This window comes from Tursiops truncatus, chromosome 5 (assembly GCF_011762595.2).
Source record: "Tursiops truncatus isolate mTurTru1 chromosome 5, mTurTru1.mat.Y, whole genome shotgun sequence".
Classification (NCBI taxonomy): domain Eukaryota; kingdom Metazoa; phylum Chordata; class Mammalia; order Artiodactyla; family Delphinidae; genus Tursiops; species Tursiops truncatus.
Genome location: NC_047038.1, coordinates 34,812,513 through 34,884,601, shown reverse-complemented (window position 1 = coordinate 34,884,601; position 72,089 = coordinate 34,812,513). Strand labels below are relative to the sequence as shown.

The window sequence follows — 72,089 nt, the reverse complement described above, 5'->3', positions numbered from 1 at the left end:
GCATCTCTCCAGTCTCCAAAATGCCTGTTTGACTCTCCTCTGACACCTTTATCTGATACAGTCACAACACTTCTTTGCATAATGAGCAGGCATTCCCTACCCATCAGAAAGGTAATTAAAAAAATGTTTAGATTTTTGTTTTCATAGACATAACAGTATAAATGCAACTTTTGCTCAATGAGCCCTAGCATCAAAGGTGGGGGAGGGGAGGAATGGTTCTTTCAATAAGAGCAGGTTTTAGACTTAGACCTTAAAACTGGAGATACAGATTTGTGATTTTCCCTCCCCCACAGAAAGAAATCTTTAAATAAAGATGTCTTCATCTGAATTGACCACGTTTATAAAAGCAAATCTGGTCAGGGCTCTGCTGCTTATGCTAGAAGAACATTCCTCCCCATTACAACGGCGTTTGCACATTTATAGGAGGAATAAAGAAAAAGATGCATGATACATGTGAAGGAGCCTTCTCTCTGCCATCCAGAGAAAGAAGAACTAAAAGGATTATAAAAGTTCAGATTAAAATGATATAAAATCTAGCATTTGGCTCCAACACTAGTGCCTTGGTCCTCTGAAGCTAATCTGTATGCACTCTGTGACCTCCTCGCAGCGAACCCTGCTAAATATATTATTCCCACGGGGGCTTTCACTGCTGCTTGGTGTCAGAAATCAATATGTATGAGGCGCGTGGATGGGAATTTCTAATAGATCTGCCTGGCCCTGTGCTGCTTTTCAATATCTGCCTTGGACTATTAGTGCCGGCTCGGTGCCTGTGAAATAACCGAGATAATCTTTTAAGGTGCACTGTTAAGGTGGAACCTAAATGTTGCTGTTTCAATTAAAACAAAAATTATATTCATAAATCAGTCAGGTCCGTGTAACCTTGTATAGTCACTCCAGATGGCTGATTAGAAACAAGATGGAATTTAAAGCTTTAAAGAGTAAAATGCTACTTTTAACTTCTGTTTAGAGTCACAGGAACTTATTGTATTTTAAGGCTCATGATGTGTTATTTGGGGGAAGGGGATCCAATTAGAAATTAGCAACCTCAGAGTTCTATAACCAAATCGTGTTTATTTTATTTGATTTTTATACGTAAAAGAGGGAAAAAACTCATAGTAAACGGAAAGCAAAGTCATTTTTCCCATGGTAGATGAGAACACCTTTGCGTATGGTCTTTTTTCATATTCACACTAAAATTATTGAATGAGTGATTTTCTTTTCTTTGTTTGATAACATAAATTAATTTTATCACCATCATGTCATTATGTCATGATTTGTTCTTATATCTGTATAGATATTTGGAGATATACATGGGCAAGAAAGTGGTTCATTAAAGTTCCGCCTTACCCGCCCTTGTTGATGAGTATGCCCCTTCTTGGGCAGCCTGGGGACGGAGCTCAGTGCAAAGAGGCTTAGGTTCAAGCTGTGTGCAGGGAGCAAGGAGCCAGTCTCCTGACTCTGTGTTGTTTCCTCTTTGTTTTCAGGTTAGTGCTCAGAGACAGCTGTTCCAGCTCAGTGCACAGAGGTGCAGGGCCCAGAAACAACTGGCTAAGGTGCTCCATCAGTATTAGTGGTGGGATTATCATGATTAGCATGAATGGGGAAGAGGGAAGTGGGCTGAAACCCACACATACATTCATCTGGCTTTTCATACAGCCAGGCTGGGTTCAAATCCCTGGGAGGTGTGACACCAAGAGACGCCTTACCTGAGGCAATCATTTGGGGCCACCTTCAGCTCTTGGGAGGTTGTCAACCTACCAAAGGTTGAGGAACTGGCTTATGACTCAGGTTTTTTGTTCGTCTGGTTCTTTTTTCATTTCTTCTTTTCCTGCATACTTCACTTAGCACAGCACAATCCACCTGGCAACTCTCTGAAACTGCTCTGACTGCTTATCGGGCCTTCTCTGGATGGTGTGTGAGGCCATAGCATACAATCAGGGAGATGGGGCCGGATGCTGGAAACATCAAAAAGGAAGCATACAGCTGGTAGCCTTCAGGTCATTAGGGAACTGCCTTTAAAACTACCCCACAGTCTTCTCAGGATTTATTTAGAGTGATATCGACTCAATTGTTAGAAAAAAAAAAAAAGAGAGAGAGAGAGAGATACCCTTTTTAAGAAAACTCTTTTTTTCCTGCTTACTTACTGAATTTTAAAATAATTTTAATAGGAATTGAACTAATTATACTTATTATACTCCTCAGCACAAGTTTCCCAGACAACATAGAAGAAAACTCCCTTTTGAGTCACTTTCTCTTGCATGCTTATTTCGTTTTAGAGATGTTAACCCATAGGTATATTTTTAAGTGATCTGTAACTGCACTTCAGAGTTATTAGAAGAGAAAAAGCTAAAAGCACAAGAAACCAAACTGTTTTTCGACTTCTTTGTTGAGGAAATGGAATTCCATGTACTAACTTTATTTAAAGTATCATCAAGAACTCATAAATAAAATGTAAATGTTTATAAAATGTTGTACCACTAGAGCCATTTCTTTTTTCTCAGTCCTCCAGTGTGGAGAAAACAAGCCAGCCAGCTCAACTTTCAACTGGGCATATAACACAAACAGTTATGATCTAACATGAGAAATCCCCAGCAGTCTAATCTGTCTACAAGTTCCTCCCCCGCCAAATCCCTCCCTCTCTCAACCCTTCAATTAGTGATTTGTAAAAACAAACAATCTGTGTTTTCTGCATCTCCCAGGGAGGTGTAATGTTGTGAAGCAGTGGCTATAAGCTTTTAGCAATAGTAAGGGGAATTATGATGGAGTTTTATTTAATGATGACTTGTAACAATTTTTTTTTCCAGAAAGGGGGAGAGGAGGAAAGAAACATCTAGGCAGGAGTGTTAAACCGTGTGCTTCTAAACTGGCTGAATAAAAGTAATTATTGTTAAGAAAATTTAGTAAAAGCCAGGGTAAAAAGGATAATTTTTGAAGGTGACTTCTTATCAATATATTGGCTTCTAAGTCTAAACCAAGCAAAACACAAATAAACAACAGCAGTAACAAAGTGTGTGGTAAAAATGAGCATAGGCATACGAATGTCGATGACAGGAAGAAAAAAGGATAATATTTTGTTTAATATTCTTATCCCCATAGTTGGAAAAAATACCCTGTTGTTAAATTTCATCATCTTTTTGGTATATCTTTTTTGATAGTGTCACTACAATTATATCTAACATGGAATAACTGAAGAATTATACTTTATAACATCCTTATATTCATTAAATATCAACTGCTTCTACATTAGCTAGAACTGTATGAGAAGTAACTATTAAAATTTCTCATGGATATGTCCATCTAGCCAAGAAAACTGAGACTTTTTCCTTTGTTAATAGATTCTCCAACATAGTAGTTAAAATAATCAAATCTTTGTTTTTCAATCAACGACAGTGATGTAAATTTCACCACCCAGCAGAATAAGTTTAATATGCATTCAACAATTTCTGCTCCTACCTGGGATTAGAGATAATTCAAAACCTAGCATCAAACCATTATGTAGGAAAAGTCTGAGCTTGCATCATAAAAGGGCAGCTTCATATCTTGACATTTTGTGCAAAACTAAAAGAAAAAGGCTTTGTTCCACAAGTTCTGTACCCTTTCTTCCTATGAGATAGGAATATCCTATATAGAGATTTAAAATGCAATGTCATTTATTCCTGTTTGAAGTAGTTCTCTTCTTTGCTGTTCATTTATTTTCCTTTTATCTCAATATTTTGGTCCATAAGAATACAGTGTTTGACTAAATAGATCACAAATACAAGGAAGAAGGAAAGAGTAGAAGAAAGGGAAGTATAAGTGAGTTTCTTCTCCCTGTAAAATTATAAACTTGACATTGAACCCATGGCCTTCCTTTATATTTCCATGGATCCAACTGGAGAGCAGCTTTTATTGGGTATCTTTTAGTCTCAGCCAACGTGACAGGCTCTACAAATAAAAGGACTAATAGGATTCAGTGCCCACAAAGCGTGTATATTCTAATAGAGGAGAATGACCTGCAAACAATATTTAAAGTATTATATAGGAAGTTCAATGTATTTGCTAGTTCTATGAAGTCTGGTTTTCTGTCTGTTTGACTCACCAGTAGCCCCAAAGCACAGTCTTGCCCTGACACATCAAATCAGTCAATGTCCAATCAGAAAAACAAAAGAAGCCACTCAAGGTATTTCCAGGAAGGGGGAATTTAACGCCAGGAAATCCTTACAAGGGAGTTAGAAGATCTGTAGGAACTAAAAGAAGAAAGTTGGCGCTGGTGATACACTACAGAGAACAGCACTACCCAGAGACCAAGGACTTGCTCCTGCCCCCAGGCTGAAGCCAGGAGCCTGTACTCACTACTGCTCTGACACTATTGGAACTGCACCACGTCTGAAGAAGGAGACTCAGGAGCATATGCTTGTGCTGATCTCTCTGGAGGTACTGCTGCTTCTGCTGTTAGAAAGGCATTACCTAAGCAGAACTTGTCCTCCCTGCTGCTGGCCACTGTGGGAGGCATCCCCTGCAGCTGGGACTGGCTAGGGGTAGGCTTCTTTCCTCCTTTTGTCTTCCAAACTCCTACTAATTCCTCCCATTGGCAGAACCTAACGAAAAGCCAGCTGATGAGGGAGTCCAGAAAAGTAGTTTGCAGGCTTTCAGCCTGCTGGGATACAAAGGAGAACAATGAAGGGTGGAAACGGAGCTGAGAGACAATAGGCAAACAAGCATCACAGTGGCTTTTCAAATAGCATTTGTTGAATGAACAATGGGGGTATATAAAATGTACAAACGTAATAGAGAAAGGACTGGTAACTCAGCCTAGAATCATGTTCAACTCCAGCGATCTCCTAATGTTTTTGGCAGCAAAACCAATATTTTTTCAAATGAAATTTTAAGAAGAAGCAATAATACACAGTAAATGACCAAAGCAGGCATGTAAATTATACGTTCACATGTATTATAATACAAATTACAAGTTACTAAAAAGTCGTTGAGAATAAATAAAGCTGCTTTGGTAAATGAAAGCTTTTCGTTCTAGGGATTCTAGGTGATACTTGCAAGTCAGGATCCATAAAATTCCAAATGAATTTTAGGAGATTTCCTGAAGTACTTATGCAGAAACCTAGAGTTTCAAGAAACATTTAAAAATTTCTGTTCTAATCAAAATACATTTGATAGATATTCCCAAATTATAACAGTCATTATAAAGTCCATAACAAGAGCCCCTTTGCCCAGAAGTGAGATTTCCTTCAGTACATTCTTATATTTAAATAAGACTCAGAACAAACAAGCAGTCTCTTAATTTACCAGTTATTGTTTACTTGAAAATATTATGTCAGAAAAGTGAAAAGAACTCTAAAATGTACATTAAAGAGAAGTTAAGAGACTAAGCTAGCTTCCTTAGTAAAAGCAAAACTTGGAAGCATTTCACTTCTCTGAGATTATTGCAAGATCTGGAGCCACTGTTGTCCAACTGAGTCAAGATGCTTTTTTCACATTTTTTAAAGGGCTAGTATGTTCTAGAATAGGCAAGTAAATTTAGTCTTTAAAGTCACATGAAGGGTTAACTGGTCCTTGAGGGTTATTAGTAGTATTTAAAGTTTGATTCTAGTCATTTGGACTGCAAAGTGGTGATGGGATTAAAGGAATACATAATTAGAATGCTTTGGGATTGAACTTTTTTTTAAATAGACAAGTAGAAGATTTTGTAATTAGCTGTGCTTTAGATATCAGGTAACAAATATTAATTTTTCCATGAAGATATCACCTATTAGAACTATTCACAGATATAGTCCAATAATTATTGACTTATTAGGTCTGACAGAGTAGCTGATAATAAGTCACCAGCCTCTCAAGGGTTTCTCTACCTTGATTATTGACAAATCCGTTGTTTTACAGCTGACTGAAGTATGTATGTGTGGGGAGGGGGTGGGGAACTCATTCACAGTGTAATCTAAAGGAGTTAAGAGCATCTGTAGGGATAAATATCCAATGATGATACTATACAGGAGAACACAAGCCATTTTTATTCTCCTTCATCCCCTTTAACTTGAGGTTCTAAAGATGAAGTATTTGTTTGCACTATGACCTCCTGGAGTGACGTGCAGCTTGGTTCCTCTCTCACTTTTTGTTTCTGTTTAATGTGCAAATGAGAATGTGGATCTTCAGTGTGTTTGCATAAGCTAACTTAAAATGAATTTAAGTACAGTTTTCTGAAATATTTCTATTGGAATAAATTACTTAAAATTAAAAAATAACAGTATTTAACTATAGCAAATCTTAATTTTATATTTATATAAAAATATATATTATGTTTTATATTTTATATATATATACACACACACATACCCAGGCGGTATTTAGTTGATCAAAACTTAATGACTCGGCTTCCCTGGTGGTGCAGTGGTTGAGAGTCCGCCGCAGAGGACACGGGTTCGTGCCCTGGTCCGGGAGGGTCCCACATGCCGCGGAGCGGCTCGACCCGTGAGCCATGGCCGCTGAGCCTGCGCGTCTGGAGCCTGTGCTCCGCAACGGGAGAGGCCACAACAGTGAGAGGTCCGCGTACCGAAAAAAATAAAAAAAAAAATAGGTGCCCTGTTCCTCTTACCACACACGCAGCATTGGGCATGTCATTTGATTCCATCTGTGTACAGAAAACCTGTCCAGATCTCCTTGTCTAACTGTGAACTTGCCCTCTCCACCCAACTTGGAGAGAGTTTTCTGTACAAGGCATTTCAAACTGTATGTACTGTCACTAGGAGAAATGAAATGTGGAGAAGACAACTCAGCTTATCATCTTGCAGTGACAGAGCTCGATGCCTGGCTTCTTTGTCACACTGGGTAATGCCACTGTATCAGCCATGCAGGAAATCTTGGAATAATTGTCAACTCATCACTGTCCTTTGTTCTATAGATCCATTTTCTTCAACTCTTGCTGTAATTATACTGATACTTCCCCAATATGGCCCTTTTTCACTATGTTTTCACTTTATCCGCTTCTTAAATGTTTCCTATTAAAATGCTCTCATCATCAGACTCTGTGTGTCCAGTTACAGTGTAACATAGAAAAATGAATGTGTTCTGGGGCCAGAAAAACCTGCATTGAAATTTCACTTTGTGGGGACCTATAGGGCAGATGATTCAACCTTGTCAGAATCACTATTTTCTCACATGCAAAATGGGAAGAGTAACGCTTATTGTGCACAATTGTTATGAAATTTGAACGACTACATATAAAATACATATGTCAAAAACTCTGAATAATCAGATGAAAACAAACAAATGGACAAATATTTGCCCCCAAATTTAAAGGATTAATATTATATTTAAAAACGTTCTACAAACTGTTAAGAAATGAACTGAAAGTTCAGTAGAAAAATAGACAAAAGATGTCAATTGATACCTAACAAACTAAATATGAGACTAAAATGAGGGAAAAATTTTAATCATGCTAGTAACCAGACAAATGCCAATTAAAATATCTATGAGATATTATTTTATCATAAATTTAGTGAATGATACAATAATAAAACCCAGTACTGAGCTGAAGATGTATTGAACAGAGCCACTGACTGTTAGCAGTGTAATTGGTACACACTCTCTTGAAATCATTTTCCCAAATTTATCAGAGCCTTTGTTTTCCTAAAATTTTGACTTAGTAAATACCTTTCCAGAAAGCTCATACCATTGGCATTTTCAGAATTCTCCTTTCTCAGGAGAAAAAATAAAATATAGGACAATCTTGTCAAGAAATTATGATATATGAGATCATATGGCTAAAATAATTTCTTAGCTAGAGCCTTTTGAAAAGAGAACTTTTTTTTCTTTTCGGTACATGGGCCTCTCACTGTTGTGGCCTCTCCCGCTGTGGAGCACAGGCTCCGGACGCGCCGGCTCAGCGGCCATGGCTCACAGGCCCAGCCGCTCCGCGGCATGTGGGTTCTTCCCAGACCGGGGCACGAACCCATGTCTCCTGCATCAGCAGGAAGACTCTCAACCACTGCGCCACCAGGGAAGTGCGAAAAGAGAACATTTTAAACACTTATTATACCTTGATCCCACTTTATGTGATAGGTTTACTATGTACAAATCAATTAGTATCTAACTGTGAGATGTTCATACATTTATATGCAAGAAACAAACTCACTTTGTTTAGCAGATAATCAAGAGAATACTGTTCAAATATGTACTTTAAGCTAGGTAACCAGATGTCTAGCAAAAGGAAAAAATGTCCCTGATGTCTGTCCTCACACCTTTTTGCTGCAATATTCTCAAACTTTTAAGATCTAGAGTATTTACTATTCTTTTACATTTTTAAAAAAACTCTCATTCAGTAATTTTAAAAATTTAAGATAATTATTTTTGAATCCATCTCATTCCCTAGGGTAGCCCCATTCTGACATTCACCAGTTTAATCGATTGAATGTCCTCATTTTTACTACCCACAATCCCCTCATATTCTCCTTCCCCTTAACTATCTTAGATTCCGTGTTATGTCATTATAATCACCACATTACCTAAACGTAGCTCCCTTGTCCCTTCTATCTCTTCAGAGTTCTTTGTTGCTAAATCTAACTCTCTATTTACATTAGATTACATTCCTCTGGTGACCATAGATGGAGGAAAACTCACAGCCATGTTGACAGGTTTTACTTTTAGTCAATGACCACAAACTCCAAGTGAGCCTTCACCCCAGCCTGATAAGCCTACTACTTTTCCCCAGTCAACTGATACTCCTGTTCTCCCAAACTTATCTGCATTTCCTCTCCTTTTTCTTCTTATCACCAACACCTTCTCACTCACTGACTCTCAGATTGACTTTGTTTCCTGTTTCACTGAGGAAACAGAAGCAATTAGCAATTTGTAAAAGTGGTTCCTTATCCTCCTCCTACCAAATAAATCTGCACCTAATTTGATGATGGAGGCATTCCGCCAGATTTATTTATTCTCAGCTGAAGAATGAAGCAGGCCCATATGATGAGTCTCCTTTGATTCAATCTGTTTCTTTAAAGCTAACTTGTAAGACTTCAGCAAAATACCCAGAAATTGGCATTAGGATATGTATAAAGACTTTTCCGATGAACTTTTTTCCTTTAGTAAATCATGACTCCATCCCGTGCAAGTCAGATGTAAATGATTGCACCACGGAATAAGAATATTCCGGTTTATGGGTCATGTTGCATAATGCAGAGCATTAACATTAATCTAAGGGCTCTTATCTTTGCATTTTCTTCACAAGGCATTTCCAATTCATAGCCTTAGATTATGATTCAGGAAACTAATATGGAAGTAAATGTGAAGCACGAACCTGGTATTAATGGCTTTTTCTGTTTCCAAATTAGTTTCAAGATCTATACCCCCTGTAATACTGAACTATAAGTGAAAATTGTGGCAGTTCTGAAAGAAGGCTATGCCAGTCTTTAGAGCCCTGGATTTTTTAACAAGGTTACAATGTGCCACACATGTGAGCTAGCAAGCAAATGCTATAGGGGCAGTCAGGGTGAGCAGAGAAAGGGTAAAGTGGGTTTAGGTTAAGAAAACTGGAGCATAAAAAAAGTTAAACAAATGAAATTCGAAGTGCACTTTCCAAAATGTAAAATAAAAAAGGTTGCGTTCCTCAAAATGATACGTTTTAAACAATGGCACGTTATAGAGTAAAGGCAGACGTTTCTATCACTAGAGCTATTTTTGGTGGATCCCAAGAGTCCTTTGTCTATATTTTTTCCTATTCTTTATTCCTTGCCTTTTGTTCATAAATACAGCTAAAACAAAGCAGTAAGAAGACAATATGGTGTGCTGGAAAAGAGGTAAAAGGTTTGAATTCTAGCCTCATTTCTAGCCTCAGTGTGTTGTGACTTTAGCTGAACTGTCTAAGCCAGAGTTTCTTCATTTGTGAAATTAGGAAAATAAGATGTCTACAACCTAGCTATACGGTACATCTTGAATAAGATACAGAAGAAAGTGACTATTGAAATGTTTAGCATACTCTGTTTCTTTTTTTAATCATTACATAAATTTGGCTGGTACTATCCTTGTCCCTCTCTTACTAAGAGAAACACCCTTCCCAGGCAATCTCAACCATTTCCACAGCGGCAGCTACATCTATTTTTTGGTGATGCTCAAATCGATATCATTGGTCCAGAGCTCTCTTCTACACTCCAGTTTCTACATGTGAGTGTCCCACAGAAAAACTCAACTCCAAAGTGAACTGTCTTTTCTTATTATTTTATCCCCAAACATATCCTTCCTGTGAACTACAAGTCTCCTGAATTGGTACTACCAACCACCAAGCCAGAAACCTGGGATCATCTTAGCGCTTCCTTTTTCCTTCACCTCCATTTCCAATAGATGGACAAGTTTTATTGATTCTACCTTTCTAATATCACTTTATATTATGATTGCTTTATTCAGTCTCTTGCCTCTTCCACTGCTTCTTTGTTCTTCTCCATGTCTCCAGTCTTGTTCTCCTTCAAATGAGCTTCACTGTCACCAAAGTACTCTGTCTAGAGACACAACTTATTTTTCTACTTTATAGGATACTTTATAGGGTACAAACTTCTGGGGCTCCCCTATGACATACAGAATTAAATCCAAATTCCTCAGGATGATATATTAAACCCTCTCAGATCTCCAGACTTGTCTGGACTTACATGCCCCTTCTCCCACTATAATTTCTGGCTATCATGAGTTTGAAGTTGTCTACACACAGAATGACGTCCCAGGCTTTCTTGTTTGACCAGGTCTGTTCCCTCATCTGAGAATGGCCTTCCTGTCCCAGTCCCAGCCCAATCCTTTCATCAAACCTTGATAACCAGTTTATTATTCCAGGCATCACTCAAGCATTACTCCAAGAAGCCCTCTCTGATACCCTCTTCCTAGATGGAACAAATCACCTTCTCTTGTGTGACTTCTCTGTACGTTATATCTGCTTCTATCACATGTTCTATAATTCATAATTCACTTATGTGTTTACATGATTGACTCTTTTTCTGCAGTTCAACTTCCTTAAAGGTAACAGCTATACATAACTTCTCATGGTGTACTCCCAAGTCTGTGTCAGTCAGTTCAGAAGACAGATGCCACACTCAGAGTTTGTAATTTGGGGGGTCTTTAATAATGAGACTCATTTCAAGGGGTGTGGTGGGAATTTGGGGGACCAATAATGGATAACTCAGGACTTGGAAGCTAACATAGAGGAAAGCCATACTGAAGGATAAGGGGAGGGAGTAATTACAGAACCCGGAGAGGGTCGTTATATGGAAAGGGCCTCCTGTGACCCAAAGCTGTGGCCTTTTCTCCAGAGATGGCATCAGCCTGAAGACCCCAAAGGGAGAGAACTAAGGTAATCAATATTCCTGCTTCAGCGTCCTCCGTCTCTGCTAGTGTTTCCCATATTCTGAACCCAACCCACAAGCCAGAGGGAAGTGAACGTAGCCCACATGGTTAGCTTTTCGGGGTGGCGGTTGAGGGAAGAGCACCCTGGAACAACAAAGGAAAATGATATACTGTGCAGGGTCTAAATGGGCTGACAGATCCTAATTGCTTAAAAGGTGTATGTTGAGTGAAAATTCGCTGAAGGATTATTCATGTGCCTTGCAACTTGTACAAAATGGACAATAAAGCGTTAAACACAAATGCTCTGAAATAGCATTTCTGCCAGCTTTATACAGGATTATGTTGTGCAGCCACTTAGCTGCTTCAGCAGAGAAATGCTTTAAAGGGAAAGAACGGGAAGCATCGGAGAGAACGGTTTTTGTCATATTTCCTGGGGGAGAGATGTATTCCTGGTGGTGTTACCCAGAAGGTGGTCCCTTCTAACACAATGGTTATGTTTATGGAGGACAGATGCAAAAAAAAAAAAAAAAAAAAATTAGGAAGGCCTGCATACCACCACAAATAAGCAAGTAGATATAACAAGACTGATGTCTAAGTGAGAATGCCAACAGCACAGGGATAAAGAGAAGTGAGCGGAGAGAAGTAACAGCAGCATGGCTAGAAAGGAAGGAGAAAATGGAGAAATAAAGTGAGATAACAAGGATTTACTGCAAGGAAATCAAGCAGTAGTATCAGCAGGAAAAATGAGATGTCTGCGGAAGGAATTTGTAAATCTCCCATGAAACTTATAACAACTGTGAGAGCCTTGGAATAGCATGTCTGCCAGCTTGGAAAGATTGTCCAAGAAATGACAGACTGCTCAGCCAGCAGGATCTGCAAGGACAATGTAGGCTCTTACGAAACACAAGGAAATAAGACCAAAAGAGGAGAAGATCTGGACCCAGGCCACCCGGATAGAAACAAATGCATTCCCAACAATTAGTTAGAGATTTCTTTCCTTAACTGTACATGCACAAATTAATTCTTTGCTAAGCTGATTATCATTTTTACACTCTGTTATAAGGAACTAGTTTCAAATGAATCATATAGTTGATTAAGGTTCTAATCATGTGGTGTCAAAATATCCTAACCAGGTACTGTTTTTGAAAGAAATGGGTGACCTCATCGATGACAACAAGGAAAAGTTATAGGAGGCAGTGTGACGTCATGCTTAAGAATGTGAACTCCGCATCAGACATATCTTTATGTCAATTCTTGCTCTACTAGCAAGCAGTTATGTTAACTTGGTTTCCATCTTAGGTTCTTCTTCTGTAAAATGAGGTTAATGCCAGTTCCTCCTTCAGAGGTTTCTTATGAGGATTAGAAGAGTTAAGCCATTTTAAATTATACATAGTCAATGCATGTTAACACAATGTCTGACTGTGTCTGACTGTGTCTGACAATGTCTGACTGTCTACTGTTACTTCTAATGGAGGCTACTTTTTTACTTGATGTGCATGAGATTGAAAGGAACCTTTAAAAACTTATATTTTGAAGGTTGTGAAATATTGCACAAATTTATGATATCATCATTATTACATATAATTATTTATGATGTATCTGGCATGGAATTGATCTAAAAAGTAGTTTGAAAGTAGCAATTTGTAGCACATCAAAATGCCACACCTATATTGGATTGTTGGATCATCACATTGCATTATAGCGTCCCTCGGTATCCACAGAGGACTGGACCCAGGACTTGCTGTAGATACCAAAATCCAAGGATGCTCAAGTTCATAGTTGGTCCTCAGTATCCACAGTTCAGCACCCACAGATTTAACCAACCACAGATTGTGTAATACTGTAGTATTTATTGGGAAAAAAACCCACATGTTAAGTGGACCCGTGAAGTTCAAACTCGTGTTGTTCAAGGCTTAACTGTAATTATAGTGATGGATGAATGCAGAATATTATTTTATGAATTAACTATATGTTAGTCACTAAACTACAATGTCTTAAAGTGTCCCAGTTTTTTAAATTACATTTTTATTGAGTTACATGGTTTTAACAAATAAAATAGAGCAGAGCATACTGTATTTGTAACATCTGAATCTTAGTTTCAAGAGTTATTTCACTTTACAAATAAAGCAACTACTTGTGCTTAACACATAGTGGGTTTTTCTGACCAAATAGGTAAGACTTGTTTTGATTAAAATTGTGGTATAAGTCGGGAATAAAACACATGGAAATAAAAGCTTAATGATTAAGCACTTTTAGCTAAATGAAAGTCTTTGTGAACATAATTGATGCATCTAACTGAAAACTGAACAGGCATTAAATACTGAATTAATACATTTGAGCCAAGAAAAACATTGAAACATGTTCCACATTCTCACACCACACTTCCCAACTACTTCCTCCAACAAATGAAAATTGCAGGTAAGCCAAAATCCATTCTTGTATAAAGTAATATTTATCGTGTGGAATTTCTCTGCCATAACTTAAAATTTATGATTTTTGAGTCAAAACACTGATATTTTTTCTGTTCATTTCTAGTTTATCTTGACTCATTGGAGAAGAATGTTCCAAACATATCTTTTCATCAGAAGAAAACAAATAAATGGGTTGGTTATGGCACACTTACTAGAAGTCATTGAGGCTGCAGTATACCCGGAACAACTGTGCCGCCTTGGTATTTTCCTAGTTCTGGCAACAACGCAAACTGGTAAGAGAAGAGACTTGAGGTTAGATATTTCAGCTATTTTAATCTAGAACTGACTGTCTCTATTATGTATCTAGAATGCCTATAAAATAAAATTCAAAGTCGTTCTTTGGCCCCAACATCCCTGAATAAAACGTCACAGTGCACTCCCCCCCTCCACTAACAGTGATTCACTAAAGCAGTGACAGTACTTCCAAAATTGGGGTGTAGAAGGGAAGCTAAATGGATCTGTGACTTTATATGACCCCTAAATGATTCTACTGAGTTTTCTAAGAGAGTGGACCATTCTTCCTACTGTGTCCCTACTGAGAATCTATGGGCAGAAAACAAGGATCTGAATAATGTTAAATGGGAACTACTTCTTACGAAAAGTTGAAAAGAAAAAGAAAATGATATTTAATCTTCATAAGCTAAAATTTATCTAGCATTTTTTAGACACTTTTTAAAATATCTTTATTGGACTATAACTGCTTTACAATGTTGTGTTCGTTTCTACTGTATAGCAAAGTGAATCAGCTCTACGTATACATATATCCCCATATCTCCTCCCTCTTGCGTCTCCCTCCCACCCTCCCTATCCCACCCCTCTAGGTGGTCACAAAGCACCGAGCTGATCTCCGTGTGCTATGCCCTGCTTCCCACTAGCTATCTATTTTACATTTGGTAGTGTATATATGTCCATGCCACTCTCTCACTTTGTCCCAGCTTACCCTTCTCCCTCCCCATGTCCTCAAGTCTATTCTCTACAGCTGCGACTTTATTCCTGTCCTGCCCCTAGGTTCTTCAGAACCTTTTTTTTTTTTTTTTAGATTCCATATATATGTGTTAGCATACGGTATTTGTTTTTCTCTTTCTGACTTACTTCACTCTGTATGACAGACTTTAGGTTCACCCACTTCACTACAAATAACTCAATTTCGTTTCATTTTATGGCTGAGTAATATTCAATTGTATATATGTGCCACACCTTCTTTATCCATTCATCTGTTGATAGACACTTAGGTTGCTTCCATGTCCTGGCTATTGTAAATAGAGCTGCAATGAACATTGTTGTACATGACTCTTTTTGAATTATGGTTTTCTCGGGGTACATGCCCAGTAGTGGGATTGCTGGGTCATATGGCAGTTCTATTTTCAGTTTTTTAAGGAAACTCCATACTGTTCTCCATCGTGGCTGTATCAATTTACATTCCCACCAACAGTGGGAAACAGCATTTATTGTTTGTAGATTTTTTGATGATGGCCATTCTGACCAGTGTGAGGTGATATCTCATTGTAGTTTTTTTTTTTAATAAATTTATTTATTTTTGGCTGTGTTGGGTCTTCATTGCTGCACGCAGGCTTTCTCTAGTTGCAGAGAGCGGGGGCTATTCTTCGTTGCAGTGCACGGGCTTCGCATTGCGGTGGCTTCTCTTGCTGTGGAGCACAGGCTCTAGGTGCATGGGCTTCAGTAGTTGTAGCACGTGGGCTCAGTAGTTGTGGCTCGCGGGCTCTAGAGCACAGGCTCAGTAGCTGTGGTGCATGGGCTTAGCTGCTCCGCGGCACGTGGGATCTTCCCAGACCAGGGATCGAACTCGTGTTCCCTGCATTGGCAGGTGGATTCTTAACCACTGCACCACCAGGGGAGTCCCATCTCATTGTAGTTTTGATCTGCATTTCTCTAATGATTAGTGATGTTGTGACGGCAGAGGCTGGTGTGATGTTGTAACAGCCTGAGGCGTGCTGTGTGTTCTCCTGGGGAAGTTGTTCCTGGATCTCAGGACCTTGGCAGTGGCGGGCTGCACAGGCTGAGGGGTGTGGATAGTGACCTGTGCTTGCACACAGGATTCTTGGTGGCAGCAACAGCACTTCATGCCCGTCTCTGGGGTTCGAGGTGATAGCTACGACTCGTGCCCATCTCTGGAGCTCGCTTAGGCAGTATTCTGCCTTCTGTGTTCATGCAGGGAAGGAATCCCCTCTCCTCGCACACCTCGTAACTATCATCTCTTGCCTCTCCGGCAGGTCCAGACTTGTTCACGGACTCCCTCCCGGCTAGTCGTGGCGCACTAGCCGCTTCAGGCTGTGTTCATGCAGCCAACCCCAGTCCTCTCCCTGGGATCTGACCTCCGAAGCCCGAGCCTCAGCTCCCAGCACACACTCCCCGCCCCGGCGGGTGAGCAGACAAGCCTCTCGGGCTGGTGAGTGCCGGTCGGCACCCATCCTCTGTGCGGGAATCTCTCCGCTTTGCCCTCCACACCCCTGTTGCTGTGCTCTCCTCCGTGGCTCCAAAGCTTCCCCCCTCCGCCACCCGCAGTCTCCCCCCGCGAAGGGGCTTCTAGTGTGTGGAAACATTTCCTCCTTCACAGCTCCCTCCCACTGGTGCAGGTCCCGTCCCTATTCTTTTGTCTCTATTTTTTCTTTTTTCTTTTGCCCTACCCAGGTACTTGGGGAGTTTCTTGTCTTTTGGGAAGTCTGAGGTCTTCTGCCAGTGTTCAGTAGGTGTTCTGTAGTTGTTGTTACACATGTAGATGTATTTCTGATGTACTTATGGGGAGGAAGGTGATCTCCACGTCTTACTCCTCTGACATCTTGAAGGTCCCCCCTCTTTTGACACTTTTGAAGGTTTTAAATATACTGTTTCATGTGAAGTTTATAACAACATTAAGAGGTCCGATTTCCAGTTTCACAGGTGGAGTGCCTAGGCACGGAGTGGATAAAATACTTAACTAAGAGTATAGAGCAAATTATAAGTGATAGAACCAAGATTTACACCTAGGCTCTCTAGCTCCAGAGTCCACACTGTAAACCATAATCTCACATTGCACAGAAAATGTATTTTTGCTAAAATATAAACCAATCTGATTTTTTTTTTTTTTTACATAAAAATACATAATCTTGTTGCTTTTCACCACCATGTTCTTGCTTATGCTGCCAAGTCTGTCCCTCTACTTTTTCTTTCCTTGCCTGATTGTTCTTCATCCTCTGAGACTCAGCTTGGTCACAGCCTCCTTCAAGACTTCCTTGGGAGTCTCCTCCGCAGCTCTGGACCCCATCCTCCCGCACCAGCCAAGTCCGGGGAGGCCACCAGCACGTCGCCCACATTCCTGGTGTCCTCGCGTCCGTCGGGCACCCCGAGTCATTCTCCCCATCACTGAAACGTGACCGCGCCGGGGCTCTCAGTCCCGGACCACCCTCGCGGGGACAGGTGCGTTTCTCCCGGGCGCCGGGGTCCGGGCCCGGCCCTACGTGGACTCCCACCGCCCGAGGCCGAGCCGCGAGGCTGGTCGGGTGCCGTCCTCAGGGCTGCCCACGGCATCCGGCCACCCAGCTCGCGCTTGGGCCGGCCCCGCAGCTGTCCGCCCGGGCGCGGCCTCCTCCCCTCAGGCCCGCAGATGGCCGGACGGTCTCCGCACCCCGAGGCCAGGCGCCGGCGCGGGCCTCACCTTGATCCTCTCCACGCCGGCCTCCAGCTTGAGCTGCTCCACCTGGCGCTGCAGGGCACTTAACGCTGGCCCCGGAAGACATGGCGGCGGCCTGGGCTCTGAGCGAGTGAGCCGGTGGGCGGGCGGAGACGCGAGGCCCCGAGGCCCTGCGCTGCCCCGGGGTGGGGAAGCCGCTGCGCCTGCCCCACCGCCCGCCGACCACTCCCGGCCTCGCCCGGCAGCCGCTCCCTTCAGTGGCAGACGCAACAGATACTCCAGAAATACATCTACACATGGAGCAACTCCTACAGAACACCTACTGAATGCTGGCAGAAGACCTCAGACCTCCCAAAAGCAGCCTCAGAAGCAGCAGATTAAAGCTCCACAATCAACTTGATGTACCCTGCATCTGTGGAATACATGAATAGACAAGGAATCATCCCAAATTGAGGAGACAACGAATCATCCCAAATTGAGGAGGTGGACTTTGAGAGCAAGATTTATGATTTTTTCTCCTTTTCCTCGTTTTGTGAGGGTGTATGCATATGCTTCTGTGTGAGATTTTGTCTGTATAGCTTTGCTTCCACCATTTGTCCTAAGGTTCTATCCATCCCTTTTTTTTCTAAATAATTATTTTTAATTTAATAACTTTATTATATTTTACTTTATTTTATTTTACTGTATCTTTCTTTCTTTCTTTTTTCCTTCCTTCCCTCCTTCCTTCCTCTCTCCCTCCCTCCCTCCTTTCTCTCTTTCTTTCCTTCTTTTCTTCTTTCTTTCTTCCTTTCATCCTTCCTTCCTTCCCTCCTTTCTTCCCTCCTTTCTTCCTTCCTTCCTTCCTTCCTTCCTTCCTTCCTTTCTTTCTTTCTTTCTTTCTTTCTTTCTTTCCTTCTTTCTTTCTTTCTTCCTACTTCTACTAATTCTTTCTCTCTACTTTTTCTCCCTTTTATTCTGAGCCGTGTGGATAAAAGGCTCTTGGTGCTCCAGCCAGGAGTCAGTCTGTGCCTCTGAGGTGGGAGAGCCAACTTCAGGACACTGGTCAACAAGAGACCTCCCAGCTCCACATAATATCAAATGGCGAAAATCTCCCAGAGATCTCCATCTCAACACCAGCACCCAGCTTCACTCAACGACTAGCAAGCTACAGTGCTGGACACCCTATGCCAAACAACTAGCAAAACAGGAACACAACCCCACCCATTACCAGAGAGGCTGCCTAAAATCGTAATAAGTCCACAGACACCCCAAAACACACCACCAGATGTGGACCTACCCACCAGAAAGACAAGATCCAGCCTCATCCACCAGAACACAGGCACTAGTCCCCTCCACCAGGAAGCCTACACAACCCACTGAACCAACCTGAGCCACTGGGGACAGACACCAAAAACAACGGGAACTACGAACCTGCAGCCTGCAGAAAGGAGACCCCAAACACAATAAGATAAGCAAAATGAGAAGACAGAAAAACACAGAGCAGATGAAGGAGCAAGATAAAAATCCCACCATACCTAACAAATGAAGAGGAAATAGGCAGTCTACCTGAAAAAGAATTCAGAATAATGATAGTAAAGATGATCCAAAATCTTGGAAATAGAATAGACAAAATGCAAGAAACATTTAACAAGGACCTAGAAGAACTAAAGATGAAACAAACAATGATGAACAACACAATAAATGAAATGAAAAATACTCTAGATGGGATCAATAGTAGAATAACTGAGGCAGAAGAATGGATAGGTGACCTGGAAGATAAAATAGTGGAAATAACTACTGCAGAGCAGAATAAAGAAAAAAGAATGAAAAGAACTGAGGACAGTCTCAGAGACCTCTGGGACAACATTAAATGCACCAACATTCGAATTATAGGGGTTCCAGAAGAAGAAGAGAAAGGGACTGAGAAAATATTTGAAGAGATTATAGTTGAAAACTTCCCTAATATGGGAAATGAAACAGTTATTCAAGTCCAGGAAGCACAGAGAGTCCCATACAGGATAGATCCAAGGAGAAATACGCCAAGACACATATTAATCAAACTGTCAAAAATTAAATACAAAGAAAGCATACTAAAAGCAGCAAGGGAAAAACAACAAATAACACACAAGGGAATCCCCATAAGGTTAACAGCTGATCTCTCAGCCGAAACTCTGCAAGCCAGAAGGGGGTGGCAGGACATACTGAAAGTGATGAAGGAGAAAAACCTGCAACCAAGATTACTCTACCCAGCAAGGATCTCATTCAGATTGGATGGAGAAATTAAAACCTTTACAGACAAGCAAAAGCTGAGAGAGTTCAGCACCACCAAACCAGCTTTACAACAAATGCTAAAGGAACTTCTCTAGCCAAGAAACACAAGAGAAGGAAAAGACCTATAATAACGAACCCAAAACAATTTAGAAAATGGGAATAGGAACATACATATCAATAATTACCTTAAATGTAAATGGACTAAATGCTCCCACCAAAAGACACAGATTGGCTGAATGGATACAAAAACAAGACCCATATATATGCTGTCTACAAGAGACCCACTTCAGACCTAGAGACACATACAGACTGAAAGTAAGGGGATGGAAAAAGATATTCCACGCAAATGGAAACCAAAAGAAAGCTGGAGTAGCACTTCTCATATCAGACAAAATAGACTTTAAAATAAAGACTATTAGAAGAGACAAAGAAGGTCACTACATAATGATCAAGGGATCGATCCAAGAAGAACATATAACAATTGTAAATATTTATGCACCCAATATAGGAACACCTCAATACATAAGGCAAATACTAACAGCCATGAAAGGGGAAATCGACAGTAACACATTCATAGTAGGGGACTTGAACACCCCACTTTCACCACTGGACAGATCATCCAAAATGAAAATAAATAAGGAAACACAAGCTTTAAATGACACATTAAACAAGATGGACTTAATTGATATTTATAGGACACTCCATGCAAAAACAACAGAATACACATTTTTCTCAAGTGCTCATGGAACATTCTCCAGGATAGATCATATCTTGGGTCACAAATCAAGCCTTGATAAATTTAAGAAAATTGAAATTGTATCAAGTATCTTCCGACCACAGTGCCATGAGACTAGATATCAATTACAGGAAAAGATCTGTGAAAAATACAAACACATGGAGGCTAAACAATACAATACTTAATAACGAAGTGATCACTGAAGAAATCAAAGAGAAAATTTAAAAAAATACCTAGAAACAAATGACAATGGAGACACGATGACCCAAAACCTATGGGATGCAGCAAAAACAGTTCTAAGAGGGAAGTTTATAGCAATACAAGTCCACCTTAAGAAACAGGAAACATCTCAAATAAACAACCTAACCTTGCACCTAAAGCAATTAGATAAAGAAGAACAAAAAAACCCCAAAGTTAGCAGAAGGAAAGAAATCATAAAAATCAGATCAGAAATAAATGAAAAAGAAATGAAGGAAACAATAGCAGAGATCAATAAAACTAAAAGCTGGTTCTTTGAGAAGATAAACAAAATTGATAAACCATTAGCCAGACTCATCAAGAAAAAAAGGGAGAAGATTCAAATCAATAGAATTAGAAATGAAAAAGGAGAAGTAACAACTGCCACTGCAGAGATACAAAAGATCATGAGAGATTACTACAAGCAACTCTATGCCAATAAAATGGACAACCTGGAAGAAATGGACAAATTCTTAGAAATGCACAATATGCCAAGACTGAATCAGGTAGAAATAGAAAATATGAACAGACCAATCACAAGCACTGACATTGAAACTGTGATTAAAAATCTTCCAACAAACAAAAGCCCAGGACCAGATGGCTTCACAGGCGAATTCTATCAAACATTTAGAGAATAGCTAACACCTATCCTTCTCAAACTCTTCCAAAATATAGCAGAGGGAGGAACACTCCCAAATTCCTGCTACGAGGCCACCATCACCTTGATTCCAAAACCAGACAAGGATGTCACAAAGAAAGAAAACTACAGGCCAATATCACTGATGAACATAGATGCAAAAATCCTCAACAAAATACTAGCAAACAGAATCCAACAGCACATTAAAAGGATCATACACCATGATCAAGTGGGGTTTATTCCAGGAATGCAAGGATTCTTCAATATATGCAAATCTATCAATGTGATAAACCATATTAACAAATTGAAGGGGAAAGACCATATGATTATCTCAATAGATGCAGAGAAAGCTTTTGACAAAATTCAACACCGATTTATGATAAAAACCCTGCAGAAAGTAGGCATAGAGGGAACTTTCCTCAACATAATAAAGGCCATATATGACAAACCCACAGCCAACATCATCCTCAATGATGAAAAACTGAAAGCATTTCCACTAAGATCAGGAACAAGACAAGGTTGCCCACTCTCACCACTTTTATTCAATATAGTTTTGGAAGTTGCAGCCACAGCAATCAGAGAAGAAAAGGAAATAAAAGGAATCCAAATCAGAAAAGAAGAAGTAAAGCTGTCACTGTTTGCAGATGACATGATACTATACATACAGAATCCTAAAGATGCTACCAGAAAACTACTAGAGCTAATCAATGAATTTGGTAAAGTTTCAGGATACAAAATTAATGCACAGAAATCTCTTGCATTCCTATACACTAATGATGAAAAATCTGAAAGTGAAATCCAGAAAACACTTCCATTTACCATTGCAACAAAAAGAATAAAATATCTAGGAATAAACCTACCTAAGGAGACAAAAGACCTGTATGCAGAAAATTATAAGACACTGATGAAAGAAATTAAAGATGATACAAATAGATGGAGATTTTACCATGTTTTTGGATTGGAAGAATTGACATTGTGCAAATGACTCTACTACCCAAAGCAATCTACAGATTCAATGCAATCCCTATCAAACTACCACTGGCATTTTTCACAGAACTAGAACAAAAAATTTCACAATTTGTATGGAAACACAAAAGACCCCGAATAGCCAAAGCAATCTTGAGAACGAAAAATGGAGCTGGAGGAATCAGGCTCCCTGACTTCAGACTATACTACAAAGCTACAGTAATCAAGACAGTATGGTACTGGCACAAAAACAGAAATATAGATAAATGGAACAGGATAGAAAGCCCAGAGATAACCCCCCACACATATGGTCACCTTATCTTTGATAAAGGAGGCAGGAATGTACAGTGGAGAAAGGACAGCCTCTTCAATAAGTGGTGCTGGGAAAACTGGACAGGTACATGTAAATGTATGAGATTAGATCACTCCCTAACATCATACACAAAATAATCTCAAAATGGATTAAAGACCTAAATTAAGGCCAGAAGCTATCAAACTCTTAGAGGAAAACATAGGTAGAACACTCCATGACATAAATCACAGCAAGATCCTTTATGACCCACCTCCTAGAGAAATGGAAATAAAAACAAAAATAAACAAATGGGACCTAATGAAACTTCAAAGCTTTTGCACAGCAAAGGAAACCATAAACAAGACAAAAAGACAACCCTCAGAATGGGAGAAAATATTTGCAAATGAAGCAACTGACAAAAGATTAATTTCCAAAATTTACAAGCAGCTCATACAGCTCAATAACAAAAAAAAAAAAACAACCCAATCCAAAAATGGGCAGAAGACCTAAATAGACATTTCTTCAAAGAAGATATACAGACTGCCAACAAGCACATGAAAGAATGCTCAACATCATTAATCATTAGAGAAATGCAAATCAAACTACAATGAGATATCATCTCATACCAGTCAGAATGGCCATCATCAAAAAATCTAGAAACAATAAATGCTGGAGAGGGTGTGGAGAAAAGGGAACACTCTTGCACTGCTTGTGGGCATGTGAATTGGTTCAGCCACTATGGAGAACAGTATGGAGGTTCCTTAAAAAACTACAAATAGAACTCCCATATGACCCAACAATCCCACGACTGGGCATGTACCCTGAGAAAACCATAATTCAAAAAGAGACATGTACCAAAATATTCATTGAAGCTCTATTTACAATAGCCCGGAGATGGAAACAACCTAAGTGCCCATCATTGGATGAATGGATAAAGAAGATGTGGCACATATATACAATGGAATATTACTCAGCCATAAAAGGAAACGAAATTGAGCTATTTGTAATGAAGTGGATGGACCTAGAGTCTGTCATACAGAGTGAAGTAAGTCAGAAAGAGAAAGACAAATACCGTATGCTAACACATATATATGGAATTTAAGAAAAAAAAAATAAATGTCATGAAGAACCTAGGGGTAAGACAGGAATAAAGACACAAACCTACTGGAGAACGGACTTGAGGATATGGGGAGGGGGAAGGGTGAGTTGTGACAAAGCGTGAGATAGGCATGGACATATATACACTACCAAACGTAAGGTAGATAGCTAGTGGGAAGCAGCCACATAGCACAGGGATATCAACTCGGTGCTTTGTGACTGCCTGGAGGGGTGGGATAGGGAGGGTGGGAGGGAGGGAGATGCAAGAGGGAAGAGATATGGGAACATATGTATATGTATAACTGATTCACTTTGTTATAAAGCAGAAACTAACACACCATTGTAAAGCAATTATACCCCAATAAAGATGTTAAAAAAAAAAAAAGACTTCCTTGGGATGAACAAAAGTTATCTACTGTGTGCTCCCAAGTAAACCCATGCGTAACTCCATCAGTTTTGTATTCATTCCCTCTCCAATAACGTTCTCAGAGCTACCATGTGTCAGGTTCTGTGCTAGGTATATGTGTCATTTAAATGTCTTGTTTTGAGAACCTCTATCTTTGATGGCAAGCCTTATTTAATTTTTCATCTCCTGAGTCTGGTAAAATGGCTGGCACATAGTGCACTTAATATTTTTTTTAACTGAAATACAGATGAATACGTTATATCTAGTTTTGTTAGGGAACCTCTGACAAAAACCTCCTGCCTTGGCCAATCACGATAACAACCACTTGCCTGAGTTGTCTAAGAACAGGAGATCCTGAGCACGGTGCTGCTGAGAAAAACTAACAGGGAGAATTCCGGAGGGGCCAAAAGGAGGGAGGAGACGCCAGCCCATAATATGGCTTGTAAGCTAACCCGGAAGACTTTGGGAGGGGCCAAAAGGTGGGAGGAGACGCCAGCCCATAATATGTCTTCTAAGCTAATGGAGAAGAATTTGGGAGGGGCCAATAAGAGGAGGGAGGAGACACCGGCCCACCTGTCCTGCCGACCTCCCAGAAACGCTCACACTGGAATCGATCTTGGCTGAGAGATGGGCCTGCCAGCAGGAAGGATCCTGAGGTCAGACCAAATATGGGCCGAGCAAGATGATTGGCCAGAGACAACCCAGAAAGCTAACCCCATTACCATAAACCCTGCCACTGCGAGTCAAGTGGCAGAGCAGTTCTCCTGGGTTCTTTCTCCCCGGTTCGCTCTCTGGGCGCCCCTTTCCAATGAAGTCTTTTGCTTCGTCAGCACGTGTCTCCTCGGACAATTCGTTTCCCTGTGTTAGACGAGACTCCACTCTGGGGCCCTGAAAGGGGTCCCCCTTCCTGCAACAGTTATATAGGTATCAATGATCCGTAGCACGTAGGCCTGTTCAAAAGACCAAGAAAACATAGGTAGAGATTCAGGCAGGAATGTAAGCCCTTGCTATAAAAGCTTCTTATAATTTGTTTAATTGTATTAACATTTTTAAGTAGTTCTATGTGTTAGGTACTAAAGAGAGTATAGGTATAAAAAATGAATAGGGTTTATTCCCAGATCACAAGTAGCACGTAGTATAGTGGGGAAAATAGAGTATGTACCACACCATTTCAAATGTATGTGACAACGACTGCATTAATAAAATTATAAAAAGAAACACTTTGGACTGGAGTGATTAAAGAGTGCTTCTAAGAAGAGAAGGCATCCAAATTGCAACTTGAATATATAGGATTCTAATCGGTAACAAAAAGGAATTTCAAGAACAGAGAGGAGCCTAAATAGAAACATTGTAGAGGAATAATATTTTGAGATATTAACTGAGATTTGCCACTTGTAATGTATTTCCTTTTACTCTTTGCCCTGTATTCCTTCTCTCACATTAGGGGAAAGACAGAATATCACTATATACAAAGAAAAAGCTTTTGATTTTCAAAAACTAAAGCTTTTAAATCTCAAAAGGCAAGGCTTTTGCAGTGAAAGAAACTAAGCCCTGAACCATTCAAGGTATAAAGTTTATGCCATAAACAAGGAATAAAGAACCGTACCTCCCCATTCAGATTACATAAATATTCCACAGACTGAAAAAAATGGAAGATAACCCAGGAGGAAGCTAGGGCTTAGATATTGTTAGATTCCTGAAAAGGACCCTGCACTCTGCCCTACCTTAACTTTGGAAGGTATAATTAAACCTTTAGGCTTGAGATACCAAAAAACAGGATGGGACTAATTCAAACCCAAAAATAAGAACAATAAGGGCCAGCCTTGTTTATGCAGTTAATAGGGCCAGGCACTATTCTCACCAAATTTTGAGTCATAACTAGATTTTGAGGGACTGACCATTATAGTATTCCCATGTTATAGATGATACAAGTAGTTTACAGAGAGGTTAAGTAATTTATCCAAAGTCATTCCATTAGAAATGGCAGAGTTGGTATTTGAATCTGTAGTCTGATTCTAAATAGGGCCCATAATCATTTTGTGCTATCTAAAGAAGACACACTGTGCTACCTAAGACTTAGATTCTAACCCCAGCTAGGTTGAGGGATCAACATGAAAACAAGTGCAGTTGTAGAAAAAGAAAATTACATTTTTTTGCATGACTGAATTGTGGACATAATCTCCCTAATAATGAGAGCTTTTATGTGAATGATCTCCTTCAAATCTTCCAATGGCTCTATGAGCACAATTATAATTATAAATTTAAATATGAAAACCTGGAAGATCATATACATTAACTTGGCCAAGCTACCAAAGTGAGTAGGTGGCCCAGTTGTCTTTGAACTCAGGCAATCTGACTCCCAAATCCATGTTCCCAGTCACTATGCCATCTTTTTACAGGAAATGGCAACTGTGGTATCCATGCTAATGCACTGCTTACATCTCCTGTGGGCAACGTGATTGACTGATGCCCCAACATGACTACTGTCCTGTTAGGTCCACCTCTGCATTCATTTTAATGCTACACTTCTTACTAGTTGCTCCCATGAAATGACTGAGCATGGCAAAGCTACATATGGAGCTCCTCCAGTGGGGATTTTGGGTCAAGGATTCCCACTGGCCTAACCAAATCTTCATGCGAACTGTGTTACAGTCTGAGACTCTACCTAATTCCCCTTCCTTGCCTCTACCACAGCTGTCAAACCTATATCATGATCTGAACCTTGACCTCACCTTCTGTTGCTTCTTCCCCCAATAAACCTCTTCCATGTCTAACCCTCTTTTGGCATTTGCTTTTCTGTGAGCCCCAACTAAGGCACGTGGTACAAAGTGCGGTCTGAGAAAACAAGTGGTAATATGGGAATTTGGTTATGTCTCACTAACCACCCATTCTGAGTGGAAGGAGTGTTGCAGAAAGTCCCTGGCACAAGGCCCAAGTGCTAAAGATTTCACTGTGGTTGATGATTTGCCTTTCAACTCTAATGGTTCAGACATTTAAAATAGGGTGGAGTTGGCTGATTACTGCTAAATTGTACTGATATTGACACCCTACAGAGAGTGAGACACTAAGAGCCATTATAAGTAGTTAATAAGTATAAGAACTAGAGGGACTCTTAGTAACCTACAAAAAGCCTCTGTCTCCTAGAATGGAAGAGCAGATCAGCTAAGTAGCAGACCAAAGATCTGTTAAGTCACACAGTTCCACAGACTGTAGTATGCTCGGAAGAGGAAGAGCTGTTACACTAAACTCAGGACTCTATTTGGGAAACCTGGGATCTTGAAATATGGGATGCGGACATGCAGACAGTTGCCGCTGAGGATGTTTGCTCTGCACTGACCCCTCAGAACTTGCAAAGGTGGCCTACAGCTTCACTCCCTCCACCCCATGTTAGAAGATGCTTCAGAGACCACAATTCTGCATGGTAATGGGTATCCCCTAAAGGACCTACCCCTACCTCCTCTCCTGGCTTCCAGGACCTTAACTAAAGTTCAATCCCAGAATTATCCAGCTGGGTGTTTCTGGGCTTGATAAGGGAGCACAGAGATTATATTTCAATGTATTTGTAAGAATTAGCTAGCCTGTACCAGCAAGAGCCTGGAAAGTAGCCCTGGGGTTGCATCTAGAAAGTGCTTAATCAAGAGGGCCAGAATGTAAGACTGGATAAGGAAGAATTCATTGACTTGGAGGGAAGGGGCACTTTCTCCAGATTCAACCTTCTCCAGGTTTAGCATCCTGACACAGGCCCTCAGGGAATGGGCAAATTCACTGCTTGCATGCATCAGCTTAAGCAGATCTTTCTTGAAACTGTGCTACATGCCAATACTCATGCTACCCAGTTTTTAATCCTGCACTTTCCTTATACAAGTCACACATCCCTTGTGTTCTAAAGGTTCTCCCCACCTTCTCCTGATCCTTCCCGGAATAAATTTCTTGTGCTTCTCATCCTGTATTATTGTGTGCTTCTAGGTGAACCTATACTAACACAAAAAGTAAACACAGTCAGCCAAAGGTTTTATAGGAGCAAAAATAGGAAATGAGGCTGGAAACTAAGGTCCAGATCTGGTCATTCACCTTAAAAGCATGTCTTCACCCCTCAGTGATGTGTTTTAGTGAGAACTGGTGATTTATAGCAAGTATTTAACATAAAGGTTGCTGGGAATATAATAATTGAGGAGTCGGGGTGAGAAAAGAAAAAGGGATTAGGGATCAGACATTTGAAAATCATGTAAACTTTTTCAAAACTTGAGGTAGTAATGCATATACCTTGGCATAGATAAGTAATATAGTTATGTTTAAATGATTGACTAACCAATGGGAAATAATAGGAGGTCAGTAATCCCCTTTTTCAATTTGCCTTGGAGCAGTCGCCAAACCCCAAGGCCCAGTTAGGAGGCCCTTTCATTCACCCTTAGCAGAGCTCTGGTGAAGTAAGAGATGGGGCAGCATCCATTTGAGAAAGTGTACCTAATTGTATATGAAAGGTTAATACATTTAAGAATGAATTATTTCATTTAAAAATTAATCACCACACATGTGTTGATGTCTGATAGAAAAAAAATCATTAAGTAGTAATTAAGACGGGACTATTTGTCATTGGATGAAAGAGGGTTTTCAGGGCTGAAGGTGGGGTAGGAGGGAGACCTCAACAGAGGCAGTTTCTTTTAAAGTTGCTAAAGTTTGTTTAGTGATTTTTTTCAGTACTTTCCATTTCTTGAAATATGTTCTTGCTTACAAAATAGAAAATGATATAGAAGGATATCAATCATTCCTTTAAAAAAGCAAAATAAACTAAAATTAATGTCATGCTGATATGGACATCAAATGTAGATGAGGCTTATTAAAATGTATGTCTGTTTGGTATCTAGTTTTAACTGTATACTTGTTTTAGTGGAAGCTTTTGAGAAATATAATATTCATGTAATTATATAAGTTCGTGAGCTATTTGTGACATTAACTCTAAGAAGCTACCTTTTTAGGACTGAACAGAGCACTGGATCCACTTAGTTGACTTCCTCATCCTGAAGAAGAGACATGCAAATAAGTAATTGAACAATAACTTGTGTGAAACATTACAGAAAAATAAAAGTAGCAGTAATTATATACGAATTGTCTAATATCAAATTATATAAGAATTCTTTATGTCAACTATCATTTAGGCTTTTATATATGTGAATTTATCAATGTTATCAATGTTGTAAGCATAAATGTCTTGTTTTTAGAATGACTACCATCTGCTTTTTAAAAATCACTGTTAATACGTATGTGTATACATTCTACTAATGACTCAGGAATGACAAATAAATTGAAAATTCATAAATATGGATAGAGAGTCACTATGAAGTCTAACCATTTATTTTAAATAAGGTATTCCAATTCGATTGAAAGCATTCATTGTCATAAATAAAAGCCAGCATTTTCTTATGAGCATAATTAAATTTCCTATAAGCATACTTAAATGTCATACTTCTTAGGTTTCACAGCAGTGTCCCTGGATCCGACTTTTCATGTTGATATCTGTAATAAAGGTCTATTTCAATCAAAAAGTTGTCTCTTACTATTCAAATATAAAGAGACTCTTAACTCAGGATTTTACAAATTATTCTTTCTTAGCATTACCTATTTTAGGTGTTTTACTTTTATACATATGTATTTTAATCTGGTTTGACTTGTACTCATCCCTGAATCACTGGTCCACACATTTATTGATCTAAATGGGCTCGTGGGCTCCCTCCTCCCCCTTAATGTTAAGGGTATGAAATCAGTCTACCTGAACCACAGGGACAGAGAGGAGAGAAGGATCTCTCTCATGTTGGCCCCAAATTGAGTACAGATTCAAACACTTGGGAATACCACCATGTCTCTCCAACAATGTCCCAGACCCCACTTACTTCTTTCTTCTCTAGCTAAGAGATTTAAATGCTGACAATGATGAGGGTGTCCATATCCCTATGCAGTGGACAGTTACTGCGTTTGCCTGCACTGCATCTACTTCCCCTTACCGTGGTTTTTGACTCCTCTTTTCCTCCTACACTGATCCGCCACTCCCCTCAGTACAGTTGAGAGTGATACATTTTCTAGCTCTCTATATTTCTAAGTGGAAGTCCGGTGTACAGGAATTAGACTTTCCTTTTCAACAAACATACTAAGCATCACTACCACCCATGGTTCAGCTTCTTCAATTGTGCCATCTTTGTCTTCAGAGTAATGTTGTTATAATCATTTAAGTATTTTATTACATGTAGTTTTATTATTTGATAAGATAATACCATAAAGTGGGAAATATGACTTTGCTGGTCCTAAGAATAACAAATAAGAATTTTCTCATAAGCATAAAGTAATTGAGTCCAAGATGAAAACATTAAGTGTGCTGAAACTAGTAAACCTTTGGCTTCAATCCTTCTCATTGGGTCCAATCCAGTGAAATGAAGGTTCAACAATGAGGCAGCAAATACAACTTGAAGAATCTGTGCAAAATGCACATTAGAGTTGGTGGCAAAAATCTGGATCGTATTTTGAAATTTTGTGATCTTGTCTTAGTTCCCTGAAACAAATCCTCTCATGTATAATCCTATAGCTAATCTTCTGCACAATCAACATTTGTACCCATTTCTATAAAGTAATGGGGTAATTATAAGGAATGGAATTTTGCTGGTAAGTCTATCAAACTCATTGTAAAGTGTCTTCTTTACTTCAGCAGTGTTGTGCTCACGTAGATCCAATCAGAGACATAATGGTATTGTGTGCACTTGTGTGTTGTGTGTGTGTTTACGCATCTACATGACTAATTAATAAAAATGGACCTTTCAAGTTAACCAAATAGAGCTATCATACAATTACACAGAAATTAATTATGCTATTGGAATTCCAGTGAAGATGTTTCTGTCTCCTCCCTCCTGCTGCTTCCTAGCTCATTAACCCTTCAATAAAACATAGTGTAGTAGGTATTTATCATCAGATCCCCTTCCTTCTTTCTTCCCTCTTCCCTCCTTCTCTCTCTCTCTCCCTCCCTTCTTCCCTCTCTTCCTTCCTTCCTTCTCTTATCCCTCCTTTCTCTCTCTTACTTTCTCTCCTTCTTCTCTTTTCCCTTCTTCAATCTTTTCTTGCTTCTTTTCCTTCCTGTCATTCTTTTTTTTCCTGCCCAGTATCAATTTCCTTTTTTGATTCTATCATACCCTGATTTTCCCTGGATTACTATTCTTTCATTCTCAGTAAATGTGGTAGGGAGAGGCTCATCTCCACCCCGATCTTAAGGGTAGGTTAAGATTAAACAAAATTTTGCATTTTGCATTTGTGTAAGATAAACCAAAGCTTCCCTCTTTACAGTGACTAGTTAATGTGTTGGGCACATAATCCAATATAGGCCAAGGATTTGTTCTGTGATTTTTGCTGAACTTGTCAGGAAAGAAAAATTTTCCCTATAAAAGCATTCCTAGCAACGGAAAATAAATATTTAGAGGTGCTAGTGGCCACAACATAAACAAATAAGGCCTCAGAATAAAGCCAACTGAGAGTACTATAGAGACAGAGAGAATAACATAAAATAGTGTGATCCTTGCTTTAGTCTTTCCTCAGGACTTTTCAGTTATCTGAAATAATAAATTCCTTTCATTGTTTACACCATTGTGAGTAGTTACACTTTTTACCTTCTTTAAGGTGTGAATGACTTACTGACATAAAAAGTTCTGACTAGAGCCATTTTTATAGAAACCAGCACTTCATTTACTCTTCTAGAAAACAGGAATACTAATGATATTGAATCTAACCATCTGATCTGTGTTTCCAACTTAGCAACTCAGAAAAAGCCTGAGAAAGTTGGGACTACGGTTATGAGGATATGGATACACTAGATTTTTTATATTATCTGATTTTTATTTTTTCATCCTTTCTCTATACAACTCTGCTGTAAGTCCTAATTTGACTACAAGCATAAAGTAAGGAGTGACACACTTTACTTCCTTTTAAATGCTTTAGGACTTCTAGTGAAATGTCTCTTTCAAACTATAACCCATCATTTAAAAACCTGTTTACCCACTAGTCTCTGAATAAACCAGTAAGTAGTCTGTTAAATGAGGCTCACCTAGAAGTCGTTGTTTACTTAATTCTCTTTTCAAAAGTAAGTAGATGAGAGAGTCACCTACAATATAAGGATCAAAATGATCAAAAGAGCTATTCAGAGATACTCCAGAGGCAGTGAATAGCCTCACTGTTTCAAAGTTCACAAAGTAAGACATATTAACTTTATGTCATGAATGAAATGCAAATTTATCTTCCAATTACAATTGATATTTTAGAGTTTACTATTGGTGGCAGCTGTAGGGACAATTAAAGAAGTCTAATTAAAGCTACTTAAAGTGGATAAACCCTATGCCAGATTCCTCCATCTAATGCAGTTTCTGTCTTTTAAAGACAGAAAAGGATCCACAGAGATTTTTAATCTAAATCTAGAACAGGTTTATTTACCTATTACATGTTACTTCCACTAATAACATAAGGAATGCATACATACATTATGTAATAGAGGATATAAACGTTCAACATTGGCAGCGTGTGTGATGATTACCGACAAGAATTAACCAGCATTCCTCAGGCCATACACAATGCAGTTAGAATAGAAACAGCAAATCTGTTCAAGTAATGCAAACATGCTGCATAAAAGGCTAAACAAGTAAAAGTATATCATCAGCCGTGACTCAAATTACATCTTTAAATTGTGTGCCAGCTTCCTTTAAATTAGCCATTTAAGAAAGTCTCTGCCAGAATTTATAAAACTGGAAAGTACTACATCTTCTCAGGTTCACAATTCTGTCATGGTGTGAGAATGCATTTAATAATTCAGTGTGTAAATTAACCCTTCCTTGATGCAGCAGATAGAGGATGGTGGATACTTATGTGATGTTTTTCTTAGTGATTAATCTGTTGATAAACTTCAGAAGTTCTACAGCCATCCATGGGGACAATGTGCCCAAGTTCCCAAAGAACGTGTAGATTGTAGTTTTATTGCTAAATTCTTTTCAACTCAATTTTTTTATTCTTGACATTTCGTAAGAGTCTCAACATTTTCTATCAAACTGTGAAATCAAGCATTTCAGTTTTTGTTGTAGTCATTGCTTGTTTTCTTGTTCTGGATATATTGCGGGTCCTTGGGATTTTAATGGACTGAAATAATTATCATTCGTTTCTTTCAGATTTGGAACTGCTCATTGTTTAGTCCTCAGAACTCTGGTGGTAAGGATTCAATGGGGGAACTTGTGGTATGTAGAGATTTCTGTCAAACGGTAGGTTTGAAACTGAAACTCGGGTCTCAGGAAATTCTTGTACAAAATGCTTTCTCTTGTATACAATAATACAATAAAGAAGAAACACTTCTAACCATGCTCTCTGGAATGCATTTAGGCTATTAATGAAAATGGGCATGGCTATCTCTGTAAAGAATCAAGTGTAAAGAAGAAAAACAATAAATATTAAGAAATTTGTACTCTCATATTTTTATAGTCATGAGTCAACTTGTTCCTCATGAAGGAAAGTTTAGACAAGTCTGAAAACCTTATTATTCCTTTTGTGACTGGGAGTCAACTAAACAATCTCAATTCTCGATTTGTAATTTTAACATCTATCCATTTTCTGCTCAAACATTTCGGTTCCCAGAGATGTTAAAAAAGAGAGAATGATTTTATCTCCTTTGATGAAATTGCTCACAAAGAATATAAAAATGGACAGATACGTTGTGTTATAGCAGGTACAGAATTATGCTTAATATTTTTAGTGCACTAATTCTGGTCAGCATCAAACTTTGAACTTGATGTGTTTATATTTGTGTTAGGAGAAAAGATTGCCATATGTAATTGCTGCATTAGAATGTTTATGATAAACATAAATAATAAGTGTAAGTTTTTGCATGCAGTGAAGATGGGATAAATTGAGGGGGATGAATAGTCAGTCACCTGTGGATGAAAGGTAGGGGCTGGGGTAACTAAAGGCCAAAAAAAATATGGGTCACTGGGAAGAGGGGAAAATGGAAGAATTCACCTGTAAAAGTTTTGCTTGGGTTTCCATTTCTTCTTTACCCTGGTCAGTGTGGGAGATGGGTACTAATCAAATAATGCTTAGAATGAAGGTGAAAATACAACTGCTGTAGGTGAGTCCCAGATCTCAGTCCTTGCCCTTCTTCTCCTTTATCTATCCACACTCACTCTTTTGGTAATCTCATCTAGGCTCATTTTAAAAAAATACAATGTATATCCCCAGCCTATAAATCTCCCTTGAACTCCAAGTCCATATACCCAATTGTGTGCTTGACATCTTTACTTGAATGTCTGAGAAGCAGCTTAAACTTAGTACATCTAAACCCAAAATTCAGTCTTCCCTTTCTCAGTTAAGGAAAGGACAACTTCACTTCTCCAGTTATTCACATCAAAGGCCCTGGGGTTATTATTAATTTCTCTTTCTTACATACCTAAAGCCCTACCTATCCATGCAAATTGTTTCCTTTATTTCCAACTATGTGCTGAATTCAACCTCTTTTTTTTTTTTAACATCTTTATTGGAGTATAATTGCTTTACAATGGTGTGTTAGTTTCTGCTTTATAACAAAGTGAATCAGTTATACATATACATATGTTCCCATATCTCTTCCCTCTTGCGTCTCCCTCCCTCCCACCCTCCCTATCCCACCCCTCCAGGCGGTCACAAAGCACCGAGCTGACCTCCCTGTGCTATGCGCCGCTTCCCACTAGCTATCTACCTTACGTCTGGTAGTGTATATATGTCCATGCCTGTCTCTCTCGCTACCTCCACTGCTACCATTCTGTTTCCACCATCTTCTTTCATTTGGATACGGCAATGACCTCCCCAGACTGGTCTCCCTTCCTCCATTGTTGACTTTCTGTAGTCTTTTCTCAACACGGTAGCCAAAGTAGTCCTTTTATAATATAAGTTGGATCATGTCCCCCTCCAGTCAAACACTCCAAATATTTCCCTTCTCACTCTGAGTAAAGGTCAAAGTCCTTAACATGACACGGCACAGTCGTATCTCTCTTCCTTCTCTAACCATATTGCCTACTCTTCTCTCTCTTACCATTGCTCTCCAGACACAGTGGGCTTCCTGCTGGTCCTTGAAAACTGCAGGCCCACTCTTGTCACAAGGTCTTTGTACTTGCTCCCTTTGCCAGGTAGGCTGGTTCCAACATAGCCACATCGCTTACTTACTTGCCTCCTTCAGGACATACCTCAAATGTTACCTTCTCCGTCAGGCTTTCCCTAAATACCCATTTAAAATTCCAACTCTTTTCCTCATCCTCTCACCCCACTTGGCATTTGTAATCTCATTTTCCCTCCTTAATTTTACCCATATTATATATTACCATGTGACATTTATATTTATTTACTTGTTTATGACTTTTTTCTTTCCACTAGAATGTGAACTGTATGAGGGCAGGGATTTTTGTCTTATTTGCTTGTGAATATATTCTGGTTGCCTAGATGAATGAAGAGCACATGATAAATGTGTAATATCTTTTTATTGAATAAATTAATTCATTAATAAATGCTATGAAGAGGTACAAGTTACTCTGAGAGTCCATAATAGGTGAATTTGACAAAGTTGTAGAAGTCCTTTAAAGTACGAAGCATTAGCTAAGTTCTGAAGAATAAAGAGGAATTTTCCAAGAAAATAGAGAAGGCAAGAAGATTCCAAGTATTAATAGCAAAATGAACAAAATGTCCTAAGGTGAGAGGCAAAACCCATCTTGCAAGTGTAAGGACTGGAAGAAAGTCTAAAAGTGGCTGGAACAGAGAGAAAGGGATGACATGATATGGGATGGGACTGCAGAGCCAGACCACAAGATCCTTGCAACCACATTTAGGGTTTTATTCTAAGAGTGATGGGAAATCACTGACAATAAGCATGGAATCACATGAGCTTTGTGTGTGTGTGTGTGTGTGTGTGTGTGTTTTAAAAGAACTTCTCAGGCTGCAGCATAGAAAATGTTTTAAGATAGATAGGAATGGATGGAAAGAGAATACTGTGGTAGCTAAAGTGACTCCCATGAGAAATGATGGCAACTTGGACTAGGGTGGTGGCATGTCTCAGGTCTTTTGAACCTTCCTGTTTTTCTCTTCTGCCATTCCAGTCTTTTTGGTTCACTATTTTACCCTCAGATTTTACAACCTAGGGGTGTAAGAGTCTTGCCCTCTTCTCTCAGCTGGGAAGACTTTGACATTAAAGAGCTTCACTCCACCATCTCTTGCCACTCCTTCACATGATGCCTGCTCCATTCACAACAAACATTTTCCACTGTTTTTATTTATTTGTGTATTTATTTCAACTACTTGGTTGAGTTCCATGGTGATGGTAAATGTGTCAGGAACAATGTTTTATTCATTTTGATATCCCCAGCAGTTGGCACATTGAAAATAACAATAATACTTATTGAATAAATGAGAAATTAAAGCAATTGCTGGTTTGCCAACACAAGTTATTCATGATGTTCTTCCTGCTGCTGCTCTGTAGACATCACACATTTTGGAGAGATAAAGGCCTTTTCCATATGGTCAAACTATATAAGCTATAGATCAAGTCATCTATTAGTGCTTGGACGTACACTTGAAGCTCAAATATACATATATATAAATAGACATCTCAGTAATATGTAAATATAGCTAAAATGTTCAAATTATATGAAGAAAATTAATACATTTGGGGAGCAAATCGTATACATAATTTTCAAAACAGTCCTTTAAATGACTGCAAGTAAGACAGAGTGAAGTGTTATTAACTTATTAAAAGAGCCCCTAAAATGCTCAAAAGATTCCATGTAGCTTCCCCAAATTCCCTGATTCCCAGAGAAGAGGTTACGTATTAGAAGATGCTGAGTCACTAAATTCAACTGCAACTGTACAATGGTGGCAGAATCTTTTACACGAAAGATGTTTAATAACCTACAGTGATCCTTAGCTACTGGGGGCATGAATTAAACTCTATCAACTAAAAGCAACACACACATATGCACACACAGTTTAATCTATCTGTCTCCACCCCCCCACATGTTAATTCAATATTAATAGAATTATAAATATAAATAAAAAATTATAAATAAAATTATATGGTAATTCATGGAAAGGTGAGAAAAGTTCTTGAAGGCTACAATGAATAAGAATTTTCAGCTACATATGTTTTATGATGGCATCAAAGGTTAAACAGTGCCATTTAAATGTTGTTCTTTTCCAACCTCCCTTCCAACTGTGCAGTTTTCCTGAAGCCATATAATTTTAAATAGAAGAAGATCGTTTTTCAGAAAAGTCATAAGCAGAAGATCATAATTCAAACCAGGCAACCAGATTTTCCTAACTTCTAACTATCAAAGAAGTCAGTAACTCAGTCCTGTATTAAAAATGCTTTACATGTAGTCTTTACATAATTAGAATAGCTTTTAAAAGTGTTGTTCTTGGAAAGAGACATGGACACTGCTTCCAATTTGTGAAATTACAACACCTGTTAACCAGAATGATTTTTGTCATAAGGAACATACTATAAACAAAGCATAGACTTAGACTAAAAAGATAGTTGACATTTCATTTTATATAAATACATGGAAAATAAGAAATATTGACTTAAAAACTGGCAAAAAAAAAACTGAATTGCATAGGACACGAAGATAGATCTTAAGCCAAGATATTAGAATAAAAGATTAGAAACAAAATTTCCAAATAAGCAAAAATGTCCTACATAGCTATGATACTTATGGAGTGTACGCAAATAAAACCTTCAATTTGTGTTCACTGTGTTTACTGCAAATAACATTCTTTCTCCATTAAAAAAAGAGTGGAAACAAAATGGGGAATAACCTCTGCATAAAACATGTCAACTAAAACAACTGCTACCAATAAACATACTTGAAAAAAATGCATGATTTTCCAGAAACCATATGAAATTATTATCTGGTTCAATGTCTAAATAAGTTATAGAACTCCCCTCTCCTCCCTTTTTGGTTAATTCAAACTATTTTGAAGAATTATTCTCTTATCATTACATATAAACCTCCAAGTATTTGTGTCCTTGAAGATGTCAAGTAAGGAAAGTATTATCTTTGAAAATCCAGTTTTATATTTTTGCCATATTGTTGCTTACACCAAAATATAACAAAGAAGCATAGCAACTCACCTGCAAAATTGCTGAGTATCCAGAAACTCTCAAGTTTCAAGTTTCCTAATTCATTTTTCTCACACTATGTAATCCAATTCTGTTGCCATGGCCAAGATATTTTATATTAGTGATATTATTCTAACAGAGCACATCCTGAAATTTATAAAATTTACAAAAATCTTCTAATGTGGTCTTTTTTCTGTGAACACGAACTCTTTCAATTGTTTAATGTTCCATGTTTGCAACCATATTAATGATTTCCAAGATATAATACTGTGTTCTACGTTTCCTGTAGTTTATGAAGCATCAAAAAAGTGTTAATAAGCAGCATGGGTGGACCGCAATATTCCACAATAAAAAAAGTAACTCAGAGTATTTCTGGGAGTGGCTGAAGATAGAATTCCAGTGTTGCACATTTCTTCATGCATCTTAATGCTTTCAAGTATTATCACCAGGACTTTTCATTCACAGCACAAGGAATTCATGGGATGCTTTCTCCTGGCACGCTTACGAAGAAGGAAGGAAAGAAGTTTAGATACGTTCATTTCTTCTTCTGTTAAGGGGACTTTTTAAAGCTTTCAACAAAAATATATCATTTAGAAATATGAAAAGCATCATGTTCTTTTTTCCTTTTTAAAAAATATATAAGAAAGACAAAATATATGAAGAAAAAAGATGAACAAAACTGGAATATTTTATGAAAAATTTATATACAGTATTCATTCTGCTGACATAAGGGCAAGTGTAGAATTAAAAATGGTTTTATCATAAAAAAATTAGACTTTCAGGATCTCAGGATCATATGCTGATTACTTAAAATCTCACAAATAAAAATTTGTTCATGGAAAAAGAGATCTTTTGAATACTAAAGTCCTTTATTCAACAACACAGAAATTTCACAAAAACAACTTTACTGGGCAAATTGAATGTGTTTTTTTTTTTAAGTTTTTTTTTTTTTTTTTTTACAGTTTTGTACATGCCCCGTAAGTAATTTTCTTTAATAAATACACTGTTTTCCAAAACTGCTTTTTTAATAATTGCACAAGCATACATACACCTTACACAAATATCTATTAGAAAATTTAATAGATAACTGCACAGTTCAGAATAGGAGAACACTGTGAAAGGAGTACATTTTGTGGCCCATGTTCCTGAAATATCTCTGACTTCCTCACAGTTGTGAAAATGGAATCCCTCCTAACAAAGTAGCTGTCTTTTATTCACTAGGAATACAGATCTCAGTGTGAAACTGCCAAATTTAATAAAAACAAAATCTGAAACATTTAGCTGTACCTGAGAACCAACTGTTTGATATCACTGTGAATCTAGCCATGATCAAAGACCCACTACAGCTTTTTGCTGAACATATTTGACCCTGAATAGTGTGCTCATTTAACTGCTTTCCTTTTTTCATTATTTGATTACAGATACTACCAGCTTAAAGACTTTATTTGCTTTAGTATTAATTATACAACTTACATGCCAGGGGTTCTGAATGAAAGGAAGGGAATATTCCTTTCTTGTAGTGATCGCTTCATATTAATTCATAGGAAGCCTACCATCTCTTGCTCCCTATAAATGTATTTAGAAGAAGAAAGTTGGGTGTTGGGAATTAAGCAACCAGGAGGCATTTTTATACACTCTTACCCTGGGGGAAGACTATTACTGTTTTTTCTCCCAAGGATGGACACATTTCTACTTGTAAATATGCCTCTACTTATGCACAGACAGGCAGAATCCATCAGAAAGCCACTCTGGGTTGAAGGCCTGGAAGGAGAAAGATTTGCACTCTGATGTTCTTGTGATGTTAGGGTGCTGAGTGACAGCTGACAAAGGAATGGGTCCACTGTACTACATGCCAACACCCCAAATACTTTCCATGGTCTCCCCAAATCCTGACAGAATATGGCATCTCCTCATCTACACCTAGAGAAGGCAAGACTCCTGTGTACACAGATAGACCTCTCGTTTTTATTTGGCTTATCTGATATGTAATTTGTAAGATGTAATTTTTAATCAGATCTACATCTGATTGCTATCTTCTGAATTTTCTTGATACTGAATATGAAACATACAGTGAGGAACTTTTAAAAGTTACATTTCATTGGTATTTTAGAATCACGAAAAATGTAAATCTTTCAATCCCTCAGGGCTGTAATGATATGCTTTACAAGTTTTCGATACATTGACTTACAGGGGAGATAACTGAGGGGAGGCTGGAAGAGTAATATCTTTCAACATCACCAAAGAGAACCATATATGCACCCTACATTATATAAATACAGTTTAACCAAAAGCATAAAAAAATGGGCGGTTTAAAAAAGAACAATGTCAAGAATAAAAACACATAAGAGAATTCAGGAAAAGCTGCACTTCTCCATATCAATACTCAACAGATTTTCTTTCATTAAAAAATTGAATTGACATGTAAAAACATCACATTTTACAATATACAGATTCATTAATTCTTTAAGAAAACAAACAAAAACACATCAGACATGCAATACTAGCATGTATTTTAGACTCACAGTACATTGCTATGAGATCTTTATATGTTACCGTATGCCTAATGCAGCCTGAATAAAAGTTTGTTTCAATTCTGTAATAACCATCATCATTTTCCAAAAAGCCAGGCAACCTTACCATCCAAATGTGAAAGTAAGTTTCCACTTACTTGTAATTCATTAGCAAATTGGTTAAAAAAAAAGTCAAATAAAATAAAAAATGGAACAAGAAATAACTCATACAGCTCTCATTGGTCCCACAGCAGATATAGAAATTCCAACTAGAACCTTCAAAGGAATATACATCAAGTAGAAAGCTATCTCAAAATTAATATACATCACGTTTGAATTTGTGATAATTCTCTTCTCTAAACATGGATAAGTGTAATACATAATGAATTTTCTTCAGCAAGGCTACTTGACAGTAACTGTAGACCTTGCATTCAGACCCTAGGCAAGTTAAGTCACATTGTTTTTCACACTGGTGTTTGTAAGTGCCTTCTCCACACCCAACGATGAAGTGCTCTTTCTGAGTTTAAAAAAATCTCCTCTGTCCGTATTATTTCCCATTCAAAACTACAACTAGCCTTTTAAAATTATTCATCTGTTAGTTTTTCTAAAACTTTACAGTCCTTTTCATCACCCTTTCTCTTCTCAAGTTATTTTTCTTCACATGATCCACGTTGCTAACTTTTCAGCAGGCTTATGGATGTCACGGGCTACAATAGGTGGCTAGTGACTAGAGGACAAAAGTTACAGTAACATGGCAACTTGGATACTCCATGTGTTTTTGCTAAACTCTGTTTTATTCCTGAAGCTGAAAATAGTCTTTCTAATCTGGCAGAAGAAAAAACAAAAAAAAAAAAAGAAAGAAAGAAAGGAAGAAAACTCTTAGGGATCATGTCATCTCAAACATTTGTCCTAATGGGACAGCCTTAAGAACCCTGACTGCCAGAAGAAAACCAAACACTACCTGAAAAGGTAGCACGGGTCCTATGAAGCATTAGCTCCTTTTGTTTAGGGGCTGTTTGCATTTATGGAATTCCACAGACTGTGGTCCTGCCTTCTCAGGAATGAAAGCATCCAGTGACAAAAATGGGAATGGAAGCAATGGAACATTCCACTGAGGGCCTAGGGGAAGGCCACCACTGCAACCAGGAGGCTGTGAGAAAGGGAGATAAAAAGCGATTTAACAGCCTCACTTTCATGAATGTATCTCATTCTTTTGAATTTAAAAATGTACCTAGCCATGCCTCATGCAGGAGGCCTTTACGTATTCAAATTTTAAAACAAAACTACCCTTTTAATATCATACATGGAATTTAAACATTTGGGTACATTTTATTAAGTGTTTATTTTTTTTCTACCAAAAAAGAAAAAGAGCAAAAAACAGACAAACAAAAAAATACATACCACCCATGTTGGGCTGGGGAAAAATAAAGTCAGTCATAAATTTCTCCCCTAAGATATGATACTTTATCCTGTATCCTAGAAAACAGTTTAAAGAAAAAAAAAAATTATACAACTGATTCTGCATGTTCCAACTACTCTGAGTACTCCGCCTTACAGTGCCACCCGAGACAAGTCAACTACACTAAGGATTTGGGAGGTATACCCTTCTGTACAGCTCGTTTGTAAGCAATGCAAGTGCATAACCACTACTCTAATATAGTGCTCAAAAGATTAATTGAAACTTTCCTAACATCTTCCCCTCTTAGAACAATACAACTGAAGGTAATTGCTGGATGCATCATCATCTTTTAGTCTCATAAAACTTGGCATCAAGTCTCTACGGAAAGATGCATGGCAAAACATGCCACTGCTGTTGCTGCTCCTAGAAACAACTGGCAAAAAATATTTAAAGCTAAAATTTATTGCTCCAGATTTAACTCGCAGAACCAGACTGTTGTGTACAAACTGTTAATCTCCATAGATGCTCAGAGATGATTGTCTCCTTGTGTCTAAACACACAAAATACAAGCTGCTATCTGTACAGTTTACAGTACTGAAACACATATATTTGAAAATGAAGTATAGATATGTACTTTGCAAAGATACATGATTTTACAGCAGGGGCTTACCCAAACTTATTTTTTACAGCCACTTTCAAAATAGACAACAACTTCACTAGGATAGCTAAATTACATCAAAGAAAGAATCAGGGTATTGAAAGTAAATAGACTGGCCAATTCCCCAAGCTCCCAGATTATTTTTATATGTCTTTTTTCTTTTCTTTTCCTTTTTTTTTTTTTTTGAAGAAACCCCTATACGTAAAATGAAAATAATATCTGGATATTTTCTTCAGTGGTGGACTAAGCAGTTTCTTAAAACAAGACATTTAGTTTGCCTTTCACTTCCAAATGCCTTGAAAATAAGATATACTACTGCTTTAAAAGAACCATCGGAATGCTTCAGCGCTGGGAACAGGTGTTCTCTATAAAAAAAGAGCAAGAAAACAAGTTAAGCTTTCTTTCTATGTCAATATAAAATTAGATTTTTCTCCTTTACACTTCAGTAATATTTTCAGTCAGCTATACACAACATAATGACTTGTATATTTCAACATTTAATAAAAAACAAATGTTTAATCTTAGAATATTACAAAAATTAGAATATTGAATTTAATGATAATTTACTAAATATAATGATTAAAACATATTGGTCTAAAAAATATAGGACACACAGCCTAGAACATGGATGGCAATCAGAAGAAAGGGGGAGGTTCAAACTATTAGCCAATAGTAGGAAGACCAGATACAGTATATACTTACATCAGCCTTACATAGGCTGCATTTTAAGTACGCTTGCTAGAGCCAGCAAGCATACTTAAAATCTGTATCTGCTACATACATATGCAGCCTATGTAAGGCTGATGTTCAGAATTCAGTGAAGTAATTTATTTATTCTGGAGAATTTCTTTTACGACAGGACAACAAACATAACATCAATATTACGTCTATATTTAATAACTACTAATGCTAAACATTCCTACATTTAATGGAATGAGAACTATACGGACAAAATATACCACTATTTTAAAATGTCTGCATTTGCAACAAATTAATGTCATACATATGAGACAAACTTGTAACTAACCAATGATACTCAGTGGAGCATAATGATCCTTTTGCACCAGAAAAATACTATAGTTTTCCAAAGGAGTAATAAGCCAGCACTAAATGTCTGAGTAATCCTTTTAACGAGAAGCTTACAGTTACTGTGGGGTTTTTCGTTGGATAAACAGTAGTTAAGCTATCAAATTTTCCTTTATATATTAACGTTACAGTCATTCATCATGCCATACTCTTCTTTATAAAACAGAATCACATGAGTACATATTGATGATACATGAGGAAAAACAAGCTAAGAGTAAATTTTCCTGGAGGGCAAAAAGAAGTTGATTTTCTTCCTTAGACCTGTCCAACAGGCCTGTGTAGCCTATAAAACAGCTGCTACAGATTAGTAAGTATGTAAATTGGGATGTTGAATATTACCAAAATACTGAGTAGGTATAAAAGAACACACACACACACACACACACACACACACACACACACACACACACATCCCTTGTAAACACATCTTAAGACAGTGTTAACAGCACTTGAATTTTCAGGAAATACATGAAAAATTCTACTACAAACACTCTTTAATAATTGAGGTTAGCTTTTATTTACTTTCTCATATATGACTTATTTGGTTGACACCGTCCTACTGTAGCAATGTCATCTAAAAATAAAACTGTGTTAATTGAGAGGTCAAATGAAATTTAAATGAATAAAATAACCATTTTGGCTTATCTCTTTAAATAGAAGTTTAAAAAAACTGTGCTCATAGTCAACATGATATATTTCACAATGAATGTGTTAAGAACAAACTAACGCTGTCTAATTCAAATTTACATATAGGTATACAAAAAATATTAAAACTTGTGAATATTTTCTAAAATCACAAACAAAAAGTTCCATTATTCCCATAAAAATAGTACTTACTAATATTGTACTCCCTACTCCTCATGGGTTAATCTGTCTTCTTCTCGCCAGTTCACTACGCATACCTGGATCCCCATCATTTGACTTGGTTGGTGAGAAAAACCCCTTTACTACTTCTAAAAAAGTAACTTTTAAATGATATATATAATTATATATGCTCATTACACTTATTTAATCATTATTAAAAGTACTGTATGAAATAATAAGAAAATATATTCATTCATCTTAATATTCGTGCTTTACACACACACATATATATATAAGCAGTAAATGAAAACTTAGTTTACACCAGATGCTAACTTGCTGCTTGATGCCAACTAAGAATAAATTTTATATAAGTATGCATACTTATATAAATGTAGTCATTTTTAACAAGATAAGTTAGATCTAAGCATATCCATGCATTGCAGAATCACACATGAAAAATAAACATGTGCATATATATCCATATATATTCACATTTATGTGTACAGTATGTGACAAAGAGATGCCAACTTACTCTCAGATGCCAACTGGAAATAAGACTGTAAGTATATACTTATATATCTTGTATCCTGATAAACATATATGTTTATGAAGATAAACAGAAGAAATATATGGAGCACATTTTTTAAATGAGATGAACTCCTTATGTCTTAGTTTCATTTTTAAATCTCTCTTCCAATTCTTGGCTCTTCCTGTGCCCCTTTCCACCACTCAATTTCATCTGCAATATTTAGGAAAAGCAAGCTTTATAAAATGCCACCCGAGATCAAAGGTCATTGTTGTGAGGAAAAAGATAATCGCTTCTCAATGCTTGTTAGCACTAAATAGTAATTAGATAATGCCGATATGAGAAAAGCAGAGAGCTAGTTTTCTTTACTGTCATGACCTGTCACAAAATTGCACTGTGATGTGTACATATTAGTATGTATACAATTTTGAGACCAGTATGTATCTCCAAAAATAAGGATACAGACAATTTATTGCTACAGGGAAAGGGAGAAGGTAAGCAGGGATGCACCTATTAAAAATTATTTCTCCCTTATATTAAGATCTTTGAGGTTGAACCCTAAAAATGATTAGTTGGAAAATCACCTAAAATATGTGAGAAGATTTAGGAAAATCACTGGTGCATTAATTGGAACAAATCTTCAAGGCATTCACCAGAAACTTGAAGTGAGGATTCTCTAAGTTTTATTCCAGGGTTAAAAAAAGAAACAAAACGCTTCAGCATCCCACAGGCCACACAAAACAGATGTATATCCAATCTCCTGCCCAGTTTTCACTGGGCTCACTGGAAATTTCCTTAAGGCCTGGATTGATTCTTTTAAGCCAGAATGGGGGTAGCAACACTGTTCTCATATGTAAACCATTGGGTTAAATTATGGGTTCTAATTAAGTCTGTCCTAATTTGGGGACATATCTTCTCTAATGAGGTCGTCTTTGTAAGAGGCCTTCTATTTTAAATGGTTGGGGGGCTTCACCACACCAATGTGGTGGATTAAGCACCCTAACCAGCTACTTTCAGGTTATATAAATTCAAGAGTCCCAGCTGGGGAATCACATTCTTGATGAGATTACAGTGACTTTCTGGATCTCAGTGATGCTTGCAGGAAATCGTTATCCTGAGTGACAGGGAAGCCAGATTCCCCAGGAAGAGAAGGGGGTGGGGAGGTAAAGAATAGAATTGAGTTGATCAGCATTGTTTAAGGCAGTCTTCACCGCTCACACCGGTGCAAACACTGGCAAACAGCAGCCTTGCTCCCAGGAGGCCTGGGGAGAAACCTGCAGCCCCCAGTTCTCCTGGTACTGCTGTAAAGCATGGTGTTCTAGGGAATTCACCCTTACAAGAGCCAGACCCAGAATGACCTTCAAGTTTAAAGGAATGCCTTCTGTTTTCCTCCTAAATAACTTTAAAGGGCAAATTATTGAATAAAATAATTATATAATCCAAATCTAAGTACGTTTTACATTTACTTCTTTAAAAAATGAATACAAAAATTATCAATATGTCTCTGGCAGAAATGTATTTCAGCTTGATTTTCATTAAATCAGCAATGAAAAAATAATTAAATGACCTAAAATCAGTAAACATCCCCAAATCCGCTACCTTAAGAATTTGAGCATAACTTTCTCTTTTGGTGCTTGGTAGGCAGTCATGTGAACTGTGGTATCTTTAGGTCGGGCATGCACCTACATACTCTTGTTTAAAATATGTCAAGCCTAATAAAAACTCATCTCCTAAAAACTGAAATTGGGTATCTATACTTTCCTACATATGAATTTATATGGGATTGGCTATTCACGTCTAGCTAGATACAATATGTAAAATGTTGCAGTATTCAGGACACCAAACAAAACTAATCATTTTTAATAAAGCTGGACATGAGTTTTTAAAGAGCAAATAAAAGACAACTCGATGCTGAAATTCACTTCAGAATGCATAAAAGTTATAAATTGAGATAATAATTAAGACATTAGCAAATTCTGTAACTAAAGTTAACTATATCTTTCCAATATTTATTCATGTAGTTTCTAATCCAAAAGTCTCAGTGATTCACATAGGCCTTCAGAATTCTACTGTGAAACAGGATGGCTCTAATACAATACTTCCCAAGCTGAAGTCAGTATTTTGGGGTACCATTATTCTTAGATTAATCAAAAAATAATTTCCTGTTTCCCCATTTATTATTAATTAAAGAAACATAAACACCAATCATTTTCCGATCCCCATATAATTATGGGAAGTATGCTGTTTCCAACCAAAAGCAAAGCAATTTCGAATTGTAGTTAGCCAATACAGCTTCTTATAAACTCTTTTGTAATACATATATTTCAAATAAAAACTTTTGTTTTCACTGTGAGAAGCTCCACTATAAGTTTCTTAGACTTCTGAGCATCTAAGTCCTTGAAATTGGAACCCCTCACCGCATTTGATTTACCTCTTTGCACTAGAACTTGAAAACCTTAATGAATCACTGAAATTCTGCAACAGGAAGTACATGAATAAATATGACAAAAAAAGAATAGCAGGAATCATTGTTTGCCTTTAGACATTTGATTATATTTGTTTTGGCTTCATATGAAACTTTCAAACTTTGGGGTATTGTGGCTGAACAAAAGGAAAAGGATTCCTCATGGTTAAAAAAAAAACTACTTTTTTTCTGATTTGATTCACAAAAAATGCTAAAATATCAAGTTATATAGGTTCTTAATTTTTGTACCAACAAAATTTCAAAACCTAATTGGAGAAATGGAAAATTGTATTACATATACTGTACAATATTGTGAATGTGAAGACACACACACATGCACATTATTACAAATTTGGATGATCAGTAGTTATGGTCTAAAATTATACCTAGTAAATGTTAGAGACTCCCCAAGATGTTTTAGGCAAAAATATTTTTCTATATCCTATTTACAAATAGTATATTTTAAAAACCATAATCCAATAACTATAGTAGAATTATTAGCAAGCACAGGTATAGCATAGTTCAGTAAGTTTGAGAGAACAATTAATTTATGATAAATGATAAACTCACAGCCCAATAATTTACTGTTATTATAATAAAAAATAACTTCATATTTTAACAATTCCAATATTTTAAAATATATGGATTAATATAAGTATACACTGTTTCCCCTTTTCAAAGTACACCTAACTTACTTTCTCATTCTGTCCTGTTGTAATTTACATGTATCATATATGTGCTGTCTACCAGATTAATTTTTCTCATAATTCAGATTCATTCATCATATAACTGTACAAGTCTTTGGTATACTCACACCTTATTTTGGCCATGATCCAGATGTAAACTAAAAACACCTATCAAATACCACTAATGGGAATATTAGACCCCTCTTTAAAAGGGAGAAAGCACCAAATAAGTAACTGCATAACTTTTATGACCCACATTTTTGGAGGTCTTAAATATGATTATAAGGAGCATTCCACTTTTCTGGTTTCCAAACTGACATTTGGGGCCAGGATTTCTCTGATTAATGGTGGAACTAGAGATGGCTCTTTCATTAGGATTGATTCCCTGTGGGCTATTGCTCCTGCTACTTCTTCTGCCTTGCAAATATGAGGGCTCTTCCTCTTCCCCCCTCCTATGAGAATACCACCACCCTCCCCATCACCACTGTGATGGCATGACTTTAAACTTAGCTAACTTTTGTAAATGGAAAGATGAGATTATATACTATGTTGGAAAGGTGCTAAATCAAGTCAATATGGTGGTAGAGCCAGTACGGAAAACAACTGTCCAAAGGTGGGTGTGTGTGTATATGGGGAAGGAGTGGGTTGGTAGGAAGAGAAGTAACAGGTTGACACCAAAATTCCCACTGGTCCAGAAGTGGCCAAAAAAGGCACCCACTTTTGGCCTCAGTATTTAATGTAACTACTTGATTTAGGCAAGTGTCTTGATTAATGCTATATAGGATTATATTTCAATTGCTTTTGGTAAAAACACTTCAAACCACATCCTTCCAACAATAAGCAAATTTATTGTGTTACACATGGGTAGTTTAGTGATTAAAATAGTCCTGGATTTATAAAAATAAACTATAATAGGGATGGTACCAGGATAAGCAGAAAGAGAAAAAATTTTCAACAATCCATAAATTTAAAAGATGCTTTTGAAAAAATATTTTATATATTATTTTTAACCTATGTATAAGAGGAAGTGTGAAAGGAAATTAAAAGTAAAATTGATATTAAAAAAGCAAAAATCAGGTTAATAAAATCAATACTGTCAAGAATGATTAAAATATCTAGAGTTAATTTTATTTATATATGCCAATATGTTTAAATCTTTATGAAAAAATATATGGTTATATGATAATGAATCTGAATAGACATACATATATATGAATGTATGAATTCATATATATATATATATATATATATATATATATATATATATATATATATATATGGCAGACACAAGTTAAATAATTCTATCTCCCCTCAAAGTCACTCTACTGATTCCTGTTGACTACAACAATACCTTTAGGTGAGATCATTGCTAATTAGCTATTGAAAACACCACCAGCATTCTTTTCATGACCAAGTTGTTGGACAATTTTTTTAAATTTTGGTTATTTTTTTAAAGCAGACAGTGAACTGTCACCTTTTATTGAAGAGAAGAAATATTCACATAAAATGTGAAGAAATGGGAGGTCAGTTAAAAAACTTGAGGTTTTTTTTTTTTTTTGAGGTGATTTTTAAAACCATCAAAGCCGTGATTTGGACAGCCTCTAACTTCTATTCAAATAAAATACAATAGTTACACCTAATCTCTATAAGAAATTCAAATTATGGTGCTTCTTTTTGATTATTAGAGATGTGGGAGTTTGAGAAATATTCATTTTTTTCTATATTACATAAAAAGTGAAAATAAGTTTAATAGAAAATTCCTCTTGGGCTAAGTTCTATAATATTTTGAATGTGGTCACTGAACTTCATTTGGTTCAGTATCTTCTATGACAAAAAGCCAACCACTGAGATAGACCCAGCCTAGAAACCAAAGCATGTTTTATGTCCATTAATTGCTTGGAGGAACTTAGAGAAAATTCCAAACATTTCACAGTCATTAGATATTATCAGCAAAATAATGTACTTGATTAAAACTATACTTCTGAGAATCACATGTTGCTTGGAGTATTTCTTTAAAAAAAAAAAACTTTTTAATAACCGCAATTGCCATTACACTGAATGTTTAAATTCACAGTCATGCTGACTTCTTGGTTTCTTCCCTTAATTTTCTGTTTAAATAATAAAATTAAAAGGTATATAGTCAACAATTTTAATTTAATCAAGTTATTACATGTTACTTGGCTCTTTAGAAATGTATTTTGGTTAATCTCCCTCATTAAGAGGGCATACACTGTGAAGCAGTCTGCATTAACATGGTATCACCATATCTTGTTCTAGAGCAAGTCCTTAATTTAAGAGTCAAATTTCTCCTCAGGGAATTTCCATGTACTACTTCTTTTTCTATGTGTATCATGTACTCCATCTTCATGCAAACAGAGTCACAATCGCATAGTTAACTAACTAGTAGAGTAAATTAATAAGCCTAACCTTTTTCAGGCACAGGATTTATAAGCTGTAGTGATTAATATTCTTTTCATCATTTTTCTGGACTCTTTTCTATATGTGCAATTCTGTATTTTCCAGGAAATTCTCTGTATAACCCCTTAAAAATTACACTGATATTTTTGAACAGTTAGTTGTTTATAGATGCTGATGGCCTCTATCTCCCTAAACACCATCATCAATTTTTAGCATCAGTTTTCCCATCTTGGCATTTCTATGTTTCTAATTACAGACTTGAGCAAATTACTCTTAAAGAGAAATTAGGAGGAAAAAAAATCTAGTTAGTTTACATGAAACTATTTTATCCACTATGGTAAATGAAAAGAAAAAATGCTGAGTGGTTCTAGTGAATCTAAACCCAGACTCATGGCATCTTTCAAATAAAATTTGAGGCATTAACCATTTCTACTAATTTCTTATCTAAACCAGACTCAAAAAGATGACCTTGAACATGACAATCCTTTCTGCCAACATGCTCCTTTCTCATTTCTCTTTAATCTATAACACTACAGTCTGCCTGTCTTCCCTCTCTCCCTCCCTCCCTTTCTTCTTTTCTTCCTTCCTTTATTTCTTTCTTTCAATATAGCTCTTTCTCTTATTCAGGTCATACAAGGGTTTCCAGTACTCTGTAAAATATGCTTGATATAACAAGTCACACTGTAGATTCTCAGTATGTTCAAGGCAAGAATTCCTTTTTCTTTTCTTATTCCTTGAAAAATTCTGGAGTACTAATAGAAAACTTAATACTACACAACATAACCACATGAGGTAGCCAAGCAGAAATCACAGATAGCAGTATGTGTTTCTTATCTAGATCTGGGAACAACTAGGCCAAGGATGAATTAAGGAATCCCAAGGCTTTTAAATAGGTGTGAGATTGCTTTCAGAGTTTTCTAAAGTTACAATTATATCACTTGAAATGCGTCCATTTTGGGGGGCTGAGAATTAAGAATGTAAGTAGGGAGCTAATTATCTTGGATGAAAGATTAAGATGTAGAATTAGGGAATGACATAGGTATTTTAAAAAGGCAGTTAGGAATAAGGAAAAGTTTGAGTTCCTTAAGCGAAGATGTGTGTATGTATCCACAGCACTTACTACAAATCTCAGAAAATAACAGTTCCTACCTAAAGATATGTTGAATTGAATTGATCAAGGGTTTACCATGTGTTTAGCATATACCATGAATTCATGAATATACCTTCTAGGTACAGACCTGCCTAGGAGAAGTAAAGACACACTGCTTATGGAAACACATTTACATTTTACTCTTTATCTTGGTAACATTGTTCCATTTACAAATGTAATTTCTTTCCTCACTACAGATTTGTTCAATAGTGTTGTGGCTGTCACTAAACTAGTGTTTTTCAAGCTTTTTTGACTGCAATCAACAGTTGGAAATACATTCTACATAGCAGCCTAGTACATGCATACACATACATTTATGTGTACATACATAACTGAAACAAAAGTTTAACAATATGTACTCTTACTACATGTGATACACGTATATTTTCTGCTCCATTCCATTCTATTCTATGTTCTAAAAATCCTGGCGATAAGCCAACACATTGGTTTTCATGGACCACTAATGTGTTGTCACCTGCAGTTTGCAAAACACAGCTTCACACCATACAAATAACATGTACATGTGAAAAGCATCACATGAGGAAAATCCAAAACCACTCCACTTCATAACGCATTTAACTCTATGGATAGCAGCCTTACATAGAAGAACCAATATGTATATCCTTTGGCATTTTAAAGGCTAGTGTTCTCTATTTTGTTTTTCATGACTGACAGAGCACACTGAGTGTTTCTGAGAAGATGCCACATCTCACTTTGCATTCATCTACATACAACTGAGAATTTTATCTCTTTTCCTTATTCTCGACTCCATTAAAACCATCCCTGATCTCATTTAACCTACAAACATTTCCCATAGAGAAGTCTTTGCCCAGCACAGTTATTTTTCTGCCACTGATTCACCATCACTCATAATCATCATTTCCAATTAAATCTATATAGTCTATTATTCTTTTAAAAATTTATTTCATCTCTTTTCACTCTGTAAAGTTTTAAAGAAAATACATCTTTTCCAGAATTTGCCAGATTTGCTGAAATACACAGAAATGCCCATGACTCTTCCTGCTCTATAAACATTTATCCCTTTCTTCTCTCATCCTACTTGATCTCTATCCTTTTGATACTATCAATCATCCAGAGGTTTTTTTTAAGTCCTTGAGCAAGAAGCAGCACTTTCACCACAGTTTCCCCCATAGTTTGACACTTTTCTTCACTTGCTCCAGAACGTCCTCTGAAACATGAGTTTAGATGAATATGACACCTAAATGGAATCCCATCTTCCACCCATCTTGGAAGTATTCAGTTACACTCGGGAGTTATTCTACCAAATGTTTCAAAGGCATAAGTAAACATAATAACATCAGCTAAAACACAATCTGTTTTTCCTTGTCTCTAATTCAGCGGCCACTCCACTGAACTTTAGACTCAGCTCTGACTCCCTAACCAAATGTATTGAGTCAAGCATGAAAACATTATCTCCCCCCTTTATTGTTTCCATTCTCTGCAAAACTTCTATAACTGCTTCAGCAGTTATAGTCAGCAAAGCAGACTTCCATACCCTATCCTGACAGAACTTCTTCTAGATACTGCATTGCACCCTGGCCTGAATATCTCTTTCTCCTTCATTTTTAAAGCTTTCTTGGTTAGTATTCCAAATCTTTTAGGGCTTATCACTATTTTCTCCCAGAAAACCAACAGCATTTTCTATTATTGCTCACTAACGTCCTTCATTTCATAAATACTCTCTTCTTATTAAAAAGAAAAAGCTCTGCATAGTCACTTCACTTTTTAATCTCAAAATGTGTATCTACCTGTTTAACTTCCTACACACTCACTCACACACACACACACACCCCCCATCTTCGAAAACAAGAGTAACTCTACAATTTTCCAGTGTTTGTAAATATGTTCTCCAACCAGAATCTGTGACAAGCATTTAACCATTTCTTACAATGATTTTCTTAAACTCACAAATGCACATTTAGAACAACTCCTGTGTCTGTCCAAATAAAGGAAATAGTAGCCAAAAAAAAGGTATTGAGTTGAAATGCACACATACACACACAAAATCTACTAAAAGATACAGAAATTTATGGTAGTGGTGTGCCTTTGGTGAGGAAGGAGGATTTGTTTATCAGGTTTATCTCTTTCCAAGTGAAATCATGCCAGATCTTTGGTGAACTGGATGATTAAGACAAATATTCAGAAAACTCAAAGCCACAAAATAGTCTACATGGGCTTTAATTTCTGATAACTATAAGTAACTTGTTGGTATACTGAATTATCTGTAAATGTAATTGTCTTCTCCTCTACTTTTTATTGATGACTTTAAATTAGGAACGAGAAATCGTATAGCATCTTTCAGTATACAAAGAACATGAACCTACACACAATATTAAAAGTTGTAGTGAAGGTTGGTATTACTATGTCCGTTTCACAGTTGAGGAAATAAAGTTCAGAGAAGTAATGCTGATGTAGCTAATATTGTTCAACTGGTAAGTTACTTGAAACTAGTGGCTCTTCCCACAATCTATCACCTAAATGTAGCCACAAGGGCCCAAATATTATTTTTAATTATAAAATAAGTGAAAAGCCAAGAAACTAGTAGTTTATGTTTTCTAAATATAATTTATATTTGGTTTTATATCAGCCAAAGAAATGCATCTTTAGCTATTAGTTCTTTGGAAAAGCAGTTGTTTGCTTTGCCACTGTCTTCTGAGTAAGAAATGTAACGTGATATCGATAGGTTAAAGATCAAAAAAATAGAAAAACAAAAAAATTTCACAGGTTCGCTCTCATACCTGGCTATGGATTCTTATGTTCTTGAAATAAATTAAGAGAAAGCCTTGGAGTTTCACAGAGAAAAAAATATTTCTCATAATGTTTTAGAGTAGAAGTTAACAAGCCTGCTGGGATCCTTTTAGCCCCTGCAGAGTTAAGTCTTCAACATTATTAAATGTCTGTCGCATCTGAAGTATGCTGCAACATAACTCAATAAACAACAGAAAACATGTGATGCTGAATAGAGGGAGACTTTTCGATTACCCTGCAGAATAATTCAATTTCAGGACAGGTGTTTGCATGTGATGGAACAAGATATGACTGAAGGATAAAACCACCTGTGTGTCCCTCCCTCAATATTTTGAAACTACTAAGGATAATAGCATAAATGCTAGATGAAAAAGTATGCTAAGAATGAGCAGAAGCATTGCAGCACAAATGAAGGAATACAATTATGCATGCACAAAATCCTCAAAATTTACACTGATCCCACCAAAGAAAGTACTGTCTTGAAAACAGGTTTTTGTTAAAAAAAAAAAAAAAAATGATATTATCTAGAGTGCTCTACTTCCCCAGCCAAGATCATCTGACGTTCTAATTGGTGACTGAAAAATCACACTTATAAAGATGAAAGATTTTACCATTATTTTGGGCTCATTTTTGCTTTTAAAAAACTAATCCAAAAATAAGAGGAAGGGCTTCCCTGGTGGCACAGTGGTTGAGAGTCCGCCTGCCGATGCAGGGAACACGGGTTCATGCCCTGGTCCGGGAAGATCCCACATGCCGCAGAGCGGCTGGGCCCGTGAGCCATGGCCGCTGAGCCTGTGCGTCCGGAGCCTGTGCTCCGCAACGGGAGAGGCCACAACAGTGAGAGGCCCACGTACCGCAAAAAAATAAAAATATAGAAAAATAAAAAATAAAATAAAATAAAGAGGAAAACTGAAAGAGAAGTAGTCCTTTCTCCAACTTGCATATTTACATGGGCCTTTCAATAAATCTTGAATTTAACCTACTAATTTAAGTAGATATTTTTATATGATGAATGAGCTCATTTTTAATATTTGTAAAATATGAATAAAAATAAATGTAAGAGACTGAAGCATATCCAGGCTTGTGAAACTTATTGGATAGTAGGACATTTTGTTACAATTTTCCAAAGCAAAATTAAAAAGTGAATTGTTTTCTGGTAAAAGTAAACTACATATTCAATCTGACCAATTGAGATTGAACAGTAAGTTCTAAGAGCACCAACTACTTCAGATGAGTTTTTTTTTAAGATACACTTCAACCTGTTCCTGGGGAACACTCCAGTAGTTTTTTGGTTTACGTTTATATCCAGAGGGAATATTCTACCAGTGTCTCCAGGATCACCCTGACATAGTTCTTCAGTCTCCAACCTTGTACTCTAGAACAAATATGGATGAAATGCCCATGTCGTTTTAAACACCTTAAGTTTTTAGTCTTACAGACTATTTTACTAAATTGTCCTGTATTTGTCAATCTGTAAGTCTGCACTGCGCAAAATGCTTAATTATTCACCCAGGAGAACAGTTGACTAAAACTAACCAAAATATGCAGCAATGCTTCAGTAATCAATTCATTAAAAAGTTTAAAAATCAAGTAACTTTTCTTTCCTTCATCACTAGATATACTTTCCATTCTCACTTAAAATATCCAAATACTTTTATATGATTAAAGTCTAAAGTTTGTTGTTACTGGCTTTTTGATTGTTTATTTTTATTTTATTTAATGATGGCTGAACTTCAAACAAACATTCTTATAGGATAATTTACAAATGCTTTTAATTGCTTTTATTCTACTATTCCTAATTGCCATCCAAAAGATTGGTTAGAATTTGCATGATGTTTGGATGAGAAGGGGTATGATTTTCATTTAGGAATTATTTTAAAATGTGTGGTTCTTTTAAAAACAACTTTGACTAACTTGTATTAAATCTAGTGATGGAAAGAATCTCACTGGACTTGCATTACACTTTGATGTCTTGGCAACAAATCTACTTTCTGCCTTTAGTCAAAGCTGAACTTTTCTGAGCTTTTTTCCTTAGCATTTATGAAATTCAGACTCTTTTCCCTATGTTATTTCTATATTACATTCTAGTGTTAATCTACTATCATTTGGTTTGAATTTCTTGAAAAGTTTCCTCTTTCCTTTTGATTAAAACAAAAATATGTATTTTTATACTGGGATGTTTTTGATTCTTGAAACTGAAAACCCATTTTTGAACTATGATATAAAATGACAAACTGTTGTATGTTGCAGTTTATGATACGAAACATTTGTATTTTACCTGTAGGTTTTTTTGGTCACAAACTTCCAAATCTTATATGACATGTTCAATTGTTGACCGGTTTCGTTATTTAACCATACAGAGTCTGAGTTTGAGTGACACACCTATTTCATGTGTGGTCTACAAATGAAAGGGTGGGGAAGCAGGTGCCACCTTCCTGCAAAAATCGCAGACAATGCTCTGTCCAGAATTTTACAATTGCCATTTGTGTGGTTGAAGCTCTTAGAACTTAACGTCGTATATAGGAAATGTGTCCCTCCTCCCTTAGAACACTCTTCGAAATCCAGTTACCAAGAGTGGGGCAATATCTGGATGCTTTCCACGAGACCTCTTAGGACCTCAACCTAACTTGCGGAAAATTATTTGGGGCCCGTTCATTCAGCAGATAAATTTTTAAAAGAGAGAAAAGAAAGAAGATGAGATTATCCTTTTTTCCTGACTTTCCAGTTTCTCAGTCTCTTCACTCTAATGTTCTTCCAACTCCTGCCTCTAGCTCAGAGAAAGCCTGGGTGGCAGCGGTGTGTACGCTCAGCAGAGAGCCAAGAGCGGGGGCAGGGAAGTCTCCCGAGGCACTGCTTACTAATGTAATTCCATAAATCAGCTAATGGGAGAGAAACCAGATCTGTGTGGTCTCTAATGCTGTCCCACAGAGATCAATCATGTCACCTGAACAATGTTCAGGGACTACGAGGCTGGGGTTACCCACGGGACAATTTTCTCCCTTGAGTCATATCAGGTTGGGAGATTTAAAAAAAGTTAGATCTTAGTATCAGAAATGTAACTGCTGTGAATATAAAAACTACAGGATTCCCTTTGTATGAGATTACCTTTGTGTGAGACAAAGGCCTGTCATATAATGTATTATCATACTATGTAATCACATTTCTTAAAATATATGGGAACTTAATATTGATCATTGAGGATACAAGTTTTTAAGATAAGTTTTGTTGCACAGGGGCATACAGAATTTGTAATGACTGCTTTGAATAACCAGTGATCATTTTTTTAGTAGAGTAATTGACTAAATGAATAGTCTTATATGCAACTATACAGTGCACAGTATCATAGGAAAACTAAGTTTGTTTTATGTGCATTGTTATCATATGGAATACTATAAAGGGGTGATTTTATTAATATATTTTTAAGGAATTAAGATGCTCTTAACATGAGGCTAAGCAGGAAAACGTGGAAATAAGTAAAGCAGTTTTAAAAGGAATGCCAGAGGGGAGGCTTTAAAAAATGTGGGCAAGAATCCCAACACATCTATGTGAATCTGTCTTAATTTCAGTTTACTTACCCTGAGAATCTGATTACGCCTCCAGTAATTGGCATGAGAATAAGTCAAAGGGAAAGAAGAGCACATGGGGCTTGAAGTGATAAATAAGAATAGTAGTGATGACTATGATCCAGATATTAATTGGTGTCCATAATTTAAAGTCAACAAATATTCGCTACTGAACTTACACCTGAAATCCACAGGTGATATCCATAATGAATCCCCAAATCACTATCCTTAGCCAGGGAGTCTACCTGACATCTAAAACATCTCCACAGATGATGATAAGTTACAGAAACCAAATTAGAGAGGGAAGCAGGTCAGCAGGGGTACTTTTCACCATCCCACAACCACTGCTCCAGCTTTGGTTCAGTCATGTAAATCCTGTCACTCTGACATGCATCCAGCTGGTTTCCTACAACCATAACTGTGTGGTTACACATGTGCTTGAGGCAATCATGCTGCCTTTGCCGCTTTAAAATGACCTAGTTAGAATGTTAGCCAATTAAAATTTTTTAAAAAACAAAACTTTTTCTTTCTTTCTGCCAAACTGCATTCCATTAAGAATCTTAGCTTTGAACCAAGAACAATTCTCTGGTAGGAAGGGGTGTATAGCTAGGAGAACATCTTCAGAGAGCTCTACAAAGAGAGAAATGTGTTTCCCCTCCCATCCACACCCCAGTTTCTGAAGATCAACAGAATTTTAAAAGAGAAGAAAAAGTAATACTATGGAATTTTGTGATCAAAAAGCCTAAGAAACTTAAGGATCATGATAAGTTTGTGGGAAAACTATCAAAAGGAAGAAAAAAGGAAACTTATGAAATTTGTTTAGACTAATAAATCAGCATAGAAACTTGTGCAGAAAACCTCTTGGTACTCACATTAAACTCGTTCAGAGAGGTTACTTACTAAATAAATGAGAATTATTCAGTGGTCCTATCTACTACATACCCTAAATTGGGATGAAGGCAGTGCATGAGTCTAGCAAAAGTTGAAGGCCACTTAGCAACACCAAATCTATAATTCTAGATTTTATAATCCTAGATACTATAGTTTGAGAGAAAAAAAAAAAAAAAGCTATGTAGTGCTATCAACTGGGCAATAACAGGAGGCTTTAGTATGAACTGAATTTTAACTGCCTATGGGCCTTAGAGACCTAGAGAAGTTATATTAATCCAGAGAAGATCATTCAAAGCTAAAAACTAGTTTCTGCCACCTAAGAAAACACATGGACCTACGCCTTTATAATTGCTGTTATCTTTGCGTAAGCAGAGTTGCCAAAGGAAATGTAATAAACCACCCTGGAGTAAAGTCAAACTTTCAACAGAGATGGGTTCTTTTATAAAGAGGAATCAATGCAATATTTTGATGGAATTGATCATAATCAATAATGATATCAATATAAATTGATTTTGAGGGAATTCCAAAGTGCTATTTGCTTTGACTTATATTAATACAACTTAAAAAAAACAAACTGTATCTTACTTGTGTTCAAACATGCAAAGATCTTTAACGCTTTTCCCTTCTCCTTTTAAAGACCAGTCCTTCTTGGAGAAAACTCCTTTAAGCCACGTTCACAATTTTTTAAAAGAATGTGCAGATTTCCCTCTGATGATAACTTGTGAGAACCGCTCTCAGCCTACAATCCAGCCCATTGAATATTCCCTAATGCTACATCCACCACCTATATATGAACACTTAGCCATCTACTCTGTAAATTATATCAAGAGGCTAAATATGATTACCTGTTCATATTTCTTTACTAAATATACCACCAAACCCATTTACCTCTGATTTTCCATTTTTTCCCCTTTTGTTTTGATCAGGTCACCATATGAAATTTCCACCAAACACATCAATCTTTGTATTTAACATAATTAAAAGCCTAATTTAACAAGTAATTTAGTGATAATCTGTACGTTGTCTGTTTTAAGGGCATATAGGAAAAAGAAACTATTATTGACCAAATAGGGTGTCCAACAAAACAGTGCTTGGTGTATAGAACAATTTTGTGACTACAAAATGGTTAATCTGCTAAATGCAGAACCCCAAATTTATATTTTTTATAACTGAGTTTTAGGAATCATTTGTTTCTAAGCTATGTAAGACAGTCTTAAATAAAATTACCATCACCTGCTACAAATTGTATCTATTCTAAGTCATCTCTCCTTAAAAACTGCAAATGGTGTTCAGCTTTCTATACTATATCCACTTTCCGGAAAAATACCAAGTATGCAGAAAATAAAATGAGGAAACAAACATTTTGTCATGGTAAGGAGAAAAATTATCCTAGAAGAGGGTAGAAAATCCCCTTTTGAATTAATGTATTTCCGTTTCAATGATTACTCTGTGTGTGTGTGTGTGTGTGTGTGTGTGTGTGTGTGTTAATGGGAATGTAGGCTTGTGTGCCACAAACTGTGTCCTCACTTTTACAACTGGGCCACTAATAAGTCTCGCCCAATAAAAGTATATAGAATGTGATGTGTCCCACCCTTTGGGCAGAGATGCTTTTAAAAATAATAAGGGGGGAGGGGTCATTTTGAACCACCAAGGGAAATTTCTGACCATATTGAATGTGAAACTTCTGATTTTTCAAACCAATTACATTAGTTTTCCTCCCGGAGCTAAAAAGGAGGGGCGCCCTCCCCATATGGAGGGCGGTTCCAGGCGAAGTGCAGCTGGGGAGGGTGGCGGAGAGGCCATGACCTCCGCAAACCACCTACAACTGTATCTTACAACCTGAATGAAGCTTCAGGAAAGGGGTACTGCATCTTGAAGCCAGACACGAAGCCCTGAAGGGGAGACGACAGGGGAGGGAGGAGGGAGGGGGGGAGACTGGGAAACAAGAAATCATCTCCTCTGACCTCTAGCGAAGTGCCAGGTTTTTTCTTTAGCTCTTCACATTTTCTAAATTTGCAGATCTGGTGTCCCGTTTTGCGGTTCCTGCAACTGCTGCAGACGCCACAGTTGATGAGCCTCTTGCAGGGCACGCAGACCCCACACCTTTTCCTCTTCTTCTTGGCCGGGTTGGCTCCGCCAGCTCCCCCCGAGGAGGACGAAGAGGAGGAGGAATGATTCTGCGGGCAGTCTGCCAGATTGGCAATTTGAAACGCACTGTCTGTGACGGCTGCTGAGGCTGCTGCGGGGGAGTGAAGGGCTGTCATGACGATGACCCCTGGAGGTAATGAGATGCCCCCTAAAGCCGGGATAGCGGAAAAAGTCCCCACGCGCTCGGGGAGATTCATTATCTCTGCTTCAGCAGCGCCGCATTTGAGCTTGTTCATGCATTCCCCCGCCAAAGGTCTGCAGTGTTCGGGGGATAAGGTGGAGAGGAAATTAGTATTTGCCATTTGCAACGACGGCTCTGGCGGGCAGCCAGCTTTCCCCAGCCTCTGGGAGTCGTTTCGGTGGTGCATGCTGGTCCTGCTGCCGCCGCCGCCGCCACCACCGCCGCCGCCGCCGCCGCCGCCGCCGCCACCACCGCCGCCGCCGCCACCGCCGGTGGGGAGGATCGCCGAGGAGGCGGCGGAGGAGGAGGCGGCGGCGGAGGAGGATTTCCTGCTGCCCCCGCCGCCCCCGCCGCCGCCCCCGCCGCCGCCGCCTCCGCCTCCGCCGCCCCCGCCACTGCCCCAGAGCATGGCGGTGGCGGCGGCGGCGGTGGCCGCGTTGTCGCAGTTCCAGGGGGACATGCCGATGCGCGCGGCGGCCGCGGCGGCGGCGGCGCTGCTGGGGAAGATGGGGGTGGTGATGCGCGCGATCTTGGCCGCCTGCGGGAAGGCGCCCCCGTTGGTCTTGTAGAAGGAGGTGGCAAAGGAGCGGTAGCGCTCCATCTCCGAGTTGTAATCCACAAGGCTGTTCAGGGCCCCCTCGGGCAGGTGGCTTTCCTTGGGCAAGCCCGGGGCCTCCGGGCTCGGCCCGGGCTCCACGCAGACATTGGTGTTCATGGTACAGGGGGGGAAGAAGGGGTGCAGGGTGGAAGTGGGGACCGTCTGGTCCGACACCTGGGTGGGAAAGGGGGGAAGGTGGGGGGGAGGGAAGGGGGTGATGGTGGTGCCGGGGTGGGGGCCGAGGCGGGAGGGGAAAGTGGGTCCGGGTGGGGAGAGCAAGGTGAGGACTGCTTTATTCCTCTCTGGGGCGCATTTCCACAGACGGTGAATTCCCAGGCAGCGTCTTCCTTTGCATTATCCTCCAACTGTTACAACTAAAATAAAGAAAGTCATTCCAACAAGCAGCACGAGGAAAAAGATGGACAAATAAATAAACAGCCTCCCTCACCACCCCACCGCAGACGCTGAAAGCTCCCACATTCTTCGTCAGGTCGTTTGCATAACAATCATCAAGACGTGACCCCCCCCATTCCCATCCTTCCCCCACGCTCCCAGGCCCGCTCTCTCCCTCCCCACAGCACACCACGGCTCCTCCCCCCTATTCTTATAACCCTCCTGAGAAAATGTATTAATAGCCAGGATACCCAGGGAAAGAGGAAAGACAGGGGTGACAAATGCCGAGGGAAAAGGGCAATTGGAGTGCTTAAAGACATGCAAATCAGGGGTGGGAGGGCGATACTACCTATAAGCAGAGGGCATTTAAACATTTTGAAATGTATGAACAAGTGCTGCCTGGGCATGCAAATGCTCTAAAGTAGAAAACTGCTATGGCCCTATGAGGAAAATGAACAGGAAATTAGCAAATGAAGTACTGAGAAAGTCTGCAATACATCCGAGTATAAACTGTAAGCAAACACAATACAACTGAGAGCTAAGAGACTGCCCACATACAATCTGAACTAAAGAGGCAGGGAGAAAAGAACTACCAGCTGCCACAGTGTCCTTGTGTGTCTGCGGTCATTAGTTTGAATCCCAGCACAGCTGGCTCTGTTAGGGTCTTAATTCAATGGACCAAGGACGGGTCTCAATTGTACAAGCCATTTGGTGGTGGGGCTTGGAGGGGGTAAGAGGGTGGTGTTCTACTTGTTTAAAAGAAAGAAAAGAAAGATGGACTAGATTAAAAATTTTTTTTAATAATACAGAAAAATGTCAAAGGTTTTAAACCAAGTGCCTGCAGTCTCTGTAAGAATATTCCCAATAATTCCTAATGGAGACTCCAGTCTATTCCCAAGACAAGAAGAAAGCATGGACTTTTTGAGGATCTCTCACAGTCACTGATTTTTTTACATTGAGTAAAAGTAGGGGGGAATCATTTAAGGTGTTCCATGAAGAAATAATCATTAAAATGATTTTTTTTTCTTTTGCTCTGTTTTACAGGAAAGTTTAATGTTAACTGGGTATTTGCATTCATCTCTTTGCTTACAGGCCATTATTATGCTTAGGAAGAGGTATTTTAGTTGTTTATCACAGAGGGAGAGGTACATCACAGCCTTTTGAGAAGTAAAGCAAAAACATAAAGTGTATATTAACCTAAAAAACCAGTTTCTTTGTTTCCAGATTTTTTGGGGGGGGCAGAATTTCTTTTTGTGACATCTTCTGAAGCCCACATATTGGTCTAGAATGTGGAGTTCAGGGAATTTTAAATGGGGGCCCAGTAGTCTGTCTCAAATATTCAGTTCAAAATGGATATCAATTATAGCAATTATGCTTATAATTAGATTAATGAACCATTTATGCCCAAACTCCAAGTGCAAAAACTTCAAGGCCTGATGATGAGGTGCCCTAAAAAGAGGGGTTTATGTAAACAAATCCCTATTAAGCAAAGTAAATCAAGATAAGGAACCTCACCCCAGGCTGGATTAGAAGCTAGCAGGCATCTTTCAATCACAGCAAGTCCCTAATCATTCAGGAACCACCTCTGTGGTTTCGCATTAGGGAAAACTGCTCCCTTCAGAGGTCTGAAGGCAATACAAAGGGTGCCCCCAAAATGCTCCTGGCTAAATATTCTTGATGCTGGGAAGGGGGTGGGGGAAGACACAGCAAGAATATGCATATAGCTTCAGTTTCTGCGAATCACATTGTAACTGCAAGACCATAATAACTACTACTCAGTAAAAACTAGTTATGCCAACCATGCATTAGACACCAGCTCACTGAGTGGAGGGAAAAATGTCAACATTTTAGTCTTTTGACCTTGTTCCAAATAAAGAAATAATTTAATGTCCCTTTTTCCAAGTATCAGAGTGGTGTCTCCAAAAAGAAGCTTTCCTTATTACCATCACCTCCCCCTTCCCTCCTCAAGGTTTAATGCCACCAGAAACTGTAGAAAATGATTGTGCCCAGCATCCAGGTCATTATTGTTTAATCGATGCATCTTGGAGCATGAAAAAGGTACTAAACCACAGCTATTGTTTGGATTTTCTTTAAAAAACGAAATAAAACACACACAAATAACTATAGTCCTATTCCAAAGCTAAATTAGACATCCATACTTCATGATCCTGTTTTGCCTTTAAACAATGTGACTGTACATGCCTAATATTGTATGTCTGGTCTACCAGAGACATAGAGATCAAAGGTCATATTTAACATTCAGGAGGAGGGGCGGGTGCAGATTAATTAATAAATTAATACAGCGACGCCTTTTATCGCTGGAGTCCAGCATTAATAATCTACTTTTACAATCCCAACGGACAGCAAACATTTAAGAGCAAAAAGCCAGAGAAAGAGAAAGAACAATCACTTACCAGTCTCTTTTTATTTGGGGAGCCTTAGAATTTGCAGACGCTGCCAGTCTGCCTTTAATTAGTTGCACATCACCCCCTAACACAAAGAAACACAAATCCAGATGTGTCTTGGCAGCTCCCAATTACAACTTTAATACTTGTAAACAAACTGTTGGGGACGGGGGAATAAATAAATATGCGGATCAAAAAAAAATACCTGTAAATGGCTTTTTTTTTTTCTTGTTGCAGAGAGAAGGAGGAGGAGATGGTGTTAGTGGTGGGGGTGGAAGGAGGAGGAGGTGGGGGGAGAGGAAAGAGCCGAGTGTGAGTGTATGTGTGAGAGCGCGGGGCTGTTCTCGGTGGTCTCTCCTCTCCCAGCGCGTTGCTCTCCGTCCGTCTCCAGTCGCTGTGTGCGAGGGTGGGAGGGAGTCGGGGAGTCTCTCCTCTCTCTCTCTCTCTCCCCCTCTCCTCTCCTCTCTCTCTCTCGGTCTCTTCTCTCTCCCTCTGCCCCCCTTCTCTCTCTCTCTCTCTCTCTCTCTGTTTGTGTGTGTGCGTGTGTGCGGCTGCGGGGGGAGGGGAGGGAGAGACAGAAAGGCGAGGGAGGAGGTGGGAGGCTGGGGGCGGGGGCGGGGGCGGGGGGGTGATCGGCGCCGAGGTGAGGAGGACGCAGCGACGCGGACACCTACTGATGATTGGCTGCAAATTACACGGGGAACAAGAGGCGCACGCGGGCCGGCGCTCCCCTTCACAAATCCTCTCCTCGCCGGAGGAGCCACGTTTCCCGGCTCGCCTGCCGATCGCCCTCCCTCCTGGCGCCCCGCTCTCCGGCTCAGCCGCCCAGCCCAGCACAGAGGGCTGTTGATTATTTTCTTTTGCTCTCGGAGATAATTGTTTGGAAGGGATGGAAAGAGGGCGTTTCCGCCTCTCTCTCCCTCTCTCTCTCTCTCTGCTCTCTCTACGTGTGGGGGGTGTGTGTGTGTGTGTGTGCGTGTGCGGGTGTGTGTGTAAATAAACTTGTCTGGGTTTTTTGGCTGGGTTGAGAAGAGCAGTACAAGAAACAGAAAAGGTCGTGTTTGTTTGAAGAATACTCTTATTTCACACCCTACCGCATGGCTTTTAAATAATACTCCTGATGTACCCAGGAAGACTTTTAAAAATTATGATCATTTAGATCTTTAAAGTAAGGGAAAACGGATTGGTGTTCTGCTTCTCCGGATCTTTTAAATATTATTATGCCAGAATGCAAAAAAAAAATTGGTGATGTGTGTAGTCTGACCGATCTCAAAATCAATCTCAATCTCTCTCCTCTCTCTCCTCCACCCGCTTCCCCAACCCCATTCTTTTACTATTCCATCTGGTAGTTCCAGTGATTAAATATAATTTTTAACTTACTACCCTATTTTTAATTACAAACTTACTTAAACAAAAACTACTTTTATAGCTACATTAATCTATTTTATACTAGTATGACTTCTTGACACTTGGGAAAAATAGTTTCATAATTGAAAGATAAATCTTTTTACCACAGGTCAAAAATAAATAAAACTCACTCATAAATGCAGCTATGAATTAACTTCTTCACTGCTGCCTTAAAGAAAATGAGATATTCCTGGCTACATGCTATCCTACTATTGAAATGAAGTGTGCTCATAGTTATCTGAAATATTTAAAAATATGAATCTTTTGGATAATTTTAAAGAAAAAAACAGTGATTCATAATAAGCTACCGAAGTAGGAAGGAAAAAAATTCAGATTGTTTAAATTGGTCTTATAAAGCAAAGTAAAAGTTCTGTATTAAAATTAAAACTGTACTCTAGAATAATACAATAATATAGTTTCAGAGAGGGAAGAAAAGTATAATAATGAGTTGTTTCTTTTATAATAACAACACGCTGAAAAGACATTTTGAATCATTTTGTTTTTGAATTTCAAAAGACCGACCTTGACCATATCAAGATTCTGCCAACTCTGGAGGACTGATTATTGATAAGATGTTAGGAACCGTGGTGTGCATAAATGCAGGTGCTGTACCAAGAGTGGGCAACTATTGAAATAGGGGGCAAATTGTTTTGTGACTCATTGATTAAGATGCATGTTTTGTAATTAAAAAAAATAGAATAAGTTGGTTATAAAATCAATCAAATCAGTTATTTGGCATTTATAGCCAAAAAACTGGGTGGTTAATAATTACTTAAGTTCATTGGTAAGATATGTTTATACTTTTGTCAATGCTTTGTGAAAGCAAAGAAAGGAATTTTCTATTGGATTTTTTTTTTTTTGAGCTGAACGTCATAAGAAATTTATCAGCAAAATGTAGGCACCTTTTAATGAGCGCCTACACTCATTATACTGGAAAGATGGTAGATTCTTAAACATCTTTTCAAAATATTTGAAGTAGTCTAATGTTAGAGGTTTTGAATTTGTAAATAAACAATTTTTAAAATCAAATAAAAATATCATGATTTCTTATGCCAAACTTGCTTTTCTTTTCAGAATGCTTCAAGCTCACTTTCAAGATGAAACGTTAAACAAATGAGAGAAAATAAGCTCTAAATTCCAAAGAATTTTATTTTCCAGTTGATAAAGGGAAAACTCAGAACACTCAGTCTTAATGATTAATAAGAGCAACTATTAATGACCCATCTGTGTCAGATACTGTAGTAAGTAATTTGCAGGTAGTTTGTATTTTGTCCTTGAAATAACCCTATGAAGTAGTTAGTATTATTTCCACTGGAAATAATAGGTCCATAGATATCAGATAACTTAGATGGGTCAAAAAGTTAGTATGTAATAGGGCTGAAGTTTGTACCCAATCCAGCATCTCCAAAACTTTATGCTTATAACCTCTACTCTAGTCTTACTATCAACAATTAATTAATCAATAACCCTCTCTGCATACTAGAACCTTAGCTTTAATTATGATCATAAGCCCCTCATTTATATGACATACAGAATATATTTTAGACAATATACTGCATACCTCGGATATAACGTCCATTGCCTTTCTGCTAGGGAGTTGATTACATCCTTAGCCAAATGTGATAAAGGGAAACATCTCTCTTCTGGTCTGGGATACCTCATATCCTTTATTTTTTTATATATACTAGTTTTACCACTTGCATATCTACCATGTCTCACATTACTCCACGTTCTCCATTGTGTCCTCCAGAATGATGTGTCAGGTTTTTTAGGTAAATCGTTGAGGACACTTAGTCCTGTATTAACTCTACTTCGGAATTCATAGTTCTACAAAGTACTAAAACTTAAAGTTCATTCTCTTTGCAAAATGCCTGCTACAGCTTCCAATTCCCTGGAAATGGTTTGTGCTTTACTCTGTATATTTTGTGACCTGAAGTAGGAGCACAGGGGCTTCATTGATACCTTCATGGAAAAGATCAACTTGAGTATCACTTGAAGAAGTGTCCCCACTCTGCAGAAATTTTGTGTTGTGCTGTGAAATATCTCTAAAGCATGGCTGCTTTCATCATGATCATGATCAATATTGTCATCATTATCCAGAATCTCTAAAAAGGTAGTTTATCTGTTGTAACAGATAGACTTCAAAATGTGTCAGTGCAAAAAATAGAAGTATATTTGCTGTTCATGTCACAGTCCAGGGTGGGAATTTCGGATCAGAGGATGGCTCTCCTCTATGAGTCATTCATGGATCCACGGATTCATTTTGGGACCTTGCCATCCCTGAGGGACTGCTCATCAACTACATCAAATGACCAGAAGGGCATGAATGGGGCATGATCCCTTCTTAAAGACTTGGTCTCGAGGTGACCCACAGCACCACGGCTCACTGACAATTGTCAAGAACCAGTCACATGCCATGACTAGCTGCAAAGATGGCAGGGCAGTTACTTCCTAGATGCAAACTCTACTACTGTGGAGTAGTAGAGAGTTTTGGTGGACAGCTGGCATTTTCCCCCAAGAGTAACACTGGAAGGAGAATAACCTGCTGGAGAGGTTAAGTTGGCGCACACAGCCATGAATCGACTGTAAGCGTCCTCTTCCCTTGAGAACACTTTTGCTGATTACCACCCTTAGAGATTACCACTAAAAGCAGTCTTAATGACTTTGGGGACAGTTTGGCAACTCTGAACAAACTATGTTTCCTTAAATACCTGTAGGACAGCCAAGCTATGGATAAAATAGTCAAACAAGAATTTACTAAAGAATAAAGAAAGCAGAAGTAACACAAGCAGAGGAAATACCGTAAATCTAAAATAAACTGACTTAGAGATAAATCTTAGGCATTAGCAGCTTGTCTGCTGGTGTTTTCAAAACCCAGAGGTAAGCTTTAATCCCTCCACCAATAATGTGTACCCTGTTAGTCATAAAAACTACTCACTGTCCAGGTTAGGAAAGGTGTGTGAAGCTCTCTCACCTAACATCCTAGAATCCAGCTTCCCAATTCCTGTTCACAGTATCTGAGGACTGCCTCTTTCCATAGTAATTCATGCTGTAGATAATAATACAATAACTACCCTCTTCGCAGGAGGAATATGCCAATAAGACAAATGCAGAATAATGTCTTCAATTCTTCGCTAACTATAGCTATCTGGGATTTTTTATTTGTCTTCTTTACCAGAACTGGAGATCCTTGATATCAGGGATTGTGTCTTATTCAGCTTCGTGTCCCACCTCATACATTGCCTGACACATGGAAGGTTCTAACATTCTGTGCCATGCTCATTGAAGAAAGTAGCATACACAAAATGTAGAAGTAAGTTCCCCATTGTCCCTAGGATAAAAATGGAAAATTCGTAAAATGTCATTCAAAGCTCTTCTCCAATTGGCCCCATGTTTTGAATCTCGTCTCCTATTACACCTGGCAAGAACTCTCTACTCCAGCAGATCCACTTTACTGAGAAAATGTCCATCACCTTACCATCACCAGATTAAAAAAAAGTAATTAATAAAGAACCATAAGCTAAGATGAAGGTATTATTATTTACATAAAAGAGACTTTTTGCTTATAATGAATTATTCTTTTATAATGTAATAATATTTTTAAATCCCTTAAGTGAACATTTTAGGGAAATTTTCAGAGATTTTCTTAGTGACTCAACAAAGTGAAATTTGATTAAATTAGTCCTTAAAATCAATATTCTTCACACCCGTTATTTTCTTTCACTTTTAATTAAATATCGATACATCATTATCACAGTGTTGACCTTCATATTCGAAGCTGGTACTCTTAACCTGCCAACAGCAGGTCATGTGCTTTGAGCTGTTTTCTAGCAACAACAAATTTGTCTTAAGCTAGTACACTCTCTTGCCTTGACTTTCTAATGACTAGCAGGATGCGTTTATGGGATGGCTGACCACTCTTAGGGATAAAATCTGTAACTGTTGAGGATAATGAAAATAATAGGTTCACAGGGTTAAACCCATTACCTTGGCCTCATTAGCACCATATTCAAATCAACTACGCTAACCAAGTACATACGTTCATCTGTTTTTACATACAATTTGGACACTAGACCGCTATTTACCAAATGCTAACCTGAGCATTAATTTTTAGAATTGTTCTTTGGAAGATCTAATTTGGTCTAGGCCATTTCTTATTTCTTCACGGCACTCCTTCTTATTACACAAATTCTCGTTTCTATAAAACTACATCTTTAATACTCCATGGCAGTATAATAGGAGTTGTCCCCAAATGCGGAAATCCATACAAATGAAATAACAATAGGCTAGAAATGAAAAGCCTCCAGAAGAACACTTCTTCTATAGGCTCCCTAATTTGGCTTGATTTTGATAAGATATGGGCTTCCTTGTATTTTACCATAAATATTCGGTATATTTTGTTCATTGGATTATTAGGAAACCCAAGCAATAACATTCCAGATTTTTTCAAAGTATTTACTCATGAAGGAAATAATGCGCCAATTTTAGTCAAAACAAAACAAAACCACCAAGTCACGGTGAGTAGCTTCCAGACACTCACAGATATAAACACAAATTTGCAGTTTGAGCCCCAAGTTCCTTTCGGTCTCTCTTTCCTCTGCCTGACAGTATCAAGGCACCCTTCATTGACCTTTCTCACAGGAAAATTTGCCTTAGGCATATAATCACCTGTATGCTTTCTTTAAAGTATATCTCTTAAGATAGATCAATAATGATAAAGTAATACGAAGCTTGGGAATCTTATGAAATTGACAATTAAGAGCTGACCAGAAAACACTTCCTATAGCTCTGTCAACATGCTTTCAGTGTCACAGCATCCCTGTTTCCAAGAGAGCAGTCCAGAATGTGGCAGCATCATTCCTTGTGCTTTCAGCCATTCTCCCTGCACACAAGTTGTATCTGACAGGATTTACAGAACACTGGAAAGCGAGTGACAAGAGTCTCCCCTCTCAATCCCTCTCCTTATTTTCAGTCAAAACTTCAAACCCAGTAACTCAAGTAACTAATGTTCTCCTTAGCTCAAAGGTGGAAACTGAATCTATATGCAGAAGCTGGACATTTTATAAATAGGCTACTGAATCTTCAAATTACCGGATAGGACTTGCCCAATTATTCAAAACAAACAAACAAAAAAACTCAAAGAATTTTAATAATAAAGTTATTTCTAAAATTTACTTTTTAGAGACATAAAATTTGGCTTATAAAAGTCATACTTTTTAAGCTCTGTCAAACAACTCTGAAATTAAATTTATCATAAACTATTTTCTATTAAATAATGTTAATTGAAATTTTTTGATTTGCCATTTTAAATACAAGAAAGATTTTTCATAAAATGTTTGTGATTTTTATTATTTTCTCCTGTGCTTAGATTTTGATTTCCAAAGTAACCAGGATGCCCCTATTTGCAAGAGCACAGTTTTCTAATATTACTCCCAAGATTTCAAATCAAAGCCAATTTTTCATGCTTGATTTTTAAAAATGTAGGTTACCATTGTTTGGTTTATCTTCAATTAACCGTTTTCAGTATAAAGGATTATTATCTTTCTCTATTGGGAGGAAAAATTCAGGATAATATCCCTCAGTAGTTAACGTTCAATCCAGGAAGGTTTTTTTTTTTTTTTTTTTAATTTTCCCCAGTGCTGACCTTTGTTATGCTGTAGTTATAGCAACAAGAAGAGTTCCTTCTGTCTGTCTGTTGTGTTCTCTTTTCAAACTAATGACAGTCTTTTCTAAACTGTTGTATAGTATAAAGAAAGCTTTACATGCACTGATTTCTTGATTTCTTGATGCATTTAGCTAAACCAGCAATTTAAATGGAAATATTTTAAATAAATGTAATTAATTGGAATTTGCATATTA

General features: G+C 37.9%; 1 protein-coding gene across 1 annotated transcript; it reads right to left on the bottom strand.

Annotated features, from left to right (window-relative positions):
• Nucleotides 1-42,966: 42,966 nt before the first annotated feature.
• Nucleotides 42,967-62,142, bottom strand: CXXC4 (CXXC finger protein 4). Its single transcript, XM_033857452.2, has 2 exons — nt 61,063-62,142; nt 42,967-43,106 (listed from the first exon to the last, which is right to left on the bottom strand). Exons 1-2 carry the CDS (start codon nt 62,140-62,142, stop codon nt 43,062-43,064), a joined length of 1,125 nt encoding a protein of 374 aa, XP_033713343.1. The 3' UTR covers nt 42,967-43,061.
• Between the last annotated feature and the right edge of the window lie 9,947 nt (nt 62,143-72,089).

What these genes read in the sequence shown, in the direction of transcription:
- CXXC4 (XM_033857452.2), bottom strand. Translation starts at nt 62,142, where the DNA reads ATGAACACCAATGTCTGCGTGGAGCCCGGGCCGAGCCCGGAGGCCCCG. An exon ending in AACCTGGCACTTCGCTAGAG is followed by an intron (nt 43,107 to 61,062) that starts GTCAGAGGAGAT and finishes CTTTTTTTATAG; the next exon opens with AGAACACCTGTTCCCAGCGC.